We start from the raw sequence: 72,089 nt of genomic DNA, 5'->3' as shown, positions 1-72,089 counted from the left end.
CTTAAAATAGTGTCTTCAGAAATCTGACTGAAACCTTCCAAAAATGTCATATCTGAAAGCAATAGTTCCTGTTTTTCACCATCCGTTTTCTTTTTACCTCATCACCATTATAATGTTCTCAGAACTGGAGTGAGGTTTAGCCAAGTTTAGTAAGAAATACGAGGCAGAGACTGAGACAATATGATGTTGAATATAATGGAGTCTTCTTTATTCTGTTTTACTTTCACTTTCATCTTCCTCTGCTGGCTCATGTGTGCATGGTAGCGCAAGTGAACAACGTGTACAATGCAGTCCTCAAAACACTGCAGCCGACTGGGATTTTCCAGTCAGCCTCCAGGTCCCTGCAGGTGAAGGGGAAAATACAATTGCCTGGAGGCCGCCTCCTGGCCACAGACCAGGGGCTAGTGCTCCTGGTAGTCGTAGAGGCCCTCCCGCCTGCCTAGATTCAGCTACAGCCGCCGGTCGCCCTGTGCGAGAACTCCTCGCAATCCCACTCCCCCCCAACCCCACTCCCCACCCCAGCCTGGCTGCTGGATCTACTTTTTATTTTACATTCCAAAAAGTTCGAGAGAATTTGCTTTCATTTTGGGGTGCCCTCTCCCTCACTTACCTGTTAGGACATCCAAGCTGGGGGGCCTCCTTAATTGGGCTGCAAATCTGGTCTCTGGCCATTATTTGGTCAATTTGGGGTAAATCACAGGTGAGTGACTGTTCCCCACACTGTGCGGGGTTCTGATCCCCATTTGAACCTCACGCTGGGGTTCAGAGGCCTGCAGGACAAATCCTGCCCCATGCTGGGCCCATGTGGTGCTCCCGCTGCAAAGTACAGGTGTATGGACCTTGGATAAGAATACTGGGACATCACCACACTCACCCTTGAGGCTTAGGCATCACTCGCTACTTGGTGGTTCTAGTATTTTCCTTTGAACCATCCAATATATATAGCAGGCAAATCACATTGGCACCAACATGCCCACTATAAGGGGTGGGGACTGTACTATTTAACACTTCAAATCCCCATTGTGAACCCATTTGAAATTTTAGGCTGCAGGCTTAATGTTAAGAAAGAAATTCTGAACCTGAAATATAAGTTACAAAAGTCCAGGTCAAGCACACCAGGCAAAATTCAACCTCCCAAAAGAATATGGAATCTGGGAATTCTGCATAGTCTAATTTAAGCCTGTTCTGTGGTTTTACTGATCTGACTACACTGAAACAATCAATTATATAAGGAACAACAGTGACGTGGAAGGTTTTAGCAACAAACACATAAACAACAAAAGTTGCATGATATAGATGCTAAATTCTACTTTTTGACTTCATAAAACCCAGACAGCATTTACTGCCAGCACAATTAGATTAATTCAGGACCTGAAAAATCATAGTGAAACAAGGGGTCAACCTATAGCAGTTTTGCTAGTATTATGTATTTATCACAGCACAGTAATAAAACCCACAGACATTGGAATTTACCGAAACGATACTGAGATCCTTTTACCTTGTTATTTCCCTATTTCACTGGCTCTCCACCTTACTGTGGACAATCCTATTCCAAACAACACATGGACTTGGCCCTGCTGTAATATAAAAAATGTGCACTGTATCAGGTATTGGTATTGTTATTTACTTTTCATCCATTCTCGAATCGGTTCATCAGATAAAACAAATGTTCATCAGAGTTAATGAGGGTTCATAAATATGGTGGGTGCTGGAATTTTTGAGAAACCAATTGTGTCTTGTGGGCAGATGTTACAGTCTTTCAACTAGTGAATGGGAGGCAAGCTGAATAAATGCAAACTAATTGCCTGGAAATTATTGCATGAGTAACAACTGTGTTATTCCTTGCACTTTATTTCTTAAATTGCCAGTCTCTGTGTTCTGCTGAGATGAACTCCTTATTAATGTGAACAGATTCAGACAGTGCCAGCAAAGACCTTGAGTGTCTGACAACCTACACAGTGTGAGACAGAGGAGAGTCAGAGCTGAGAGTTATAGTCTGTGTCAAGACAGAGCAATTTAATCATGACAAAACTAAACATTGTTCAAACAGGAAGGATATAAGTCTAAACAAAACAAATAATTACATATTAAAAAGCCTTTTGTTCACTCAGGCATGTTTGACATTTACCTTCGGTCCAGCACAACTGCTAGGCATCAGACCTATATTTTTAATTATGTTACATAGTGATATAATAATATCAACACCGCATCATGATCCTTATATCAAGGGAATAGTGCAAGGGACAGTTAATAATATTCAGTCACGGTTTTCTTGGTGTTGTTTTCCCAGTTTATTCTCAAGGTCAAACTCTGCCTCCAGGCATTAACTGTAAAAAGAAGTGAACACCCTGTACTTTCAGTAATTTAGTATTTAGATATTCTGAAAAGGTAGATAACAGGAAAATCATGCTCTTTGATACACACACAAAATAAATTCTGAAATCAAAGTTAAGCAGATTCAATAATGAAAATAATGCATAATTTCAGCAATGCCACTGGCAACTTTTAAAACAGTACATATTAAATAATGATCAATTTTTAACAGCTGAATCTAGAGAGGTTTTCTTTATGATGCACTGATTTCATAAGGGACCCTTGTGCAATGCACTGCTCAGTTCACAGGGTTTCATGTGTAATGCAATGCTTAGTGACCAATTCTGGCTTAGTTCTGCAGTGCAGTAATACAGGAGCAGTCATACTGGAATATTGAAAGGACACTTGAGAGCTCTTAAACATGTCAGCAGGCATCAGAGGTTAAAGAGTCAAAATGATGGGGCCGGTACAGAAAGTGTATGTTGGTGGTAAAGCACAAGTAATAGTTTTTTTTTTATTGTCATTTTTTCGATGATCCTCTGCAGACAATTATTTTTAAAATCCATATTTTAACTTACAAAAAGATAGTTGACCACATACAGAATATAAAGTGTGTTGGCATATAAACATTTAGCTTACCTACTAACCTCTGCGGTTAGTTGGAAACTCTAGATTTTGAATTTATTCTTTTAATATCCAGGCCATATAACCAAGGGGCAGTTATTTAGACTGATGGGTGAGAAGACACTTCAGACAGTTTTGGGCAGGAACTGCAGCCACTTACTGTTGAGCTGTAACCATGAATATTCTGGCCCATTGTATAGTGGCTGTGTAAAAAGCAAATAATTGGAATAAAATGAAACCTTTGACCCCTACATTCATTGCTGGGATAAGGGCGCCAGATTTAGCAGTTTAAACACCGGAAGCTAGCTCACAGACACCAGCTTACCAGAATTAGAATAGAATCATAGAAAGTTTGAGGCACAGAAAGAGGCCACTTGACCCATTTTGTCTGTGCCGGCCAAAAAACAATCCACCCATTCTAATCTCACCTTCCAGCATTTGGTCTGTAGCCCTGCAGATTACGGCACTTGAGGTGCATATCCAGACACCTTTTGAATGAGTTGAGGGTTTCTGACTCAACTACCCTTTCAGGCAGTGACTTCCAGACCCCCACCACCCTCTGGGTGAAAAAACTTTTCCTCAACTCCCCTCTAATTTTTCTACCAATCACTTTAAATCTATGCCCCCTAGTCACTGACCTCTCTGCTAAGGTGAATAGACCCTTCACCTCCAATCTATCCAGGCACCTCAAAATGTTGTACATTTCAATCAGATCTCCTCTCAGCCTTCTCTGTTTCAAGGAGAACAACACCAACCTATCCAATCTTTCCTCATAGCTGCATTTTTCCAGTCCTGGCAACATCTTCGTAAATCTCCTCTGTACCCTCTCTAGTGCAATTACATCCTTTCTGTAATGAGGTGGCCAGAACTGCACACAGTACTCAAGTTGTGGCCTAACCAATGAGTTATACAGTTCCAGCATAACCTGCTCTTATATTCTATACCTCGACTAATAAAGGGAAGGATTCCATTTGCCTTCTTAACCACCTTATCGACCTGTCCTGCTACCTTCAGGGATCTGTGGACATTCACCAAGATCCCTCACTTCCTCTACACTTCTCAGTATTTTCCCATTAATCGTGTATTCCTTTGCCTTTTTAACCTCCCCAAATGCATCACCTCACACTTCTCCAGGTTGAATTCCATTTGCCACTTTTCTGCCCATCTGACCAGACCATCAATATCTTCCTGCAGCCTACAGCTATCCTCTTCGCTATCTATCACACGGCCAATCTTTGTGTCGTCTGCAAACTTCTTGATCATGTCCCCTACATTTACGTCCAAATCAATAATATATACCACAAAAAGCAGGGGACCCAGTCCTGAGCCTTGCGGAATGCCACTGGAAACAGCCCTCCAACTGCAAAAACACCCGTCAACAATTACCCTTTGTTTCCTGCCACTGAGTCAATTTTGTATCCCCCTTGCTGTATTTCCCTGCATCCCATGGGATTTTATCCAATTCAAACTAATCAATCGACAGAGTATAATTGACATAAAAGAACCTGGCACACAGCCTGCCAAAGCTTTACTGATGGCAGGAAACTCATCAAGGAAAACAGGGCAGAACTTGACTTTGTGTAAGAGCATAAAGCGGTGATAGCAAATTGGCTGTTTACATTTGCAACTCGCTATCACCCGTTTTACACTATCGCACAAAGTCAAGATCTACCCCATTGTGTCCAACCATCAAGCCAGAACATCAATGAGGAGCTTTGCTTGAAAAAAATTTGAAGCTTCCTGCAGCTGGTGTGAAGCCCATTGTGAGACAACCTCCTTTTACTATCTAAAAGCTGAACTCAAATTAGTTCTCTTGCAATTACACTACATTTTGTGTTACTGTGCAGCTGAAACTGCTTTGCAAAGATGCACAATGCAGAATACAGCTGGTCCAATACGTAATCTAAACACCTCTGTACTGTAGTTAATTGAAAAATGGATGAGTTGACCAAGCTGGACCAGGGGTGAATTTTAACTAGGAGCACGCAGAGCAGCCACTGACATGAGATCCAATTTGAGGGTTACGTCTCAATACCGTGCCACCAATGACAGGCAAACACGCATCCCACTGCAGAGCACCAGCTCTGAGCTGGCACAACATCGGGCAACCCAGAACGATGTCTAACTCGACCCGGCCAGTATCAAAAGAGGTGCGGGGGAAGAGGCCCACATTTCTCCTGTGAACCTGAGAGGAATACTCTTGCTGTCCTTGGCCCCACAAAATAATTTTAGACTCCACCCAGTTGTCTCCTAAAATCAATGTAGGGGTCCTACACTCATCATAGGACTCTGCCTTCCACAAAAGATGGACCTACCGGCTGAAGCAGATGGACAATCTGGTTGCCCAGCAGTAAATCCCTTACAGAATGGCATTGTCTAGATCAGGAGCAGGAACAAGGCAGTAAGTTTATCCCACTGATATTTGGAGCACTACAGCCTCATTTCTGGTGCCAATTCCACCCGCCCCCCCCACCTCCCCCCCCCCCACACACACACCCCATAGAGTGTGTTCAGCGATTTTTACATTGTTTTAATGCTTAAACAGGCACTTGCCTCTCTGCATAGCTATTTAATCTTAGACTAATACTGCTAATGCAGTTACAGTGCTTCTGCCAGGGTGCTGCTGTTTGGAGTATGTACATTTCTAAGCAAAGTCCGTAACTGCTTGGCTTTTATATTAAGAAAGTGTATGGTGGTGTGGTGTTAATAATGCTATTGTGCTGGAACAATCTGCCTGGTCTAAAGAGTTTTAGCTTTAAATGAACTGTAGAGAGGCAGCAAGCAATCAATCTCTTTATGAATTAAGTTCAAATCAGCACCTCAGGCTTTCCATTCAAAACTAGTAAAGAAGAACAAATCTAAATAAAAAGATCTTGCTTTACTCTTGAGAATATTAATCATGCTAACAAATGCACTGCATGTAAAATGTAGGACTGGAAATTCTTTGTTGTAAAAGGATTAAATGCACCTGCCTCCTTTGTCTAACACTACAACACATTTCAAATCAGAACCTGGTTAGCTTCAACTGATAGACGCAGTTATTCAACATGCCCACTAGATTGCTTTGAACCATCTGCTAATTATTCTTTCTGTGTAATATGTGCAGCTTTTCATTGCTCTACCCACAGGTCCCAGTTTTCCTTTTATCATTGAGGCATAAATGATATCCACACTTCGACAAATAGGACTTGCATACAGGGCAAATGATAAGCTGGTTTTCCTTCTGCACAATTCAGCATGCCCATTAGTACAGCTAGTAGTAAATTAATGTTGACTTGGAAGGGTAGTTGTAATCAAGGAGGATCATCATTATGTGCCATACAAAGCTTATTTCTACATTTAATGGATACGAGAGTACAGTAAAACTATGTCTGTCGAAACCTACCATATTACTCTTTTATGCTTTACCAATTATATTCTGGAGTGCAAACCTGAATAGATGAAGCCCAGATTATTACTTTTCCAAGCACCTTATGTACCTTTATTTATAGTAACTTTTATAATAATTGTTTTTTTAAAACTTAATTTTTTTTAAAGAATGTTCTGGAAGGAGCAAAGCAGGAGAGATGTGACTGGTACTGATGGGATGGAACTGCTCCATGATCCATTCCCCCCACTTCATACTCTTCACAAAAATCCAGGCTGCTGAGGGTTTCTACCCTCTCTTGGCATATTGCAGTAGTTTTCATTTTGTTATTTCCCCTCTCATGTTGGCCCCTGTTGTTTCCTGAGTGGGAGGACTCCTGTGACCTGTTTGCAAACAATAACCAATATCGTAGACACAGCTCCACTATCTAGAAGAACATTTCGAAGCACTTTACAAGGGGCAGAATGGACCACAAGCAGATGCCTCTTAAATGTTATTCTGCAATGCACCATAAATGATCTAAGCAAATAACGTAAGAGCCTTGCTTGTTCTATGCCTTGGTGATCCTTGGGACAAGATCGAGGATGCACCATATGGGGAATCATGAACTTCTATTTGTGTGCTCTGAAGCATAATTCAATTTATGCACTCTCAAGTGCTTGTGTTTAGTGCAGAATAGGAGGAATTTTAAATAAAAACAGAAAATGCTGGTAATACTCAGCAGGTCTGGCAGCATCTGTGGAGAGAGAAGCAGTTAACGTTTCAGGTCTGTGAACTTTCATTTTCTGTTTTTAATTCAGATTTCCAGCATCTGCAGTATTTTGCTTTTATTTTAGGAGGAATTTTAACCATGGACAATGGTGCAAAATGGGCAACATTTAATTGGCCACCATTATACAACCTGCCTGATTTTCTTTTCCATTAGGAGCAGGAGTTGATTTAAAAACTTAAAGGAAAGGCATATGGGTATGTAGAATTTATAAATAGGAGCATGATGTACAAAACAAAGATTATGTTCAACCCCTACAAATCACTGCTAAGGCTACAGATAGATTATTTTATCCAGTTTTGTGTGCCTACTTTAGGAAGGATGTCAAGGCCATAGAAAGGTTACAGAAGAGATTCACTAAGATGATGCCAAGAATGGAAGGATATACTCGGGCGAAAATGGATAAGATTACTAGAAGATCTAATAGAGATGCAAAAGTTATGAGGAGTTTTGATTAGATAAACAGAAGATTTTTTTTCTACTGGTCAGTAATTTAGTAACTAGAGTAAAAATGTAAAAAAATCACCAAAATCGAAGAGATTGGTTATAAGAACTATTTTTATGCAGTGTTTTTAGGACATGGAATTCCCTACCAAAAACTGAATCCATAATAGCTTTTAAAGGTGAAATGGATAAATATTTGAAGAAACAATTTAAAAGGGTATGAGGAAAAGACTAGGACTAATCATTCTGCCCTTTCAGAGAGTTGATGTAGTCACTCTGGAATGATTTGCCTCTTTTTTTGCTGTAAGATTCTTTGGGGTAGAAAATTACAGGCATTATGCCATTTTTCAGGGCAATTTAGCAGTGACCTGCGGCCAATCTACACAGGCATTAGGCCCCAGGAGTTTGGTAGTGGAACTAATTTATAGGTGTCCCAAGCAAATGCTTAAAACAGCCATTAGACTCCTTGAATGTGTAAATTATTGACTCCTTAAATGATGTAATGCCCCTAATTTGCTTTTCAAGACCTTATCAGTCTTGCTATGCTTGGCATTCTCCAGTGGCATCCGTGGCCACCAACAAAAGTTAAGTGTTAGATGTATTTATTTTTTTAAAAACTGCTGTGAAGACGGATGGAGCAGGAGTTCTCCCCCCAACTCAACAGTCCTGGTTTGCGGAACATCTCCGCTCAGTCCGCAAGCAGGACCCTGAGCTTCCGGTTGCTTGCCATTTCAACACTCCCCCCTGCTCTCATGCTCACATCTCTGTCCTGGGATTGCTGCAGTGTTCCAGTGAACATCAACGCAAGCTCGAGGAACAGCATCTCATCTACCGACTAGGCACACTACAGCCTGCCGGACTGAACATTGAGTTCAATAATTTCAGAGCATGACAGCCCCCCACTTTACTTTCATTTTTAGTTATTTTTTCTTCCTTTTTTTTGCATTCCTTTTTACATTTTTTACAATCTTTTTTTGCATTTATTTCATTTCATCTTAGTTTGTTCAGTTTGCTTACCCACTGTTTTTGTCAGGTTGTTCTTCTTCAGGTTTGCACTTGCTGATGTTCAATATTCAGTATATTCACACCTAATCTGTACTAATGCTTTGTCTTTCAACACACCATTAACATATTGTTTGCCTTTGCTCCGTGACCTTTTGGTCAGCTATGTGGCCTGGTCCAATCTGCACCTTCTCCTTTGTTATCTCTTGCCCAACCCCCACCTCACTTGTTTATAATCTGTGACTTTTCTAATATTTGTCAGTTCCGAAGAAGGGTCACTGACCCGAAACGTTAACTCTGCTTCTCTTTCCACAGATGCTGCCAGACCTGCTGAGTGAATCCGGCATTTCTTGTTTTTGTGTCTACAGTCCTGGTGATCAGCCACCCCACCCTACCCAATCTCAACCTCGATTACTGGGGATCAGGGTGCTGATGCCAGATATAACCCCAGCAGAGCCCAGGGCAGTAATTTGTGTTCTGTATCACTTAGCTATTCACTGGTCAAGAGAGTCCTCATTTACTTTATAGCACTACCATTGAAGTCAGTACTAGTTTAACAGCAGACTTGTAGTGCAATTGGACTATGCCCATGTAAATGTAGCTCAGGATAATTTCTTTTCCATTTTCAAACCATTTAATTTGAGTCCAGAAACTATAATTGTATTCAAATCTCTAAGAACCTGAATTTATAGATTCAACTTTTAACAAATCTCTGTTATATTAGGTTCCTAACCATGTGTTTACTTACATAGATAGATGCATAGAGAGGTACAACACTGAAACAGGCCCTTCGGCCCACCGAGTCTGTGCCGACCATCAACCACCCATTTATACTAATCCTACATTAATCCCATATTCCCTACCACATCCCCATCTTCCCTCAATTCTCCTACCTACACTAGGGGCAATTTACAATGGCCAATTTACCTATCAACTTGCAAGTCTTTGGCTGTGGGAAGAAACCGCAGCACCTGGCGGAAACCCACTTATGAACTTTCCAGATAACCAAGAGTTAAGCCAACACAGCATTGTGTGCTAAATCTGAGGATTGTATATTCAGTGTTTGAAGGCTTTCAAATTGATCTATGTGTTTTTGAATTGTTTCTTATTAATGTACATTGATGCTTTAATATTTAGAAAACTGAGAAAACACAGATTTGTTACTTTACCAGGTGGTTGACCATTATTGGTTTAATTTAAAAACACACTACATTCATTTTTTATTTTACAAATAAAAATCTTAGACCCATGAATATCTGACAAACTGAAAAGAATAATTGATATGAATTCTGATCTTCCAGACTTGTAAACATTTAGTTATTATAATTTGACTGGTGATGACCAAGAACGTTTTAAAAACTACATAGAAGAAATTTGATTTTCTTGCCACAGAAACAATAATATGAAGGCAAGACTTTGATTAACAACTGTCATACATTAGGACAATAGATGCCTCTCCAGTCGTGACTGCAATAAATTGATACATTTTAAAATCAGTGGGACTGGGACACATTGATCTCAGGAGCAGGGAAGGTGCTGAAGATCACTTTAAACGCCAGGGTTGACATGCTTGGTGTTATTTAAAGGGATCCTATCTTCATTCGTTGGAACAGCCAAAGGACTTGTCTTATGACTCCTTTTTCATTTGGGGGCTTAGTGGCAGTTCTAAATGTAATGAATCTCATGATCACAAACTCCTCCATAACCATGTGTCTCTTACTGAGAAAGTGTATTCCCTTCTCGTGTATCATTTTCTGATCAACTCTGCCAGCTGTGTTACCATATGGGGACTTGCAGCATTTCTTCCTCGTTCAAATATTTTGACGTGACTTTTGTGGCACTCCGATGATTAGATGAGTGTACTTTCTGGCTATAAGCTAATATGCAGTGGATCAGAATATTCAGCATTAATTAATCACTGGTAAATTACACTACAAGAAAGCTATCTAAAGCAGCTTTAGGCCCAACACTATATTTATGCTAGTGTGTCACATCTTAAATGTACTATATCAACTGCATCTGAATGCAGATAATTAAGGTTATTAGTGAAGAAACAAAATATTCACTTTAAATCTCTAATGACTTTTAAAGAATTTTTCAACTGGAAATTCTTCACAACTTATCCTGTCCACTGGCATAATTTTGGAAGTTTGGGGAGCCCTGTTTCCGTGAGTAAATTGGGTTTCCGCTCACTTCCGCCAAAATTATAGTGCTGCATCGGGAAAAGCCCCAAGGAAATTCCTGGTGTTTATAATTCCATTTTAGCAACAAAATATTACAAGATTATTTGTCAAATAGGATTTATTTCTTAATAGATGAACCTTTTTCTTGGTGATCAACATGACACATTTTGCTATCTTGCCAGGGTCTGTAAGGAATGCCTCATCAATGACAAGATAGAGGAGTAGATTGTGAATTTAGGTGAAGTGTGGACAGATGATGGGATTAGTGCTCACAATACCCACGCTCAGCTGCTGCAGAGAAGCCCGAGCTATTGTGAGGAGATTGCCTCCTGTCCATCGTCCTGGCGAATTGTTACTGTTGATCACAGGCAGCTCAGTTCGCCGGTGAGGAGGGCATGGCAATTCCGGTGGCTGCGCTGTACAGTCAATTATGGAAACTTCGCCCCTGGGTGGGTGGTTGGTTGGTAAGGCAGTCACCGGAGCGACGGACAGTGGGCTGGAAAATGTTTGTATGGCTGGTAGGAGCAATCACAAAAATCTCAACAAAAGAACACAGAAACTTGCTTGGTTCGGGAGCGGCCCGTACTCGTTCCATTATCGCTGGCTGCGTCACTCAACACCCGGTATCAGTAGATGGAATGTGTACAAGTAGTCTACGCAGAGGTGCCTCAAAATTGCATTGGGGTGGGGCTGTATCAACACCAAGTATGGAGCCCCCGACAAATATGGCTGTGTACGTAACAATCCCAACAACAGGGAGATGTAGTCGACACAACTTGTGAGCAGAGCGTGAAGTGGTGATGAATTAGCTTCTAGAAACTTTTACAGCTCTTCATAAGATTGGAAATTTAATTTTTAGTCATTTTATGACACGTTTGTGTTTTAATAGATGGGGAGGTGCCGGGGAACAGATTCTGGGGGTGGGGGAGAGGAGGAGGTGGGCCTCAGATTGGGATGCGCAAGCCCTAACAAATTAATCAATTTCTGCATTGGGCTTTGCTAGCTGGAGGTAGTACCCCAATTTGCATAGTTAAAATAGATTTCGAACTGAAACAGCCAGCCTCCTGCCCCGCCTTGCACTTTTGCCCTTTTACCTCCTTCCTTCTAGGGCCCCAAACATTCCTTGAAACATTGATTTACTTGTACTTGTTTCAGTTTAGTGTACTGTATCCACTGCTCATGATGCAGTCTCCTACATTGGTAGACCAAATGCAGATTGGGTGATTGGAGGTATTCAGCAAAACAATCAGCCCACAAGTTCAACCTTGAGCTTCTGGTCACCTGTCAATTGAATTGTCCTCGCCACTCCCACTCTGACCTCTGTCCTTGGCCCCATATACTGTTCCAATTAAATTCAACAGAAGTTTGAAGAACAGCACCTCATCATTTGATTTGGCATTACAATTTCCCAGACTCAACCCTGATTTCAGTAACTTCAGATCAGAATCACTGGTCCTATTTGTATAGACATCAAATGCTGGTAATGGTTCTGCTGTTGCCATTTACAGCTCATCTAGACCCATCTTTTGTTTTTTAACTTGTTCCATTGCCACCCCAGTATTACCTTGCACATACCTTTTTGGTATTTAATCACACCTGTCCTCCATCCTATCACAGAGTTCTTTCGTTCTCTCCCTCCTTTTCCTTGTCTCTGTACTTGCTTGTTAAATCTCCAACTTTTTCCAGTTTCACCGAAAGGTCATCAACCTGAAACATAAACTCTATCTATCTCCATATTCATTTCCAGTAGATTATACCATTCTCAAATATGAAAATGCTGGGTATTTATTAGCTCACGGTTTCTTTCAACATTGTGCTAGGATTTTGTTGTAGTTTTATAGTAATAACCGAAATGTGAAACCAGTCTACTTATTGGTGTGAACTGATCGTGCTCAAGCTGGTAGATTTTTACAGGTAAGTATGTGATGCTGAGTCAAATGCACATGCACATTGTTGCGCAGGTTTTTAAGTCCAAGGCTGCCACTGCATGTCTGCACATCACATATTGCCTGCACGTGTGCAGTGGTGTGCTGACTTTTAAGGGTAATTACCGTACCACTAACCACAGGACTGTACAATGCTGCTGCCAGCTCTGTCTTTCATTCTCTGGGTCTCAGTTTTCCATTTGTTCTCAATTGTTTTCCTTCACAGAATTGTTACAGTGCAGAAGGAGGCCATTCGGCCCATCATGTCTGCACTGGCTCTCTGAAAGAGCAATTCCCTCAGTTCCATTCCCCCGCCTTCTCCCCATAACCTTACACATTCTTCCTTTTCATATAACAGTCCAATTCCCTTTTGAATGCTTCAATTGAACCTGCTTCCACCATGTTCTCAGACAGAGCATTCCAGACCTTAACCACTCACTGAGTGAAAAAGGTTTTTCCTCATGTCACTTTTGCTTCTCTTACCAAATACTTTAAATCTGTGCCCTCTCGTTCTCGATCCTTTCATGAGTGGGAACAGTTTCTCTCTATCTACTCTGTCCAGACCCCTCAAGATTTTGAATACCTCTATCAAATCACCTCTCAGCCTTCTCTATTCCAAGGAAAACAGTCCTAACTTCTCCAATCTATCTCCATAACTGAAATTCCTCATCACTGGAACCATTCTCGTGAATCTTTTCTGTACTCTCTCCAATGCCCTCACATCTTTCCTAAAGTGTGGCGCCCAGAATTGGACACAATACTCCAGCTGAGGCTGAACTAGTGTCTTATTCAAGTTCAACATAACTTCTTTGCTCTTGTACTCTATGCCCCTATTAATAAAGCCCAGGATACTGTATGCCTTATTACCTGCTCTCTCAACCTGTAACTGCCACCTTCAATGATTTATGCACATATACACCCAGGTCCCTCTGCTCCTGCATCCTGTTTAGAATTGTACCCTTTATTCTATATTGTCTCTCCATGTCTTCCTTCCCGGTCTTTTTCCCATTTCCTCTCTATGCCTCTATTTATTTTACTGCACAAGTTATTTTCTGGCACTGTTTTTTTAAGAAATGGAAAACAACACTAGTTTATGTAAGTACTTATCGTGCCTATCATTAGAACTGTTAAAGACCCAAGGCAGCGAGCTAATGGTCATAAATCCTCTGTGCAAAAGATCACAAATGGAACACATCCTGAAAAGTCACACTATTTAAAACTACCAACATTTGTATTTTGGGCAACTTAAAAATTGAAATTTCTAATTTTTTTACATGACAAATCATAACTAATAGAATCATACACTAAGACCAGTGTTGTTCTAATGGCCATTTATTTCACATTCATGAAATAGCAATCTTGTACACTTGTAAAATGAACCCAGAAATTCTGCTGTCAATCCTCTATCTTCATGTATTTCTACATTTGTAAGCCTTTTAATCTCTCACACGCGTGTTCATCTATGTGCCAATTCCCTTTTAAACCACTTGGTGGGGACACTGTAACACTAAATTGCATTTTGATTTAAGACTACAAGCATTGCTTTGAATTTGTCTATCCTCCTTTCATGGTGTCGCTAATGTCTTAGAAAGCAGACTGATGAGAGAAAAGGGCAAGTGCAACAACTGAACTGCGAAGGGCTGCTTGCTGTAAGATATTGGGCTGTCTTTCTAGCAGGCTGGGGTCAGAAACTGAGCACTCCAGGGCAGTGCCACAGCTCCAGGCCAAGTGCAGGAAAGTTCGTGGGATGGGCAGAGGTCAAGCTGTGTGGGAGGCAATGGCCCAGACTGGGTTTGTGGAGCCTGGCACAGCACTCCTGCTTCTCCTGGCTCCACAGAATTGAAGAGGAACACATCTTTCAGCTCCTCTTTGGTCCCAGCTGCCACTTCCAGAGTGTGCAAGGCACATTCTATGGCCAGTTCAGCCCAAACATGGCAATGGCAACCATCCCACCCCACCCCCACCCAATTTGAATATTTTGATCAGCTGAATGCTCGACTTGGGCAGCCTTCAGGCCATCAACTTAAAAGACCTCAGCAAAATGGCAGTGGCCACAGCCAGGGGGTGGGATGCTTACATTCCATTTTCAGGCCCCTATTTCCCAGTTTGCACTGGGTGGGAGGCCTGAAAATTTCAGCCCCGTGTCTGTGCCACAAGTGAAGGCAGCAATAATTTATGAGCGGTGAAGCTGCAAGTGGCAGGTCTTTTTTATATCCATGTACAACTTTAGTGAAATGTAATTAAAAAGGAATTTGCATATTATGAGTGAGGTTTTGGGTCAAGTAATGTGGGCTTCTGCGATTCTTTTTATATCATGGAGAGCAGAACAAGCAGTAGCAGTAACACAAAATGCTCATCACTACTAGACTGCTCGTGCCTTTCTCATTTGCCATTTTTCCAGGGGAAATGGTAATGTGTACGTATTGATTACTTGTTCTTAACATTAATTAGAAAATTGGTTCTAAAAGTTTTGTTTGCATATCAGCATAACTTTAGAGTTCTTTTATATGTCAATCTCTCTACTGCCAGTTTATTTATTATTGTGCTGTAGAGCATGGCTACCCGACCGGACCCAGTGGCGTGTCAGGTTCGGGTCGGTTCTCTCTTCCGGGTCCGGCATTCGGGCTTGGTTTGGGCCAGGTCGGACATAGTGCTGCCTTTTGCTCAGGAAGGGAAAGGGAAGTAAGCTTCGAAATTTGAACAGCCAGGACATCAAGGTGGGAAACATGCATCCGGACTCCGCCCTGGTCTGCAGTGAACGAGTGAGCATCTCTATGATGTCATCGTGCTCCATTCCATCCAAGGTAAAGCACAACCTCTTTGATATAATTAACTTCATTCCGGTGTTCAGGTCGGGTGCAGGAAAAAAATCAAAGGACTTGGGTCCGGGTCAGGTTGGATGTGGTCGGGTCGGGTTTCAATTGCATACCTGAGCAGGCCTTTATTGTGCTGTCACCGTTCCAGTATGTTTACTACCAGTCAAGATGAGTAAATTTCCTTAGTTTCAGATGTACCTTTAAGCTGCTGAGAGGTACGGACTCGGATTTATTTTAAATTCAGTGGCTTGTAGGGAAGTAGTTCTGTCTCCAGAATATATGGTTTCATATACAATGCATCCCATGTGGTTTGAGCTATACATGTTATAGAAGTGCACTGCATGTTGGCTATGCATTGGGCATGTGTTTTGCATGTTTTCCCAATCCAAAACAGATCAACATCCCACAGCGGAATAGAAATGGAAATGCAACCGATGCCATATTGATTTGGGCACTTGATAGGCATCCCTGGCAGTTGCTTGAATACAGGCATCATATATGTTTATAAAGATCATGCACGTGAACCAGGACTGTTTTGTGAAATTATTGTCCATGTATGCCTGAAATATCACTTTCTAAACCTGCCCAGCAAATCATGCTGGGAGGCAGCCTTCAAAAGGGGTATTTAATTGGATCCTCAGGTCCATTAAAGTATGTTTCTGTTTAGTCATTTTTATATTTCTGCGGTGCTTCTGGGCCAGATTTTTTGCTCTTTTGGCAAATGTTTTCTCTGAAATACCTTTGCAGAGTGAATTTGTGAACAGCAAGAATCATGCACAGGATTTGCTTGTTCTCAATTGCTGAACATGGAAATGCTGTGGGGCTTACCACTGAAACTTCTAAATCAGAAGGAGGTGTAGCAGCAAAGAAGACAGCAAAGGCCTACCACAGGCTGCAGGAGGAGGGTACGGGAAGCATCATGTGGTTATTCAGAAGCAGAACATCATACCTGAACCCGTTGCTGCAGGAATTGGAGCCCAACACCAGACCATGCATTGCCCTGCTGTGGTTTTAAATGTCTATGACTCTGTACTGTTTTAACTGCTTCTGGTAACATCAAAAACAACAGCTGTGGACACAGTGATCTGGCAGGTCAGCTGTGAGCATTAGAAGTTCATTATCCTCCCTATGGAGGCTGACAAGCCCAGTGAACACTGGGATTTACCTGCAATGGTGGATTCTCACAGGTGCAGATGATCATAGACATAGCTCTGTGTATTTGCTGTGTCAGCCTTGGCTCATTTAATAGCATTCATGCTTCTGAATCACAAAGTTCTGGGTTCATGTCTCACTCCAGGACTTGAGCATAGGAATTAAGGTGGACATTCCAGTGCAGTTCTGAGGGAGTGCTGTCCTGACAGAGGTGCTATGTTTTGGATGAGACATTAAAACCAAGGCCCTGTCTGCCCTCCGGTGGATGCAAAATATCCCATAGCACTACTCTGAAGAAGAGCAGGGAAGTTCTGCCTGGGGCCCTGGCCTATCTTTATCCCTGAAGCAACATCACAAAAACAGATTATCTGGTCATTATCACATTACTGTTTGTGGGAGCTTGCTGTGCGCAAATTGGCTGCATTACAACAGAGAGTACTTCATTGGCTCTAAAGTGCTTTGAGACATCTGGTGCTTGTGAAAAGTGCTATAAATGCAAGTCTTTTTTTGCTCCCTGTCAGGCACTAGCACTATTTCACAACAGGAAGGCCTTCCATTTGCTCAGTGTTTAACTTGTTTGTGAGTTACAGCATCTCTTACAGGTCTGTGCCTGGCTTCCTGGCTGTAGTTATGACACTTTCATACTGAGTCCTGAATAACCTCTCTGTTCCACCCAGACCAATGGGTGACTGCTGGGGGATAAGGAGTATCCCCTCACCAACTGCCTCATGATTTCTTTCAAGAATCCAGGCACAGATATAAAGAAAGCCATGCAGCAACAAAAATTCTGACTGAGCAAACCTTTGGTGGCTTGAAACAACCGATCTGCATGTACTCTAATTTCTTGGTTGAGAGGCATGTGATGTACAGGTTACATTAATAGGTTAAAGTGCAAGCCATACTCTTGATAGGAAGCCAAATATGAAATAGCAACTATACTCAAAACTATATATCAGCCAGAAAAAAAGCTGCCTGGATAATAAGCAAAATCATTTCTTTCTTGTATAGTTGGTATCAAAACATTTTTGAAGTATAGTAACATAATTTCATATGTTTTTAACTTTTTCTATTCTTTTCATTACTTATCAGCAATATTGCCAGAAGACAACAACTGTCAGCAAACCATCAATGTTTCTATGATTGGCTAGCAGGATGTGCTATCCTATATGGTGAATCAGGTTTTTTTAAAAATTCTAAATGAAATTACTTCCTGGTGCTTCACTCTTAGATTGGCCAAGGAATGGAATAGTTGGGCAATATAAACTGGATGACATAGGGTAATTGTGTTCAGTATCTTAAGAAAACATGGAATAAACATCCAGGACAGTGGCTTATAGAAAATAAACCAGTGGTGACCCCAGCTCCATAACCCTTGAACATTGAAGGTAATAGTGAGTTATACTGGTCACCAGTGATTGATTCCGTGTAAACCAACTGCCCTTGATATATTGTTGTTCTATAACCTAGATGATCAGCTAAAAAAAGTGCTGTTTTGTTGATTTACTGAAAGGCTGTGCAATACCACATCACGACATTGTAAAAAAAATTGGAATGTTTTTGTTTCAGGTCTATTTGTTTGAAAGCGGCAAAGATTATTAAATAAACAGGACATGTGTCAGGGTAGCTTTTTTTTGATAAATAATTTGTCTCAACAGCTTTCTTGTACAGCAGTTTCAGTGCTGGCATAAACCTACAAAATACTATATGAATCATGGAGCTAGAATGTTTTAGCTCATTAACTAAGTGTAAATTGAAAAATATATTTTTGTGTCAATGCTCACCATTGGATGTAATTAAAACGTACTGTAGTTGCTTCCATTCTATGCTTGAAGGAGCATTTTAATTTTCTCTTTATATTGAGTTCTGGAAGCAATATCTCAGCCAAGTTCCATAACTCAATGCTGCAATCTGTTCCTGTTTGGACTGTGATTCTTCAATCATTTCTCTGTGGCCATTAACAGGTGGATCATTGAAACCTATCCCAAATCCTTCAAACTTGTAATAGTTGTTATCATAAATAAGTTGAAGATCATCTTGAAACCTTTTTTAAACTGTAATTAGATATTAACAAACCTCCCATGGTTTTAGACTGGATGTACAAACTTAACATCTCATTGATGCTCAGCGCATATCTTGGGAAATTCTGTTGTCAGAAATAGTTGATAGGCTGAAAACTCGAGACAATGTCGATTGGTCTAAGAGATGGCATTTCTGCTTCTGCAATCTTATTGGTTAAAGAAAGTCTGTGGCACTACGTCATAGAACATTCACACTAACAAAAAACTTTTAATATAGGTAGATCAAAACAGATGCATGAATTAATGACTACAAAATGCCGATTTTACTTATGAGGAAGACTGCTACATCTTGTGTCTTAGAATAAAATACAGCACTGCAGGAGGCCATTCAGCCCATCGAGTTGGCAATGGCTCTTCAAAGAGCAATCCAGTTAGCTCTACCCTGCTCTTTTGCCAGATCCATACAATTTCCTTCAAGTATTTATAAAATTCCCTTTTGAAAGCTATTATTGAATTTATTTCCAATGCCCACTCAAGCAATGCATTCTACTTGTGTAAAAAAAACTGTCATGTTCTTTTGCCAATCATCTTAAATCTGTGCCCTCTGGCTATCGCCCCTTCAGCCATTGGAAACAATTCCTCTTTGCTTACTCTATTTAAATCCTTCATGATTATCAACACCTCTATTAAATTTCCTCTTAGCCTTCTCTGCTCCAAGGACAAGAAGCCCAGCTTCTCCAGTCTATCCACCTAACTGTAATCCGTCCTCCTTCAAACCATTCTAGTAAATTTCTTCTGTACCCTGTCCGAAGCCTTCATTTCCTTCCTAAAGTGTGGTGCCCAGAATTGGACATCATAGTTCCTCACTTACTTCTTTCACTTGTGTAATAAATCATGTATTGCAAAATTCCGTGTCAAACATACTCTTTAAATTTGCATATTTGCTAACAGCAGCTTAAGGGAATTCTGCACACATTTCACATGCCATTGGTCTTCTTTGGACACTTAGCTATAGTGTAGCAGCAGTACAGAATCTAGAATCAAGGAGCCATCAAATTTCCTGTTAACTAAAAAATAACTATTTTGCTTTCAAAAACCTGTCCGATGTGTCCACACTGATTTGAAAACACAGCAACAAGTTTTATTATTAGCAATACACTGTCCAAATGAGTCACTTTCTACCCAAATCTTTGGTTGGGAACAAGTGTACTTTGCAAAATAAAAACCTTACTAGCAGAGTTGTTGCTCCACTGCAACTACTTTCAGTTTTAATTTTCTTATTTCACAATTTTCACTGTGTTCAGCAATGAAGAGTCATAGTTATTTATGGCACAGAAGGAGGCCATTCAGCCCATTGAGTCCATGCCAGCTCTCCACAGAGTTTTGCAGCCAGTCCCACTCCCCTGCTCGATCCCCATAGCCCTGCAAGTCTAAGGTGGGTAGACTGTTCCAGGAAAAAAAAATTAAGTGAGGACAGACCACATTGAAATTTTTTCTTGTCCAAAACCATACAGATGAATAACTGAAGCATTATTGTGTGATAAGAGCATCATTTCTAAAGGATAAATACTCAATACTATCATTTGTATTTTAGTACCTTGTGACCATTCGTACTTGATCTCAACAAATAGTGCTCATCGCCATGTTTCACAGCTTCTTGTGTATTCAGTAGAAAAGTATACTCTAAAAGGCCATGCCTGGCTCGATGATCAGCCTCCTTTGTTCCTCGAGATTGGTCAGTCTTGGTAAGTAAAACACTTCGTTAAAAAAAAAAAAATCTATAAATGCAGCCATTTTGCGGAATAAGCAAATTTTTTTTCCAGTGTATTCAAATATGAACACCAGAATGGACCAGTTGAGCCAAATGGCCTGTTTTTGTGCTGTAAATTCTATGTTAACAGACTAATATTTAATTTAACATACATCTGTACACGTGCAGATTTAAGTAGCTCCCAGCCACATGACATCATGAACAGTATTGAGAAATTCTAAGTCAACTGTTAATAAATCAATGGTGCCAGACATGCTAATTAGCAGTTTTTATAAAATGATATTATATGGGAAGATCCAGATTTTTCATTATATGGAGTGACACAGGACTGAAAATGAATCTGACTGTTTAAAGTTACATGAAATCAGAACTGTGGAAAGGTCAACAACAGTCATTTAATAATAATGCAGTGACAGGAGAGGGAAAAAAAGTACACACAATCATGTTTGTGTAAAACCATATCTTTGTCCTGATTGCAGGGACCATTTTATTATCTGGAGATATAATTCTTATAGTTTTCAAAGATATCTTCCAACACAACTTGTTTGTTGCCACTACTGGATTGCCAAATTGTTGACCAGCATACAAGGTGGCATCCGGCTGTAAACTCATTCATTTTTGTTGCTCACATATTCAAGTTATTTTAGGAATTCCCACGGAACCATACTTCCCTATAAAAGGCAGCAACAGAAAGAATTTCACATATAATGTTACATTCTTCTTCGAACAAAGTTAACACAAGTTTGATATAGTAATGCACAATGTATTCACAGCCAAGAGTAAATTCCAATTCATTGGAGGATAAAAGTAAAAGACTTACTAAGATTAATCACATTGAAGTGCGATGAAGATTATTTATAGCAACATTGAAAGAAATGTGTATTTTTGCACGATATATTTAGCTTCCATATAAATAAAGAAAAATCAAACAAAACTGTAAGGTTATCAGCTATTACAATCAGTAGGTGATGATCAAACACCTTCAATGGTGAAAAATAGAAAAAATTGCCACAGATAAAATAGTAATTTAAACTGTTTTAAAAAGAAAAAATAGCCATCAAAATGTATTATTCAGCGCCATTGCAATCTGGAAATCTGTACAAAGTGCAATATTAGACCTAATTATTTAAAATGGTCACAATATTTAACACCATGTCACATTTGTTATAAAGTTAGAATAGATCTTATATTCTTAAGTATAATTTTGTTGACTGAATTCTATTTTGTACAATATTGGTTTACAGTTTAAGTCTGCTAAAAACATTTTCACTGAAAAGCAGGCCATTACCATCTCTATTATGGATAAGAGTAGAAATTAGCATACAACTATTATTCAAAAATGCAGCATTAAATGGGATTATTGTGGAGGGACTCTTGTCTTTGGAACTGATGAAAAGGTCATGTGAATTACCACCTTTCAAATGCTTAGCTCATTGGTCAAGTTTCACTGCAGTTCTGTCAAGAGGAAAAGCTTGTAGCTTGTTCAGAAGCTGGAGAACAAAAAAAAATTCTTTTTATGTTATTGATTTATGAAAATTATACAATATCAATTCTAAAAAAAATTAAAGTTTATATTATACCTGCTCGATTACGGTACCTAGTTCTGGCTTCAGCCCTCTCCTCTGCATCAAAGTACCATACAGTTATGGCATATCTAGAACACAAAAATATTCTGTAGGAACCAAATTCACTAAATTTCGCTGCAAATGCGTTGGGTATTTTTAAAAAATCCTTTATGCCCTCAATAGTCTAGAAAACTATTTTGAAATTCAAGGGTCCATCTTCGTATGGATGCTGAGTCAACAGGACTTCACACCAGTAGCTACACACCCATTGAGTTTTCTGGCCTGCTGGTGTTTTATTTAAAGGGCAGGTCAGCAAATGCCCACTGCTCCTGTTCCCTTCTGTCGGTTTAGCAGTGTTGTAACAGTAGTTAATACTGCAAGAGTAAACCTTTCAAAACTACATAATGGCAACAACCTCATCAATGGGGGAGGATTTCAGCTGTGAATTTCATTTTCTTTTCCTGTTTTAAACTCAACTGCCCTCAGTTTCCACTTTTAATTATCAACGGACCACTGCCATCAGCCAGCACAATTGAGATGTTGGTGGCAGCAGAGCCTCCCACTAGTTTTCTGAGAGAGTTATTTGTTGGGGGAGCCTTTATATCAGATTTCTTTGGAGTTACTTGCTTTCTCTGGTTATGGTACAGTACATAATACATGCTATATGAGAAATATGTGCTGCAGAATTTTGGTACAAGTTTGAAGGAGCAGGAGTTCTGCTTGCCTTTAAGTGATTTTTCCATTGTCAGGGTCATTTGTATTTTTAGGAGGAGTGGGAAAGGGGGTCCTTTGCCTCTGTCACGAGTCTGCCTGGAGTCTGACTATTGGTAGCACACTCATTTCTGAGTTGAAGTCGTGGGTTCAAACCCTACTCCAGGACTCGAGCACATAATCTTGGTTGGGAGGGTGGAGGGGGAACTGTATTACACTGAAGTAGTGCTGCATTGTCAGATGTGATTTCTTTTAGATGAGACATTTAAGCTGATGCCCTGGCTGCCTTTTACTGGTACTCAAGAAAGGACAGAGCGTTCTTGTAGGGTGCTGGACAAATTCTCCTCTTAATCAATACTGTCAAAACAGCTGAACTACTCATTTTATTTGCTGTTTAAGGACTAGCTTTGCACAACTTAGCAGTTGTGTTTGCTTACATAACAATCACTGCACTTTTAAATAAATTTGTTGGTTGTGAAGTACTTTAGGATGTGATAAGGTGCTATATAAATGCAAACTCTTTCTTCCATTGCTGAACATCTACAACTAAATCTCAGATTTTTGAGCATTAGCCTGAACTTCAGGCAGATACTGTTCTTCATTGGGGCTCTGACGCAAGAGCTGTCTTCTATTTGAAGTGACCAAGGGTCCCATTGGTCTGATTTAGACTAAGTGAACAATATTATTTGCATTCTTATACTTTCTTTTGAATCTCATCATTATCTTAATGTTGTCTGAGATCACTCCTTTCAGTGGTGGTGGATTCTTAAATCTGGCAGAGATCAGGGGTTGCAAGTGCTCAGCTGTACTGTAATACTTGTGTCACAAAATGCTTTCAATGCTCAAATTCTAATGATAAAAATCAGAATTCTCCTTAGCTTCATCTTCAGGAGTTTTGGATATTTGCAGAATTTCTGTACAGGAATTTAGGCTTTCCAAATCTGAAAGTCTACTGCTGGTATTACTGACCAGAAATGGTGGTCACACAATTAACCAAGATAGGAAATAAGTATAAACCTGTTGGTCACAAATTTATGAGCATGAATATGCAGGCAGACTTTAAAAATCTAACTGATAGAGGTGTTGGTGAAAATATTTTTTCTTTCCACAATTTTTCTTTTACTACTTTTATCAAAATGTATAGTTTAGAAAATTGTATTCAGTGGGCTATCAGTTAAAAATGACCATCAGGAATCTATTATTTTTTAATTTTATTACAGCTCTGCTTTGCAACTGCAAAATAAGTTCAAGTTCTATAGCTGACACAGACTGGACAAATTGCACTAAACGTTTTGACAATTGGGTACCTTGGTATGGCTTGTTACAGTCAGCTCTAAAGGACTCCAAAAGAAACATACCTGACGGAATATGCTGGCTGTACTTCATGTGGATTTCTTCGATCACTCCAAAATAACAACAATCTATCAAACACTGGCTCAACGTCAACTACGTAGGACTTTCCATCTGGAAATATTCGAAGAATGCCACCATCCACCTAAAAAAAAATGCATAAGTTTCAATAGATTGGCTAAGAAATATCTGCTTTGGAGAGATGATTCCAGCATTTTTTAAATAGTAATACATTTTGCTGCAATATTTTTCATGATTACTATTGTCTAAAGATAACAATGGATTAAAGTAAAGCACTAAAAATGTAATGAAAACAAATTAAACCCGTAATGCCAACTGCTATTAACTAGAAAACAAAATATTCAGCATTGAACACATTAAGACACAGATCAAAGCATCAAATAAGGACACTGAAAGGCTTCTTCTAGCAGGAGTAATCAGCCATAGCAACTGCTGGCAGATCTCCAAATCAGACAGCCTGATCATGTAAACATTGTCAATATGGAAGTTATGTTTCTAAAATAGCCTGATTTTGTTCTGGACATCCAAACATAATGGGGGAAGACTTTCAGGATGGGCACGATAATGGTGGCGTGCCCATGGTGCTGGGCAACACAGCAGTTGAGAGCCTAAACCACATTCAGGAATCTAACGTTTTCTTGGCGGGCTGCAGGTGCGAAATGGGCACATCACTGCAGCTTGCCAGTCTAGTGAGGAGGAAAATCGTCTGGTCACTAAATGCAGCTAGCTGGCAAGGCATATTCAGGGATTTGGGAGGCGGGGTGAAGGTGGTGGTGTTCGAGCAAATGCCAAGGGGAGACCAGAATGAGCAGCCAACCAGAGGAATTTTGTAGCAATGCTGCTCCTCCTGGCCCACAAAAATCTTTCAAAAAACAAAACTGTACTTTTTAGGAGACGTCTCCAGAAGTCAACACCTGGAGAAAGTGGAACTGGCATACAACATACATATTTAAACAGCCTCCTGTCTGTTTTGGATAGGATTGCTGGTTGAAAGTTGATTGAAGCTGGCAAATGGGTGCACAGGGTCATTCTCAGATTTTCAGTCAATTCAATTGATCAATTTATTCTCCATACAGAAATTCATTTTGGGTTCATTGCTCAATCATTAATATATTACATATGAATAATTTAAAAAAATACCCGATCACAAAAAGTCTAACTTGATTAAAATATATATATGATAAAAACTAATTCCAGCATATTAATATAATCAGTCTGAGTCCCATCATGCATATCCTGCTAACTGCCAATCGTCTGTTTAGCAAGAGAGAGGTGGGTGGCCAGTAGTTGAAAGGCTCCCCCAGTGTGCCATTTCATGAACAAAACTGATCATGCCAACTGAACAAAACGGGATACTGAACAGAAAAGCTAGATTGTCTCATCATATAATCTTTTTTTCTATTGTCATATACCATTAATTACCAAGAGGACAGTGGGTGATCTGTTGCTAAATGTTCAAGAATGCATTGTGGTTGCCTTCAAAAACAATGTGCAAACAGTAAAGCATTGATTACTCAATCTCTAACCCACTTGCCTGATTTCTGCTGTATATTTCTGTACAGCAGCATAATGGAAATCAGAATTTCAGCACTGTACGTTGGGGCAAACCCATAGGTTTTAATCCAAATCTCATGAAGCCCGAGTTGGTGCTCCAACATGTATTACCATCATAAAGAAATAGTTTATTGCATGATAGGAATTAAAATACATGTATCCAACCCTTCCAAAACGGTCTTGAAAGTACAGTTGCTGATATTGTTGCTTGTATGACACAAAACAGGCAATAATCAGTGGAACAATATAAACATTTATTTAATATCAGAAAAATATTATTTATATGTCAGTGTCTTTTAAAAGTGTTCTCTCATAATACAAATACAAAAGAAAGCCATAAACAGACTTTCAAGAAATCTGCTTTAAACTATTTCCTGAAGAGGAAAGGAATATTTCATACCTTTGCATCCCAATTTTTATTCAGGTAATAAATACATGTCACACAACGACCATCACCAGTTGGGTTGTCAACATGCCGAACATACCCTGTTCCATTCCCTGGGTAGCAGGCTACCATTGCCTGAAAAGGGAAGAGAAAAAGTTTATTTGCAAGCAATGTTTCTTCATTTATTAGTTTTAGGTAAGCCAGCAACAATGCATGGTTAGAATCATGGAACAGTTATAGTACAGGTGGCCATTCGGCCCATCATGTCTGTGCCAGCTCTCTGCAAGAGCAAATCAGCTAGTCCCACTCCCCTGCCCTTTCCCTGTGGCCTTGCAAATGTTGCCTCTTCAGGTGCTTATCCAATTCCCTTGTGGAAGCTACAATTGAATCTGCCTCCACCATGCTCTCAGGCACTGCACACCAGATCCTAACCACTTGCTTCATAAAAACGTTTTTCCTCAAGTTGCCATCAGTTCTTTTGCCAATCTCCTTAAATCAGTATCCTCTGGCTCTCTACCTTCCGCCAATGGGAACAGTTATCTGTCGAGACCCCTCATGATTTTTTAGCACCTTTATCAGATCTCCTCTCAGCCTTCTCCTTCTTGGAGAACAACCCCAACTTCTCCATTCTATCCACATAACTCATCCCTGGAACCATTCTCATGAATCTTCTGCACTCTCTAAGCCTTCACATCCTTCCTCACGTGCGGCGTCCAGAATTGGACATAATACTCCCAATTAAGGCCAAACCAGTGTTTTGTAAAGATTCATCATAACTTCCTTGATTTTGTATTCTATGCCTCTATTTATAAAGTCCAGGATCCCGTATCCCTTTTTAACCATTTTCTCAACCTGCCCTGCCACCTTCAATGATTTGTACACATATACTCCCAGGTCTTTGTTCCTGCATCCCCTTTAGAAATGTATGCTTTATTTTATATTGCCTCTCCTCATTCTTCCTACCAAAATGTATCACTTCACATTTCTCTGCATTAAATTTCATGTGCCTGCCCATTCCACCAGCCTGTATGTTATCAAAGTCCATCACTATGCTCCTTACAGTTCACAGTACTTCCAAATTTAGTGTCATCTGCAAATTTTGAAATTGTGTTCTGTACACCCAAGACTAGATCATTAATGCATATCAAGAAAAGCAGTGGTGCTAGTACTGTCCCCTGTGGAACCACTCCGGTCTGAAAAACAACAGTTCGCCACTACTATCTGTTTCCTATCACTCAGCTAACTTCTTATCCATACTGCTACTTTACTTTCTATTCCCTGTGCTTCAGGTTTGCTGGTAAGCCCATTATGTGGTGCGTTATCAAATGCCTTTTGGAAGCCCTTATACACTGCATGAACTGCATTACCCTAATCAACCATCTGTGTTACCTCATGAAAAAACTCAATCAAATTAGTTAAACATAATTTGCCTTTAACAAATCTGTGCTAGCTTTCCTTAATTAATCCACATTGTCCCAAGTTAAGACTGTTAATTTTGATCTGGATTAAGTTTTCCCACCACCGAGGTTAAACTGACTGGCCTGTGGTTGCTGGGTTTAGCCTTGCACCTTTGTTTTTGAATAAGGGCATAACATTTGCAATTCTCCAGCCCTCTGACATCATCCCCAATCCAAGGAGGATTGGAAGATTGTGATCAGTTCTTTCTTTTGGGCCTCCTTATCTCGAGAGACAATGGATACGCGCCTGGAGGTGGTCAGTGGTTTGTGAAGCAGCGCCTGGAGTGGCTATAAAGGCCAATTCTGGAGTGACAGGCTCTTCCACAGGTGCTGCAGAGAAATTTGTTTGTCGGGGCTGTTGCACAGTTGGCTCTCCCCTTGCGCCTCTGTCTTTTTTCCTGCCAACTACTAAGTCTCTTCGACTCGCCACAATTTAGCCCTGTCTTTATGGCTGCCCGCCAGCTCTGGCGAATGCTTGCAACTGACTCTCACGACTTGTGATCAATGTCACACGATTTCATGTCGCGTTTGCAGACGTCTTTATAGCGGAGACATGGACGGCCGGTGGGTCTGATACCAGTGGCAAGCTCGCTGTACAATGTGTCTTTGGGGATCCTGCCATCTTCCATGCGGCTCACATGGCCAAGCCATCTCAAGCGCCGCTGACTCAGTAGTGTGTATAAGCTGGGGGTGTTGGCCGCTTCAAGGACTTCTGTGTTGGAGATATAGTCCTGCCACCTGATGCCAAGTATTCTCCGAAGGCAGCGAAGATGGAATGAATTGAGACGTCGCTCTTGGCTGGCATACGTTGTCCAGGCCTCGCTGCCGTAGAGCAAGGTACTGAGGACACAGGCCTGATACACTCGGACTTTTGTGTTCCGTGTCAGTGCGCCATTTTCCCACACTCTCTTGGCCAGTCTGGACATAGCAGTGGAAGCCTTACCCATGCGCTTGTTGATTTCTGCATCTAGAGACAGGTTACTGGTGATAGTTGAGCCTAGGTAGGTGAACTCTTGAACCACTTCCAGAGCGTGGTCGCCAATATTGATGGATGGAGCATTTCTGACGTCCTGCCCCATGATGTTCGTTTTCTTGAGGCTGATGGTTAGGCCAAATTCATTGCAGGCAGCCGCAAACCTGTCGATGAGACTCTGCAGGCACTCTTCAGTGTGAGATGTTAAAGCAGCATCGTCAGCAAAGAGGAGTTCTCTGATGAGGACTTTCCGTACTTTGGACTTCGCTCTTAGACAGGCAAGGTTGTACAACCTGCCCCCTGATCTTGTGTGGAGGAAAATTCCTTCTTCAGAGGATTTGAACGCATGTGAAAGCAGCAGGGAGAAGAAAATCCCAAAAAGTGTGGGTGCGAGAACACAGCCCTGTTTCACACCACTCAGGATAGGAAAGGGCTCTGATGAGGAGCCACCATGTTGAATTGTGCCTTTCATATTGTCATGGAATGAGGTGATGATACTTAGTAGCTTTGGTGGATATCCGATCTTTTCTAGTAGTCTGAAGAGACCACGTCTGCTGACGAGGTCAAAGGCTTTGGTGAGATCAATGAAAGCAATGTAGAGGGGCATCTGTTGTTCACGGCATTTCTCCTGTATCTGACGAAGGGAGAACAGCATGTCAATGGTCGATCTCTCTGCATGAAAGCCACACTGTGCCTCAGGGTAGACGCGCTCGGCCAGCTTCTGGAGCCTGTTCAGAGTACCTCCATAATTTCCACCCTTGCGTCCCCCAGCATCCTCAGATTCATCCCATCCAGTCTTGGTGACTTAACGACTTTATGTACAGCCAGCCTTTCTAATACCTCCTCTTTATCAATTTTTAGCCCATCCAGTATGTCAACTACCTCCTCTTTCTCTGACAGCATCTTCTTCCTTTCTAGTATCTCAGCCATGTCCTCTGCCTCCATGCATAGATCCTCTTTTTGGTCCCTAACCAACTCCACCCCTCTTACTGTGCTTTTACTATTTATATGGAACGTCAGAACTATGTGTCCTGGCCATTGATTCTCTAGCCAGCGGAAAAGCCCCTGGGAAGGACGGCATTACCCCTGAAATCATGAAGAGTGTCAAGCCTGCTATACTTTCAGCACTGTACGAACTGCTTTGCCTGTACTGGGACGAGGGAGCTGTACCACAGGACATGCGCGATGCCAATATCATCACCCTCTATAAGAACAAGGGTGACCGTGGTGACTGCAACAACTACCATGGAATCTCCCTGCTCAGAATAGTGGGGAAGGTCTTCGCTCGAGTCGTTTTAAACAGCGTGTCTACCGTGAGGCACAGAGTGGCTTTCAAGCAGAGAGATCCACCATTGACATGCTGTTCTCCCTTCGCCAGCTACAGGAGAAATGCAGTGAACAACAGATGTCCCTCGACGTTGCTTTCATTGATCTCACCAAAGCCTTTGACCTCGTCAGCAGACGTGGTCTTTTCAGACTACTAGAAAAGATCGGATGCCCACCAAAGCTACTAAGTATCATCACCTCATTCCATGACAATATGAAAGGCACAATTCAGCATAGCGGCGCCTCATCAGACCCCTTGCCTATCCTGAGTGGCGTGAAACAGGGCTGTGTTCTCGCACCTACACTGTTGGGGATCTTCTTCTCCCTGCTGCTTTCACATGCGTTCAAGTCTTCAGAAGAAGTAATTTTCCTCCACACAAGATCAGGTGGCAGGCTGTTCAACCTTGCCCGTCTAAGAGCGAAGACCAAAGTACGGAAAGTCCTCATTAGAGAACTTCTCTTTGCTGACGATGCTGCATTAACATCTCACACTGAAGAGTGTCTGCAGAGACTCAGACAGGATTGCGGCTGCCTGCACCGAATGTGGCATAACCATCAGCCTCAAGAAAACGAACATCATGGGACAGGATGTCAGAAATGCCCCACCCATAAATATCAACAATCACACTCTGGAAGTGGTTCAAGAGTTCACCTACCTAGGCTCAACTATCACCAGTAACCTGTCTCTCGACGCAGAATTCAACAAGCGCATGGGAAAGGCTTCCTCTGCTATGTCCAGACTGGCCAAGAGAGTGTGGGAAAATGGCGCACTGACACAGAACACAAAAGTCCAAGTGTATCAAGCCCGTGTCCTCAGTACCTTGCTCTACGGCAGCGAGGCCTGGACAACGTACGTCAGCCAAGCGCGACGTCTCAATTCATTCCACCTTCGCTGCCTCCGGAGAATCCTTGGCATCAGGTGGCAGGACCGTATCTCCAACACAGAAGTCCTCGAGGCGGTCAACATCCCCAGCATATACACCCTACTAAGCCAGCAGCGCCTGTGATGGCTTGGCCATGTGAGCCGCATGGAAGATGGCAGGATTCCCAAGGACACATTGTACAGCGAGCTCGTCACTGGTATCAGACCCACCGGCCGTCCTTGTCTCCGCTTTAAAGACGTCTGCAAACGCGACATGAAGTCCTGTGACATTGATCACAAGTCGTGGGAGTCAGTTGCCAGTGATCGCCAGAGCTGGCGGGCAGCCATAAAGGCGGGGCTAAAGCGTGGCGAGTTGAAGAGACTTAGCAGTTGGCAGGAAAAAAAGACAGAAGCGCAAGGAGAAAGCCAACTGTGTAACAGCCCTGACAACCAATTTTTTCTGCAGCACCTGTGGAAGAGTCTGTCATTCTAGAATTGGCCTTTATAGCCACTCCAGGCGCTGCTTCACAAACCACTGACCACCTCCAGGCGCTTACCCATTGTCTCTCGAGACAAGGAGGCCAAAGAGACTATTTATATGCTGATGGAAGACTTTTGGATTCTCTTTGTTAGTTACCAGTCTCTTTTCATACTTTCTCTTTGCTTCTTTCACTTTTTCAATTCCCTTCTGAACTTTCTATATTCAGCCTGGTTCTCACTTGTATTATCATCTGATATCTGCAATACACACCCTTTTTCTGCTTCATCTTATTCCATCTCTTTCGTCATCCAGTGAGCTCTGGCTCTGGTTGCCCTACCTTTCCCCCTCATGGGAACATACTTCAACTGTAAATGAACCATCTCTTTAAAGATAGCCCATTGTTCCTTTAGTTTTGTCTGCCAATTTTTGATTGCATGTCATGAAGCAGGTTATGTACTTTGTGATCACCACCAATGCCAAATTAATCCCATGACTTATTCAGATCGCATACGTTTTAAAATTAAATTTGTTTGGCATTAGTAGTTTTTTCCTGTAAGACTTGTCAGAACTGAAGCTGTTCGAATTGAAATATCAGCCAATCTTGGTTTTCTACACTCTATAATTTTGCTATTGGGTTATGTTTGTGGCCATTTTTTTCAAATAGATTTGAAATCAGTATTGAAAAAAAAAAGTAAACACTCAAATATTGAAGTTTTCATAGGACAAAGGGAATGAAATGTAAAAGGAACAGTTTTATGATTGACTTTGTGTCCTGGTATAAAGATCTAGAAGCAATCTTGTGAGCAAAGTCATAAGGTGCTGCGTAGAGGAAATAAAATGTAAGAAAGCATGGGACGTGCAAAAAAAGTAAGGAATTTTTGTTTAAATTATGTACAAGAAACCAACCCTTCATTTGTAACAGTAATGCAGAACATTTGCTATGAATAGTGAGGAAAAAGTACCAGGAGAATGAGGTGTCAACTTGCCATCGGGTTAAAGAGGAAATAAGCACCAGTGCAAAAGATAGGGCTGGATTTTGTGCAGGAGGCGGTGCTCCTGGCACTGGGTGAAAAGTCAGGGGGAACCCAGCCTCTGCATTTTTACAGCCCCCAAAGCAACCCTCTGGTCTTTTGGGGGTCAGAAGTTAAGGAGGAGTGATCCCCGTCCCTTTAAGGACTTTTTCAGGACGGGAATCCAGCCTCCAAAAGCTGCCAGCCAATCACCGGGCCAGCAGTTCAGCAGTATCAGCAGTGCCACCGGGATCGGTGGCCACTGCCAGTACTGCAGAGACCTCGGACCCCAACCTAGTGATGGAACCCCAGAGAAGAAGTAGGTGAGGCGGGCTCACCGGGGCCAGACTGGAAGGCCCCGGTGAGGGTGGAGGGGGGGTGTTCGGTCCTGGGGGAAGGGGGTCCTGGGGGGGTGCAGTTGTTCCCAGTGAGGAACCTCCGTGGGCCACAAATTGCACATGAAGGAGGGACACACTCACCCCACCCCACCAAGCCTGCAGGGAGAGCGCCTCATTTTCCCCACTAGTAAGATTCCAGCAGCAGCAGGAAGAGGCCTTTATTTGGCCTCTGGGCGGGAAGGTAGACATCGGCCTATCCCGTCCCCGGGAGAATTGGAACCGGGAATCCCGGCGTTGGGTTCTGTGGCGGACAATTCTGTCCTGATTCTCTGGCGACCACCGCACTCACCACCGCCACAAAACCCACAAAAATCCAGCCCATAGCGTGCAAGAGAGTAAGCCATTTTGTCAATAGCAGGTAAATATTAACAGTGTGGATAGAGTGATATGGTGGAAGATGATGTCACTAAGTCTTCTGACTTGGCTGTTTCTGTTTTGCTGGGTTCCTGGAGATGCTGCTCAGCATGGCACAAGTTCCTTCTCTTTGGAGCCGAAGGTAATTATGTAAGAGATTTGCTGTTTCGTGTTCTTAGTTGCACATAAATAGAACAGAGGGTAATAAAGTAAGTGTAACTCAAAGTAATAAGATAGAACAATTGCAATTACCTCAAAGTTACCAAAAATGGCTCCAGATTCCTTGCACAAAAATAAGATGCAAATATATGCCTTTACTATAATTGTATCAAAACAGTTTAAGTCAGTCGTATCGGGCTGAATTTTATCAGCCCTCTAGGGACAGTAAGGGTGACATGGGGGCCTGTTAAATTGCAAGGGAAGGCGGGGGGTGGGGGGGGTGGAGTGCCCGTTGCCTTCCCGATGCCATTCAGTTTAGTCAGGGGCAAGAAAGGCCATCCTTGGGCTTCCCACCCAGAAAAAGTGACCGAGGCCCTTAAGTGGCCAGTAACATCGGGTGGCCTGTGTGGGAGGGGTAGGGGGACCCTCCTGCTTGCGCGATCTTTGGCGCACAGAGGGCCCCCCCATGCCCTCAACAATTCGCCCCTTATTGGGGCCTGCCTGACTGGTTCCAGCATGCCCATCCATCACTTAGCTCCTCTCCAGACCTCCATGGCTGCTCTGGGCCTCCTGCAGTACCAGCAGTGGCAAGTACTCCTGGTGGTGCTGCTGGGACTGCTAAGCTGCTGGCCCTGTGATTTGCTGGCAGCTCTTAGAGGTGGGATCACCGTCCTTAAAGATGGGGATCCTGGCACTAGGAAAATAATTGCCTCTGCCATAAAATGCAGCTGAGGGTCCCCAAAACAGCTGAGGTGGGGTTCCCCTCGCCTTTCTGGCCTGGTGTTGGGGAACCCCACGCTGCATAAAATTCACCCCATTGTTTCTAACCTTAGGTCAGTAATATCATAAAGAAAAAATATTTTTACATCCACCATAGTTAGATCAAGTCAAAATCAACTACTATATGACATGCCGTAGTCAAATTACTGCTCTCGGAACAAAGGAACAGGAGTAGGCCATTTAGCCCCTTGAGCATGTTGTGTATTCAATGAGACCATGCTGAGCTGCATGCATCTGCCTTTGTCCCATATCTTTTAATACCTTCGGTTAACAAAAATCTGTCAATCTCAAATTTAAAGTTTACAATTGATCTAGCATCAATTGCTATTTGCAGAGGAGAATTCGAAACATCTACCACCCTTTGCACAGAGAAGTATTTCCTAATTTCACTGCTGAAAGGTCTGGCTCTAATTTTTGGACTTTGGCCCCTAATCCTAAACTCCCCAACCAGCAGAAATAGTTTCCCTCGATCTACCCTATTTGTTCCCCTTAATATGTTGAAAACTTCAATCAAATGACCCCTTAACCTTCTACATTTCAGGGAATAAAACACTAGTTTGTGTAATTTCTCTTTGTATTTTAACCCTCTGAGTCAATGTATCATTCTGGTAAATCTAGTCTATACTCTATGTATCATTCTTAAAGTGTGGTGCCCAGAAGTGCTCACATTACTCCAGATGTGGTCTAACCTGGGGGCTTTGTATAGCTGAAGCATGACCTCTACCCTGACCTTTTTGATTATTTTCTGTACCTGTTCATGACATTTTAATGATCTCTGTACCTGGAACCCAAGTCTCTTTGGACCACTGTTTCCAGCTTTACACCATTTACAAAGTACCCTTTTCTATACTTTTAGATCCAAAGTGGATGACCTCATATTTGCCTACACTGAAATTCATTTGCCACAGTTTTGCACACTCACTTAATCCATAAATATCTATGTAATTTTATGCTTCCATCGACATTTCTTTGTCATCAACAAATTTGGATACGTGGTGTTCTAGGTCATCATCTGTTATTAATAAATACAGCGAATAGTCGGGACACCACTAGTCACATCCTGGCAATTAGAATACCTGTCATTATTCTTGTTTTCTGTCTCCTGCCACTCAGTCAATTTCCTAACCAGGTCAATAATTTGCCTTCAATTCCATAAGCTTCAACTTTAGCTAAACAGTCTCTTATGAAGGACTTTATCAAATGCCTTTTGGAAGTCCATATAAACAACATCCATAGATATTCCTCTGTCCATTATCTCAATGACCTCTTCAAAAAATTCAATCAGGTTTGTCAGGCATGACTTCTACACTTTGCAATTTCATGCTGGCCATGATGGGAGTTTGGGGGTGGGGGGGGGGGGGGGGGGTGGTGGTTGAAGGTCAAAGGCCTCACTGAGAAGGTTGTTGGGGGGAGGGCCCAATTGCAGAGGCTCCTCAGGCAGGCACATGGATCCAGGAGGTAAATGTGAAGGCACTTAGCTCCTGAATCCACCAAGTTCTCATCTTGAAGCTGCCAGGTTTCCCGAAAATCGGGAAACCCAGCCAACAGCAGTTACCTTTCAAAAGTAGAATGACAATGAGCCTTGCAGCCCCATTACCATATTTAAAGTTCCATCTGCCTCCTTGAATCGACTTGGTCGCCCGCCCAACTTCCAGCTTCAGTTAAAGTTGATAATGGGTGGGTTGGAAGTGGGTGTGGGACAGGAAACAGATTTCTGAGACTTTATGCTCTTTTTTTCAAGTTAAAATTTAACCCTAGTAATTTCCCGATAACAGATGTTTGGCTAACTTGTCTATAATTCCCTGGTTTCCCTCTCTCACCTTTCTTAAATAGCAGAGTGGCATGCACAATTTTCCAAACTACAGCAACTGTTCCTAACAACACAACAGTTCCCAAATCAAGATTATAGTCAGGGCATCTGCAATGTTGCCATCTAATTCCTTTAAAACCCTGGAATGGAAACCATCCGGTCTTGGGGATTTGTCACTCTTTAGTGCTATTATTTTCTTCATTACTTTTATTTTGCTTACATTAATTCTGGTGAGTCCCCGTCCCTGATTGAATATTCGTTTCTGTAAGATGTTCGGCATGCTATCCACTTACCTTATTGTAAATACTGGCACAAAGTAATTATTTAACATGTCCGCTATTTCCTTATTTTCATTGACAAGATGGCCATTACCAGTTTTCAAGTAGCCCTCTAAATGTCAGCCAACAAAATGGCTATGCTTTTCAATCATTTCCTGTACCTCCTGGTAATAAAGTACCTATCAGGTAGTCTGTATTGAACATAGTTTGCTGAAACTGGTACCTAGAATACTGCAAGAGTGTGGTGGAGGCTGATTAAATCGTGGATATGATGGCCCAAATGGCCTCCTTTGCTGTAACCATTTTATGATTCTATTCTATGATCCTATCTAGAAGCTAAACCATTAAATGTTAAACAACCTCAAAAAGGTAATTGGAAAAATACCTATTTTGTTTACTGCAACAGTTAAGTTTCACTTGTCTATGTACATTGAAAATAGGATTACTTAATACCTTACTAAAAGGACGCGAGAGAAATGATTACTAGGAATTGCATGTCAATGAACATCTGCTATAGGTCCAAATGCTCAGGCAGGTCAGAACTAATTGTAGTAACCACTGTTGGCTGAATCTGTTCAATCGATATAAAAACATTGCTTTATTGCAAGAATAAAAACATATTTAAGAGGGCTGAATTTTTCCAGCTCTCAGAGGTTTACTCCACGGAGCTGCTGCCATATTTAGCGCGGCGGCTCATTTAAATGGATGGGGCAGACCGCCTCCCCCGCCGATGATGTGAAGGGGGTGGGCGCTCCGTCCCCAGCAACAGCACCCAGCACCACTGCGCAGGTGCCATTTTTAAAGGGCTTCAATCCCTTCAACTTCATTTAAATTTTTAAAGTTGTATACATTTTAAAATTAAAGTAAAAAATTCACTAAAAGATTCAAGCCACTCTCCCATATCCCCAATGAATAATCAATTTATTAATTGCCCTCTTCCCCCACAAAAAAAACTTACCTTATGATCCCAACCTTTCCACCCCTACCCCCAAAGTTTATTACCTTTCACCTTCAACCCCTTCTCACCATTCTCTCCACCAATCGCGATTGATTTCCCTGCTTCCCCCTCCCAACCAGTGTGCTGCCTTCAGAGATCTGAAGGCGTGGGAGTCCCGGCAACCAGCCGGAATATGGCACAGGATGGTTGACAGGAGCAGGTAGGTAATTAATTCACTAATTTAAATATTTAAATCCTGCTTTCATCGCCGAGCGGCATGGGGGCCGCCATGAGGCCTCTCCACCGCCATTAATATGGGGGTGGGGCCTTCCTGGCGTCAAGGCCAGTGGGAGGCCTCTCCTGGAGAAATTGGGGGGGGGCAGTAAAATTCGCCCATGGGACTTGGCTGCTTTGACTTTAAGGTTTTAGAGTAGAATAAAAATTCTTCTCACTTTTGAACTACTCATGTCTATAACGTAGTGCAAGAATAATTTAAAGCTAACTAAGAATCGGCACACAATCTCGTGACACAAATGCAGTTAGCACTGGAAATGTAGGTCCTAATACATTTTACTTGGAGTTGCATCATCTCTAGTTGACTTATGACAAATTAAAAACCTACAAACAATACACCGGTAAGAGTTGTCTTTTACCAGGAATGAGGACCACCTTGAGTTTTAAGTGTAATTTGTGAAAGATCAAGTTATATATTCTACCCAACATATACTTAAGGACCTTCTAGCATAAAGCACAGGACTGGAATTGGTCACCCATCTGTCCTCTTGGCACAGTGTGTAGCCCAGAACAGACAATAAGTTGGAGCGGACAAGGAGGGAGAGGAAGTTTCTATCTTCAATAAAATAAACAGTCCAGTCGTAGATGATGGCTTTATCAGTAGCATGTGTCGGAGAGTGAAACTTAATAACTGAGCTGTGTTAAAGTAAAATCAGGAGATGAAATCATAATTAAAAGAATAGCCTTAACCTTAAAAAATTAGAGTTACACTAATTGAATCCAGCCGGCCAATTTAGGTTTCAGTAATGGTTTTCATAACTAGGCAATGAGAGGGCAAATCTTATCAGTAATTTGCTGTAATTTTCTCAGCTCAACTGAGATTACAAACCCCAACAAAGACAGATTTAGCATACGCTATATACAGCACACATTAAAAATAACATTGGAATTTTAACATGGTTTTACTTAAATGTATGGTTAAACTTTGGGTGGCTATCTATAGTTGTCAATGAGGAATTTACATCTAAAAACATTAAAATATATCTTAGAAAGCAATAAGTAGAAAACTACAGAAATGTATCATTGTCAAAATTGGTAGTTATACCTATTTAACCCAAGCTTATGAAAGATACATGAAAAATGTCTAGCTGCAAGACATTGAAATTTATTGAATGGCTCTACGAAATGGTTTGCTTAGTGTACCATGAGGTTGCAATAACATCTTGCCTCAAGTTAATACTACAAATATTGATCACACATCTGTTTGTAATTAAAGTTGTGCAAAAAATCAGTACATTATTTTCTTCATAGCTTAAGTGTTCCAATTCTTATCTTCTATTACTGACAAAGAACAGTTTCTATTGGCAAGTAAGCTGAATGGAATGAGGTCAGTGTTATGCTCTGCATAGATCTGCAAATACTTCATGCCTTAAGTGTACAGTGAAGTACGTGCTCATAGTCATGAACTGAAAGCCACAGCAGTTGCAAAACTATTGATTGCATTCCAATAATTTATACTGCAGCTTGGCTTTGCAAAGACAGACAGCACAGCTCAGGGACCAATCCATTACCATAATGTACAGACTTTACTGGTTTTGTTTTGAGGTGGCAAGTATTCAAAATACAAATAGAACCACTAAGCCACAAGAGAAGCTCTCTAGGAATAACAAATACCTGCTTGATATGGTCTGACAGTACTATCAGATTGCTAAGTACCATGTAATCCAGAGAGCTTCAATTAACTGCTACCAAATATATACCTAGCACCCCCATGTCAATATGATCCATATATCTGAATGTCCCATAATCAAAAATATACCTTAATGAGCAAAGTTATTTTAACCATTTTCCAAACGGCAGATTTTTTTTTTTTAAACAGAAATTGCTTTTTAAATAAATAATGTAATTTTATTATGATCGTATTTGCACATTATTACCTATGCAGGGTAACACCACATTCAGATTCCAAACCAAATGGGTATGGAAGTGCAGTGGCAATGTTACTGGATTAGTAATCTAGAGGCCTGGCTACTAATCAAGTGATTGTAAATTCAAATCCTACCATGGCAGTTTGAGAATTTGAATTCAGTTTAAAAAAAAATCTAGAAATTTAAAAAAAGCTGGTATCAGTAAAAGTGACCATGTTGTAAAAACTCAACTGATTCATTAATGTCCTTATCCAATCTGACCTAAATTTGACTCCAATCCCACACCAACATTTATTCTTAACTGCCTTCTGAAGTGACGTGGAAAGTAATTCATTTGTAACGGGGTAGGCAACAAAGGCTGCACTTGACAGTGACTCCCATATCCCAAGTGTGAATTAAAAGAAAAAAAATTAATAAAAGAATGTTATTAAATTCCTACCAAATCTCACCACATCAGAATTTTAAACAAATGTAAGATCACTAGATTGAGATCACCAAAACAAGAGGCCTCGGACTGATTTGACAGAGCTGTAAATCCATTCAGATACCAGCTTGCGTGGTGCATTAAGTTACTAGGAAATTTCCTGATTAAACTTGCAAACTAAAAGTTAATTTTATTAGGTGATTGATCCTGCAGCATAATATAAGCAATTAATGCTAATTACACCATACCATTTATTCCATTGTTGTTTTCTTATATATAAAATACAGGATTCCTAAAATTTAACATGATCCAACCACAAACTGCTGGTATGCATGAAATATATGGGCCTAGAAATAAGTACAAAATGCAACACGGCAAGTGGTGTGCGTATGCTTATTCCATGCAAGAAATGCAGCACCCACCATACTGGTAAAGGCTACTCCACAGGTGTCTAGGGCATATGCAAATAGGAGGCCTTATTCCTGTTTGAGGCCCCCTTCCAAAAATTTGGTTGGGCATAATTGCTGCTGGCCACCACTCATCAACCTGCCAACTTACCCCACCCCCAGACTCTCCCCTAATGGCCTCAGCTGCTTTTAGTGAGTTCAAGGCCAATTAGCTAAAGTCCAATTCAAAGAATATAAATAGACTTTTGTCACAATTTCAATTTATTAATGATGTGGAAATAGTCAGCCTGGGAATGCTGAGTTGCAAAAGTGATTTTAGCCTAATGGCTATTTATACAAATGTTGCTGTGCTTTGCAGTGATTTAAATGCTCACTGACATTCAACCTACATCATTATATCTATTTGGTTATTTCTTGACTAGACTGTCAGATAAGATGCTGTGCACTTTTGGACCAATATTTACTGTCAAACCTCACAGATGGATGATTTGAGTGAGGCACTGGAGAGTACCTGTGAACCTGCATCTCAGAAAGGAGTCGACACTTTAAAATAGGACAATAAAGGACAGAAATTTGCCGAGGAAAATTAAAATTGTGGTGGCAATGTGGAGTTTGCATACTGGAATTTAACCACTACCTCCTCTCCTAAATCATGTGATATATAAACCTAGATAAATCAAGAGTGAAATCTATAAACAAACACAGCAGCTTCCTACTACAAATCCCACTTGATCAGAGAAACCAAACTTCCTAGAAGTAATAAATGTCACCAGCTCAAGAATGAGATGTGATCAGCACTGGATGGAGGGAGCCTGCTCAGCCTATGAATAGCCTGTGAGTTCTTAGCTACAAATCCTATAAAAGTACAACTCGTAAATTGAACAAAGAATGAAGGTATCTATAAGTATTAAATCAGTGTACTTATGAATTGATGTTGGAATATAATTTATCAGTAGATGTAATTTGTAGCATATAATTTGCAAAGCAATCATGAAGAGAAATGTTTGGAAGCAAAATAGCTGCTTCCGGTGAGGTTTGGCTCACAGCCAACTGCGTGTTGATTTAACAACAGTGCTACGTGCAGAACGTGGACACATTGATAGTCAAACTCCAGTGAAGTGTTATTGTACAAGCAAACACCTCAATCAAAGCAGAACTTGATAGGGCAGTGCTGCAAATAAATAAAAGCGTGCCTATTCTGGGACTAGTTCATAGCAATTTTAAAGCCTCAGCAGTGAAATCAGGAAAAGCAATCAATCTTTATTTCCCTTCCTAAAACATAGTTTACATACTGTGATAAGAGTGCATGTTTTAAATCTAGTTTTCAGGAACCATTATTATACATTTTAAAAAAGCTGGTATCTCTTAAGGATCAGCAAAGGCTAATTAATTTAAATGGAAAAATCAGGCACTATGGGCCTGTAGTTTCCCAGTTAGTGTTTCCGGTGAGTGCTGTGCTTTGCCAGAAGTTCCCGATCACTGAACCAACCTTCTAGTTCCACTAACATGCTGATCTATACCAACACTTCTGTAGATACAATGCAGAATCACTCTGAATGGAGCATGTCTAAACTGCGTATCTAAATACCAGCTCAAAACAGGATGTTTTGAAGACGATTGTGTTTTTTTTTTTGCTGGGCTGCTAGTTTTGAGAATGACACAAATTTCGAAAAGATGTTTTATAAAACACATTCTATAAGGTCAGAATTTATCTCCTGATTAAAAGCATCAGTTCCAAATATGTATCCAAGTTATTCACATATCCAAATGTAATCGGATTGCAAGAGTTCAGATGAGTGTACTGAAATTAATGTTAACAGTCTAATTTAGATGATTCTTTTTATAATAGCATTACAATTGTACAGTTGGACATTTAACTAGGATTGACTTTGAAGCTGCTAAGGCAATGATTTTGTGCCTCGTGTTCATGAAACCATCCTAAATGCATGAAAGTGGTGGTTTTGAGCCACCAAATGCAGAGTCCCATATTCCTGGGAACACAAATGATTGATTATACGTCATTGAGCAGAAATCTGTCGTCATTCCTGGCAGATTTTGTAAGTTGAGCCAGAGTCCGCCCAGAACAACCCCAAATTGAGGGTGACCTGGATACACAGGTCCTTAAATTGGAGGGTTTTTTTGTTTCATGGGATATGGGAATCACTGGTAAGTCCAGCATTTGTTGCCCCTGAGAAAGTGGTGGTGAGCTACCTTGTAGAACCGCTGCAGTCCATCTGGTGCAGGTACACGCACAGTGCTGTTAGGGAGGAAGGTCCAGGATTTTTATCCAGCGACAATGAAGGGATGGCGTTATATTTCTAAGTCAGGATGGTGTGTGGCTTGGAGGGGACCTTGCAGATGGTGGTGTTCCCACGCGTCAGCTGCTCTTGTTCTTCTAGGTGGAAGAGGTCACGAGTTTGGAAGGGGAAGTGTGGAGAGTTGCTGCAGTGCATCTTGCATAGGGTAAACACTGCTGCCACTGTGTGTTGGTTGTGGAGGGAGTGAATGTTTAAGGTGGTGGATGGGGTGCCGATCAAATGGGCTGCTTTGTCCTGGATGGTGTCAAGCTTCCTGAGTGGTATTGGAGCTGCGCTCATTCAGGCAAGTGGAGAGTATTCCCTCACACTCCTGACTTGCGTCTTGTAGATGGTGGACAGGCTTTGGGGAGTCAGGAGGTGGGTTACTTGCCGCAGAATTCCCAGCCTCTGACCTTCTCGTAGTCAGTGTTTATGTGGCTGCTCCAGTTCAGTTTCTGGTCAACAGTAACCCCCAGGATATTGATAGCGGGGGATTCAGTGATAGTAATGCCATTGAATGTCAGGGAAGATGGTTAAATTCTCTCTTGTTGGAGAGGGTCATTGTCTGGCATTTGCCACGTATTAGCCCAAGCCTGAATGTTGTCCAGGTCTTGCTTTTTTAAAAACTCATTCATGGGATGTGTGCGTTGCTGACTAGGCCAGCATTTATTGCCCTTCCCTAATTGCCCTGGAGAAGGAGGTGGTGAGTTGCCTTCTTGAACCACTGCAGTCTTGGGGTTTAGGTACACCCACAGAGCTGTTAGGAAGAGAGTTCCAGGATTTTGACCCAGTGACAGTGAAGGAACAGCAATAGAGTTCCAAGTCAGGATGGTGTGTGGCTTGGAGGGGAACTTGCAGGTGGTGGTGTTCCCATGCATCTGTTGCCCTAGTCCTTCTAGGTGGTAGAGGTCGTGGGTTTGGAAGGTGCTGTCGAAGGAGTCTTGGTGAATTGCTGCAGTGCATAAGGACACGGACTGCTTTACTATCTGAGGAGTTGCGAATGGTACTGAACATTGTATAATCATCTGCGAACATCCCCACTTCTAACCATATGATGGTGGGAAGGTCATTGATGAAGCAGCTGAAGATGGTTGGGCTTCGGACACAACCTTGAGGAACTCCTGCAGTGATGTCCAGGGGCTGAGATGATTGCCTCCAACAGCCACAATCATTTTCCTTTTTCCTAGGCATGACTCCAACCAGTGGAGAGTTTTCCCCGATTCCCATTGACTTTAATTTGGCTTGGGCTTCTTGATGCCACACACGGTCAAATGCTGCCTTGATATCAAGGGCAATCACTCTCACCTCACCTCGAGTTCAGCTTTTTCATCCATGTTTGGACCAAGGCTGTAATGAGATTAGGAGCCAAGTGGCCCTGGCAGAACCCAAACTGTGCATCGGTAAGCAGGTTTTTAACTGTTTAATTGATGCTTGATAGCACTGAAGACGACATTTTCCGTCATTTTGCTGATGAGCAATAGTAGACTGATAGGGTGGCAATTGGCTGGATTGGATCGGTCCTGCTTTTTGTGGATAGGACCTACCTGGGCAATTTTCCACATGGTCAAGTAGATGCCCATGTTGTAGCAGTACTGGAACAGCTTGGCTAGGGGTGCGGCTAGTTCTGCAGCACAAGTCTTCAGTACTACAGCCGGGATGTTGTCAGGATCCAATGTCGTTGCAGTATCCAGTGGCTTCAGCCATTTCTTGATATCACGTGGAGTGAATCGAATTGGCTGAAGACTGGCATCTGTGATGCTGGAGACCTCAGGAGGAGGCCAAGATGGATCATCCACCCAGCACTTCTGGCTGAAGATGGTCACAAATGTTTCAGCCTTTTCTTTTGCACTGATGTGCTGGGCTTCCCCAACAGTGAGGATGGGGATATTTGTGGAGCCTGCTCCTCCTGTTAGTTGTTTAATTGTTCACCATTCACAATACGATGGGGCAAGACTGCAGAACTTTGACCTGATCCGTTGTTTGTGGGATCGCTTAGCACTGCCCATTGCACGCTGCTTCCGCTTGTTTGGCATGCAAGTAGTCCTGTGTTACAGTTTCACCAGGTTGGCACCTCATTTTTAGGTATGCCTGGTGCTGCTCCTGGCATGCTTTCCTGCTTTCTTCATTGAACCAGGATTGATCCCCTAGCTTAATGGTAATGGTAGCGTGAGGGATATGCCAGGTCATGAGTTTACAGATTGTGGTTGAATCCAATCTGCTGCTGGTCCACAGTGCCTCATGGATGCCCAGTTTTGAGCTGCCAGATCTGTACTGAATCTATTCCACTTAGCATGGCAGTAGTACCACACAACATGATGGAGGGTTTCCTCCGTGTGAAGACGGGACTTTGTTTTCACAAGGATTGTGTGGTGGTCGCTCCTATCAATATGGTCATTGACAGATGCATCTGCAACCATTAGATTGGTGAGGACAAGATCTAGTAGATTTTTCCCTCTTGTTTGTTGCCTCATCACCTGCTGCAGGTCCAGTATGGCAGATATGTCCTTCAGGACTCGGTCAGCTGGTCAGTAGTGGTGCTACCAAGCCACTCTTGTTAATGGACATTGAAGTCCCCCACCCAGAGTACATTCTGTATCCTTGCAACCCTCAGTGCTCTTCCAAGTGGTGTTTGACATGGAGGAGTACTGATTCATCAGCTGAGGGAGATTGGTAGATGGTAATCAGCAGGAGGTTTCCTTGCCCATGTTTGACCTGATGCCATGAGGACTCTGGTGGGTCTGTCCTGCCGGTGAGACAAGACATTCCCAGGAATAGTGATGGTGGTGTCTGGGATATTGGATGTAAGGTATGTTTCCATGAGTATGACTATGCCAGGCTGTTGCTGGACAAGTCTGTGGACAGCTCTCCCAATATTGGCACAAGCCCCCGGATGTTAGTAAGGAGGACTCTGGAGGGTCGACAGGGCTAGGTTTGCTGCTGTTGTTTCCGCTGCCTGGGTCGATGCCAGGTGTTTCACCAGTTTTATTCCTTTTCAACTGTGTAGCGGTTTTGTACAACTGAGTGGCTTGCTAGGCCATTTCAGGGGCCAGTTAAGAGTCAAACACATTGCTGTGGATCTGGAGTCATATGTAGACCAGACCAGGTAAGGGCGGCAGATTACCTTCCCTAAAGGATGTTGGTGAACTAGGTGGGTTTTTTACAATAATCGATGGTAGTTTCATGGTCATTATTACTGAGACTAGCTTTCAATTCCATATTTTTTATTAATTAATTGAATTTTATTAATAAATTTGAACTTAAATTCCACCAGCTGCCGTGGTAGCATTTGAACCGGTGTCCCCAGTGTATTAGCCTGGGTCTCTGGATTACTCATCGTGACTATGCCACTAAACTTTGCAAGGGTGAAACTTCTGCCCAACTTTAAAAAGCCATCAATGTTAGGGGTGGGGGGGGGGGGGGGAAAGGAGGAGAGTTCCTACTCCAGACCCTCAGTCAGGACCCACTGTACAATTGGAGCAGGCAGGGCTGGTCTCACACTATGAACCCGGGCAAAAGTGGGGCTCGCTTAAGGGTCCAGCAAAGATCAGGACCTGGAACCCTGGAGATGAGGAATCCAGTTTTTTTTTTGAGTTATGGTTTTTCTGATGCTGAGGGGATGTAGTAGGAAATCAGCATCCTTCCTAGGCCAATTACCACTGGAGTTTCTCAGGTATGCTTACTGAACAGTAGCGTAGATTTCCTGCCAAGCCACCGAAACCCCACTCCTCCCCCAACCCTGCAGGCTACGAGCATTAAGCCAGCCACACTTTCTAAGGTCAGCGTGATTTATATAATTCAAGCAAGGTCCAGGTGTGGGAAATGCTTCTGAATGGCAGCTTGCCATTGGAGGTAGAAAATAGGCATGCTGTTACAAACTGTAAACACGATCCTTCTTAATAGGCTCTTTGTTGGTAATGACAACAATCCATTGCATAGATTGTCCGAAAGATCTACGGCAAAATGTACACCCTCACATTTGCATATACTGACGCAGAAGTATTCTTACAGGAAGTCAGAGACAGGAGGGAGGCATTATTTGGAATGGAAAATGGAAGGTGCTATTAAAGGGCAATTCAGAGATAATGGTGAGAGTTGGCCAGGCCAATAAGTATGATCTCTATCATCTGTTATGAAAGTACTATTTTTTTATTTTTGTGAGGACTTGTGTTTTAAAATTGTGGAAATGGATTCCTTTGGAGGACTGACCTGATGCCATAGATGCTGGACTTTTTTTTTAAAAAAAGTGACTGGAAGGACGTTGGGTCTTTGTTTAAAAACACTTACTGGAAGTCACATGTCTTCAGCTAAGTAAACAGCAGGTGCCTTCTGACTATGGGAGTTGTTTATGGAGAAGTGACATGTCAAGATTTATGGTGGCCCAGAGTTGGTTACGATTTGGCTTGTTTTGAGTCGTCATTTGGGAGTCAGCCTGCTAAAAGAGGAGACCAGTTCAGCCTTTCGCCATCTCTGAGAAACTGAGAATCCAGTGTGTGATAGCTGAAACCCTTGATGCCACATTTCTCCTGGAAAGCCTGCCAAACTAATCCTTGACATTGCCAGAAGAGAACTGCTCCAAAATGATCCCAGGGACAGCTATCGACGCGTATTTGGGATGCCAGAAAAGGGACAACTCATATCATTCCATATCTTATTCTTTTCCTTCAAGAATTAACAAGTATTTGGCTAAAGTATTTTTTGTGTCTTTCTTGTAAAAAGATCGCTGCAGAGAAAATTCTTTATTTTTTCTTTAACCGGTATGCGTGTGTTGGGCTAAGTTATAAGGGAACTTTTATATTTCAATCTGTGGGTTAATGCTTTATATCTTTACTGAATAAGTCTTGTTTTATAAAAAAATAATTTTGTTGTTTATTAAAGAAACCTGGTTGATGGATTTTATTCTGAAATAAAAAGAGTATATAATTGGCCGTATAGGTAACTGGGTAAACATTTAAATATATCTTGTGACCTGTGGAGAAGTGGAACTAGAGAAAGACAGTGTCCCCCTCTTGCCCGGTCATAACACACCCCCACATACTGCAAGGAGAAGCTTAATGATCTTATCCGGTCAAGGAAGCTCCCAGAAGTCAGCTATGCTTTCTTGAGATACACTCTACTAAGCATGTCTGCAACTTACAATAACCGTCTTGCATACTCTGAAAAAGTGATTCAATTGCTTACCATCAACGTCCAGCAGCAGTATGGTACTCTTTACCACCCCAGCATTCACGTAGATGTGTTCCTCCACTCACAGTTGTACACACACTGCCCCAAGTTTCACTTGGAATCTAACTAATTGGGATTCAACCAGTCACCCCTCCCCATTACTGCTTGCATGCAAACTCTTTTACATGCTTCTCATGGTATCCCAAGGAAATTCTCTTTTTTTTTTAAAAAGGAGAACACAACCCTTAACAATTTGATCATGGATCCCGAAAGTTGAAGATTATTCTCTAAGAGAAAGGAGCCTTATGGATCCTAAGCAGAATGATCATCAAGGGTATTGACAAAGGCATGTGCTAACTGAGGGTTTGTCAGAACATTTGCTTTGCCTAATATATCCTTAATTCATTTTCAGTGAACTATATCATGAAAGCCTTATGTAACGCCTATGATTGAAAATGACATGAGCTCAGTTCCTCAGGAAATCATTCCTCTCTTCCTCTTCTCCCCTGCTAGAATTTCCACATCACAGAGGAAGACAAAGATCTGTCAGTATCTGGTGATGCAGCACTTTGCAGCATACATCTTTACTCATTCTATCTTTTCCAAACACCAACCCAGAGATATATACTCTAGGAGAGTTAGATAGTGAAAAAGAGTAGTGTGTGTGCTGTGCTAAATACAGAACATGAGTGAGGAGTGGCACAAGCGGGACAATATTGCTGGCCAAGGGGCCATACGGATCTACAACGTACATGCTCTGCCTTTAAAAGAGCAATGTAGTCACTGGGGTCCAGATTGGACAATATACTTAGATGGAGGATTAGATCAGCAGCACTTACAGCATACTGGAGGACCATTTCAAAGCAGTGCAGTCTCTCATGGAGTATATGGCAGTTCCAGGAATATCTGTAGCAGAGGTTATTAGAGGCAGCACAGTTAGCGCATGGCGCAGCGGTTAGCACCGCAGCCTCACAGCTCCAGCGACCTGGGTTCAATTCTGGGTACTGCCTGTGCGGAGTTTGCAAGTTCTCCCTGTGACTGCGTGGGTTTTCGCCGGGTGCTCCGGTTTCCTTCCACAGCCAAAGACTTGCAGGTTGATAGGTAAATTGGCCATTATAAATTGCCCCTAGTATAGGTAGGTGGTAGGGGAATTGTGAGGATGTGGTAGGAATATGGGATTAATGTAGGATTAGTATAAATGGGTGGTTGATTGCCGGCACAGACACGGTGGGCCGAAGGGCCTGTTTCAGTGCTATATCTCCAAATAAATAAAATAAATAGAGGCCCCACATGTAGCTTTTGCTTCCTGAGCTGATGGTAAGACTGTTGCCATAGAGGTCTTGTGTGCCAGATTAGAAAGGATTGTCTCTGGTTTGGGCACTTTTGGCAACTGGAGTTAAGCAGCACATTAGGACCATTGGATCTACTTTCTCACAGTGGGTCAGCATAGTGGTAATGTTATTGGACTAGTAATGCAGAGGCCCTGACGAAGGCAGCTGGTGGAATCTAAATTCAATGAATTAATAAATCTGGAATTAATAGCTAGTCTCAGTAATGGTGATCATGTAACTACCAGATTGTCGTAAAAATCCATCTGATTCACTAATGTCCTTTTAGAGAAGGAAATTTGCCATCCTACGTGTGACTCCAGATCCACAGCAATGTGGCTGACTCTTAAATGGCCTCTGAAATGGCCTAACAAGCCACCATATTGCTACAGAATACTCAAAAAATAAAACCGGATAGAGATACAGCATCAACCTGGACATCAGAAACAGCAACAGCACAACCTGCCCAGTTGATCCTGCAAAGTCCTCCTTACTAACATCTGGGGACTTGTGCCAAAATTGGGGGAGCTGTCCCACAGATGAGTCATGCAACAGCCTGACATAGTCATACTCGCCGAATCATACCTTACAGCCTATGTCCCAGACTCCTTCATCACCAGAAGTGGCGGCACAGTGATACAGTCGGGAGGGTGTTGCCTTGGGAGTCCTCAACATTGACTCCGGACCCCATGGAGTCTCATGGCATCAGGTCAAACACAGGCAAGGAAACTTCCTGCTGCCCAGGCCCAGATGAGATATACCCCAGGCTGTTATGTGAGGCAAGGGAGGAGATAGCAGGGGCTCTGACACAAATTTTCAAATCCTCTCTGGCCAGAGGAGAGGTACCAGAGGACTGGAGGACAGCAAATGTGGTACCATTATTCAAGAAGGGTAGCAGGGACAAACCTGGTAATTACAGGCCAGTGAGTCTAACATCAGTGGTAGGGAAACTATGGGAAAAAATTCTGAGGGACAGGATTAATCTCCACTTGGAGAAGCAGGGATAGTCAGCATGGCTTTGTCAGGGGGAGATCATGTCCAACAAACTTGATTGAATTTTTCAAGGAGGTGACTAGATGTGTAGATGAGGGTAAGGCAGTTGATATAGTCTACATGGACGTCAGTAAGGCTCCCACATGGGAGACTGGTTAAGAAGGTAAGAGCCCATGGGATAGAGGACAATTTGGCAAATTGGATCCAAAATTGGCTTAGTGACAGGAAGCAGAGGGTGATGGTCGAGGGTTGTTTTTGCGAGTGGAAGCCTATGACCAGTGGAGTACCGCAGGGATCGGTGCTGGGACCCTTGCTGTTTGTAGTGTACATTAATGATTTAGACATGAATATAGGAGGTATGATCAGTAAGTTCGCAGATGACACAAAAATTGGTGGTGTCGTAAATAGTGAGGAGGAAAGCCTTAGGTTACAGGATGATATAGATGGTCCGGTAAATGGGCAGAGCAGTGGCAAATGGAATTTAATCCCGAGAAGTGTGAGATGATGCATTTTGGGAGGACTAACAAGGCAAGAATATACAATGGATGGTAGGACCCTAGGAAGTACAGAGGGTCAGAGGGACCTTGGTGTATTTGTCCACAGATCACTGGAGGCAGCAGCACAGGTAGATAAGGTGGTTAGGAAAGCATATGGGATATTTGCCTTTATTAGCCGAGGCGTAGAATGCAAGAGCAGGGAGGTTATGATGGAGCTGTATAAAACGCTAGTTAGGCTACAGCTGGAGTACTGTGTACAGTTCTGGTCACCGCACTATAGGAAGGATGCGATTACACTGGAGAGGGTGCAGAGGAGATTCACCAGGATGTTGCCTGGGCTGGAGTATTACAGCTATGAAGAGAGACTGGATAGGCTAAGGTTGTTTCCCTTTGAGCAGAGAGGGCTGAGGGGGCACCTGATTGAGGTATACAAAATTATGAGGGGCATTGATAGGACAGATAGGAAGAAACTTTTTCCCTTAGCGGAGGGAGTCAATAACCAGGGGGCACAGATTTAAGGTAAGGGGCAGGAGGTTTAGAGGGGATTTCAGGAAAAACTTTTTCACCTAGAGGGTGGTTGGAATCTGGGACACACTACCTGAAATGATGGTAGAGGCAGGAACCCTCATAACATTGAAGAAGTATTTAGATGAGCACTTGAAACGCCATAGCAGACAAGGCTACGGGCCAAGTGCTGGAAAATGGGATTAGAATAGACAAGTGCTTGATGGCCAGCACACACACGATGGGCTGAAGGGCCTGTTTCTGTGCTGTATAACTCTTATCACTATGACTGTTATCACTATGAGTCTATGGCACTATCACCGTGCCAAATGGGATAGATTCAGTACAGATCCAGCAGCTCAAAACTGGGCATCCATGAGGCACTGTGGGCCATCAGCATCAGCAGGATTGTATTCAACTACAATCTGTAACCTTATGGCCCGGCAGTTACCTTACTCTACCAGTACCATCAAGCCAGGGAATCAACCCTGGTTCAATAAGTTGTGCAGGACAGCATGCCAGGAGCAGCACAGACATACCTAAAAATGATGTGCCAACCTGGTGAAGCTACAACACAGGACGACATGCATACTAAACAGCGGAGGCAGCATGCGATAGATAGACCTAAGCGATCCCATAACCAATGGACCAGATCAAAGCTCTACAGTTCTGTCACCTCCACTCGTGAATGGTGGTGGAAAATAAAAAACCAACTGGAGGAGAAGGCTCCACAAACATCCCCATCCTCAATGATGAGGGAACCCAACACTTTTCAGTGCAAAAGGCAAGGCTGATGCATTTGCAATTACCTTCAGCCAGAAGTGCCGAGTGGATGATCCATCTCAGCCTTGTCTTGAGGTCCCCAGCATCAAAGATCCCAGTCTTCAGCCAATTCGATTCACTCCACATGATATCAAGAAATGGCTGAAGGCACTGGATACAGCAAATGCTATGGGACCTGACAACACCCCGGTAGAATACTGAAGACTTGTGCTGCAGAACTAGCTGTGCCCCGAGCCAGGTTGTGCAGTACAGCTACAACACTGGCATCTACCCAACAATGTGGAAAATTACTCAGGTTTGTCCTATCCACAAAAAGCAGGACAAATCCAATTCTGCCAATTACCATCCCATCAGTCTACTCTCAATCATCAGCAAAGCGATGGAAGGTGTTGTCGACAGTGCAATCAAGCAGTACTTACACAGCAAAAGCCTGCTCACCAATGATGGTTATGGTTGTTGGAGGCCAGACATCTAAGCCCGAGGATATCACTGCAGCAGTTCCTCAGGGTAGTGTCCTAGGCCCAACCACCTTCAGCTGCTTCATCAATGACCTTCCCTCCATCTTGAGGTCAGAACTAGAGATGTTTGCTGATGATTGCACAGTGTTCAGTACCATTTGCAACTCCTCAGATACTGAAGCAGTCCACGTCTACATGCAGCAAGACCTGGTCAACATTCAGGCTTGGGCTGATCAGTGGCAAGTAAATTTCGCCCTACACAAGTGCCAGGCAATGACCATCTCCAATAATAGAGAATCTAACCATCTCCCCATGACATTCAATAGCATTACCATCACTGAATCTCCCCACCATCAATATCCTGGGGTCTAAAACTTAACTGGACTAGCCATATAAACGTTGTGGCTACAACAGCAGGTCAGAGGCTGGGAATTCTGCAGCAAGTAACTCACCTCCTGACTCCTCAAAGCCTGTCCACCAACTACAAGGCACAAGTCAGGAGTGTGATGGAATACTCTCTGCTTCTCTAGTTGAGTAACCCTGACCCAGTAACACTCAAGAAGCTCGACACTATCCAGGACAAAGCAACCTGCTTGATTGGCACCCCATCCACCACCTTAACATTTACTCCCTCCACCACTGACGCACAGTAGCAGCAGTGTGTACCGTATACAAGATGCATTGCAGCTACTCACCAAGCCTCCTTCAACAGCACCTTCCAAACCTACGACCTCTACCACCTAGAAGGACAAGGGCAGTAGACGCAGAGATCACCACCACCCGCAAGTTCCCATCCAAGCGACACACCGTCCTAACTTGGAACTATATCACTGTTCCTTCACTGTCGCTGGGTCAAAAACCTGGAACTCCCATCCTACTAGCACTGTGGTTGTAATTAGGGATGGGCAACAAATGCTGGCCATACCAGCAAAGCTCATATCCCAAGAAAAAAAACGAATAGTGGCCTTGTAGAGCCAGCGCCCACTGCTGGTGACACAGCGATATGGTGCTGTCATCTGGGATAACAGCACAGTCCACTCTGATACTTGGACATTTTTGAGTTAATTAAGGATAGCCAGCATGGATTTGTAATGGGCAGATTATGCTTGACTAAACTAATTGAATTTTTTTGATAGAGTAACAGAGAAGGTTGATGAAGGGAATTTTTTAAAAATTCATTCATGGGATGTGGGCGTCGCTGGCTAGGCCAGCATTTATTGCCCATCCCTAATTGCCCTTGAGAAGGTGTTTTTTTTTCTCTTTCTTTTTGGTGGCCTTTATACCCCAGGCCCCTTTTATATATTTTATGTCGAGGGGGCCTTTATTCCTCAGGCCCCCTTTATATACATTTTTTTTAAATAACTTGATTAAAAACAGATAAATAAACCAAAAACTCAAATTAAAATGCCATTCTCGGTGTTGACAATGCACTCCAGTCCCTGCGGTGCCCACTGTTCGCAGAAGGCCTCAAGATTACCGGCGGACACAGCATGTTCCTTGTCCAGGGACACCCGGGCGCGAACATGACTGCGGAAGAGGGGCGGGCAATCAAGGAGGATGGACCCCACGGCTTGAGAAGGTGGTGGTGGGCTGCCTTCTTGAACCGCTGCAGTCCATGTGAGGTAGGTATACCCACAGTGCTGTTAGGCAGGGAGTTCTAGGATTTTGACCCAGCGACTGTGAAGGAACGGTGATATAGTTCCAAGTCAGCATAGTGTGTGACTTGGAGGGCAACTTGCAGGTGGTGGTGTTCCCATGCATTTGCTGCCCTTGTCCTTCTAGTTGGTAGAGGTTGCGGGGTTTGGAAGGTACTGTCCGAGGGCAACTTGCAGGTGGTGGTGTTCCCATGCATTTGCTGCCCTTGTCCTTCTAGTTGGTAGAGGTTGTGGGGTTTGGAAGGTACTGTCTAAGGAGCCTTGGTGCGTTGCGGCAGTGCATCTTGTAGATGGTACACACTGCTGCCACTGTGCATCGGTGGTGGAGCGAGTGTTTGTGGATGGGGTGCCAATCAAGTGGGCTGCTTTGTCCTGGATGGTGTCGAGCTTCTTGAGTGTTGCTGGGTTAGGATTACTCACCTAGGCAAGTGGAGAGTATTCCATCACACTCCTGACCTGTGCCTTGTAGATGGTGGACAGGCTTTGGGGAGTCAGGAGATGAGTTACTCGCCACAGGATTCCTAGCCTCTGACCTGCTCTTATAGCCATGGTATTTATATGGCTACTCCAGTTCAGTTTCTGGTCAATGGTAGCCCCTAGGATGTTGATAGTGGGGGATTCAGCGATGGCAATGCCATTGAATGTCAAGGGGAGATGGTTAGATTCTCTCTTGTTGGAGATGGTCATTGCCTGGCACTTGTGTGGCATGAATGTTATTTGCCACTTATCAGCCAAAGCCTAGATATTGTCCAGGTCTTGCTGCATTTCTACACGCACTGCTTCAGTATCTGAGTCGTCGCGAATGGTGCTGAACATTATGCAATCATCAGCGAGCATCCACACTTCTCACCTTATGATTTGAAGGAAGGTCATTGATTAAGCAGCTGAAGATGTTGGGCCTAGAACACTACCCTGAGGAACTCCTGCAGTGATGTCCTGGAGCTCAGATGATTGACCTCCAACAACCACAACCATCTTCCTTTGCATTAGGTATGACTCCAACCATGTGGTAGATGTTGTCTCTATGGATTTTAAGAAGCCTTTGATAATGTAGCACATAAAACTCTGGTTAACAAAACTGACACTCATGGAATAGGAGGGTCAGTGTCCAACTAGATTAAAAAATAGGCTCAAGGACAGAAAACAGCAAGGTGCGGTAAATGGTTGTTTTTCAGACTGGAGGATGGTAGAGAGTGGTGTTCCCCCAAGGGTCTGTGGTAGGACCATTGTTTTTTGGTATATACATATGACTTGGATCTTGGAATTCAGAGCAGAATTTCAATATTTGCTGATGATATCGAACTTGGAGGAGTGGCAAACAGCGAGGATGATACGAACCGTCTGCAACAGGGGCATAGACTAGCGGAATGGGCAGACAAGTGGCAGATGGAATTTAATATAGACAAGTGTGAGGTGATGCATTTTGGCAGAAGGGATCGGGTGAGGCAATATAGCCTTAATGGTGAAGTTCTAAAGAGCGTGCAGGAACAGAAGGATCTGGGGGTGCATATGCATTGATGTTTGAAGGTGGCTGGACATATTGAGAGAGTGGTTAGCAAAGCATATGGGATACTGGGCTTCATAAATACAGGCATAGAGTACAAAAGCAGGAAAGTTATTCTGAACCTTTATAAAGCTCTGGTTAGGCCCCAACTAGGTTACTGCGTCCAGTTCTGGTCACCACACTTCACGAAAGATATGAGGGTCCTTGAGAGGGTGCAGAGAAAATTGACCAGAATAGTTCCAGGGATGAGGGATTTCAGTTACAAGATTAGGTTGGAAAAGCTGGGGTTGTTCTCCCTGGAGCGAAGGTGATTGAGGGGAGATTTGATAGTGGTGTATAAGATTATGACCGCTTTAGATAAGCTAGACAAGGAAAAACTGTTCCTGTTAACTGATGGTACAAGGACTAGGGGACACAGATTTATGGTTTTGGGCAAGGCACACTGGGAGAATGTGAGGAAGAACACTTTTTATATAGGGAGTGGTAATGACCTGGAAACCGCTGCCCTCAAGGGTGGTGGAAGCGGAGACGATTGATGATTTCAAAAAGGAAACTGGACAGGCACTTGAAGGAAATGAACTTGCAGGACTATGGGGATCGAGTCGGGGAGTGGGACTGACTGGATTACTCCACAGAGAGCCAGCATGGACTCGATGGGCCGTATGGCCTCTTTCTATGCCGTAAATGACTAAGAATTCGTGGCAGAAAGGAAGCTGGGCTAGTATGCCTAACACAAGATGTGCATTTCTTAAAATTCTGGAAACAAGCAGATCTCAGTGAACAACTTGGGAAATTCCTCAGGATATAAACATGTATTAAAATACTTGCTTATCTCACAATCGGAAAAAGACTTTGGAGTGAGGAGAAGAAAGCAAACAAGTTAATAGGCCATTGAGAGAGGAAATTAGTTGGTGATCTTTTAGCGATTTATAAATGATAGTCAACAGTATGGATAAGATAAATTCAGGAAATGATTTAAATTAAGTTGCAAGAGTAAGACAAGGAGACATGGGTTCATACTATTGAAAAGCAAATTGAGGCCAGATATCAGCAAATTCTTCTTCATAAAAAGAGCAATCAACACATGGAATGGACTTCCAGACGGGAAATCCAGATTTTCACGAATTTTGGAGCAGTATTTCAGTAACAAGGAGCGAAATTTTTTCCCTACCTGGACTCAACTCACTTTACCACTGGCATAGTTTCCATTGGAAGGGGAGGGGATCAATGGTAGTGGAAGCATCCATCTCATACAGCAAGGCATTTAATTTAAATCTATACCACAGGTATATTCTGCTTTCCATTTACCACTATTTCAGCATGCAGAATGTCCATGTGAAACAGGCATCCAGAATTGCTAGGTGCCAGTAAAATCTTGGTAGTCAAGGGAAGAACATAGTAGCTTTGAATAACAATTTTTAAACTGGTTTTCGTTTTATTTAATTTTTGCCCCTATCAACGTAACTTGCACCAATGAATTTCCCAATTAGAATTCTTCTATCTGACATGTTGGAAGATGATGATATGCTACTTGGCATCTTTCTGTAGGCTGAGAAATGTCTGTGCCAAGTCATTGGAACCTACACATCTGCATCTGCAGACAGGAATGAACATACCTCACCTTGGCAGACAATTAGTGCAGATGGAGGCTCCTCTTTTCAAAGGAATCTGGGACAGCAAACCTAATGGTACTACAAGGGTATATGAATGCGTGATTGACATTGGGTGCTTCCTCAGGAGCACATAAATCACAGGTCATGCCTTTGGTGACACTGAATGGAAGGGTGAGCAAGCCAGGGAAAGCAAAGCCAGCATAACCTGACTGGCCACACCAAGCAAGACATAATCAATTTTGCAAGCATTGGCATACCTGCCAGGCAGTGGCCAAAGAGGTAAATGGATAGCTTTACCATCTGCTGCAAGAACACATACAGCTACCTGCTGACGCACAAAGTAGTTACAAAGAGTGATCATAAGAGATGTGTATCATAAACAGAGTGCAAAGGTTGGGATAAAAACAAAGTGCTGGAAATGCACAGCAGGTCTGGCAGCATCTGTGGAGAGAGAAATAGAGTTAACGTTTCAGGTCTGGGAGCAGGTCTGAGTATTATGTAAAAGTTGTGAATTTGCTGGGGGTGGGAATTCTCTGGTAAATAGTGGGCGAGTAATCTAATTTAGTTTAACGTTTTGAATTCAACTTAGAACTTTAGAAACTGTAAAAGAAGCTGCCAGTGAGTCAACATTTAACAGAAAATGCCTGTCAGTGGCAATTAACAGTAAAGAGTCAATCAGTTGCAAGTAGTTTCCTGAATAGGGGCTAAATATTGTAAGCAGGCAGCTGAGTGAGCATTTGTAACTTGGGCAAAAAGGTGTATAAAACTAAACAGTATCTGCTGATGCACAAAGTGGTTGTAAATGGAGCGTATCATAAACAAAGAGTAAAAGTCTGGAATTTGGTGCAGATGGGGAAGGAGATGCTGCTTTTTGTCTTCAATATTTGTTACAAGTAAATATATAATCTGCCTATGACTTAAATGAGATCAAGTAATTGGTTAAAATACTAAAAATTATAAGCTCAGTTGATTATAAACTTTAATTAATCAAGGTTCAATAGATGGTAGCGCAACTGCTGTTCCACAACTGCAGCACGTAGGAGTTTGTGCAGAGAGTTGTGAACATGGACAACCACATTTGCAGTAAACGTCTGCATCTGAAGGAACTTCAGCTCAGAGTTGCTGAGTTTGAGTCTGAGGTGCAGACATTGTGAGGCATCAGGGAAGGGGAAAGTGTTACCTGGACACTGATCCAGGAGGCAGTCACACACCTTAGGTTAGGAAGTGGTAAAGTTCTGGTTGGTGATCATGGAAAGGAGCATGTGATGGGAGTCAGGTAGGTAAGTGGACCCCAAGTGCAGTGCTGGAAGAGCCTTGGCCTTTGCTCTCATCCAACAGGTACGAGGTTCTTGCTGCCTGTGTGGATGAGGACAAAGCCTGCAGAGTGGATGAGCAAACTGACCCCGATGCCATGTTTCAGGAGATCATTCAAGTGAGGGGGAGTGAAAAGGAATGGTAAGGGACAAAGCCAGGCACATGAGCCTCCTTTTATTAATAGCATCGTAAACACTCTTAATAAATTGCTTAAAGAATTAAATATTCTTGAAATAAGCTTGGAAAATACAGAAAATAAAATGTTAGTGTTAAACAATTTAATTCAGTAAATTAGCACGTACTTACTAACCAGCTAACAAATAAATGCATAGAGTAGCTACAGAGTCTACTGAAGCAGCCAAATGCTTAAATCCACATAAGATCTATAAAGGGTAGTAAAAGGTACTTTCTAAATAGTGAAAAGCTGGAAACAGTGGTGGTCCAGATACATAAATCATTAAAATGGCATAAACAGGTACAGAAAATAATCAAAAAGGTCAATGGAATGCTGGCCTTGGTACTCACAGAACTAGAATACAAAGGCAGAAGTCATGCTTCAGCTATACAAAACCCTGGTTAGACTACACCTGGAACACTGAACTGTTCTGGGCACCACATCTTAATATATTGGGCCCTGGAGCTAGTGCAGTGTTGCTTTATTGGAAAGAAACACGGACTCCAAAGGTTAAATTATAAAGACAGATTATGCAAACTAGATTATATTCCCTGCAATTTAAAAAAAATTAAAGGATAATTTGATCAAGATTTAAGATATTAAGGGAAACAAATAGGGTAGATGCAGAGACACTAATTCCGCTGGTTGAGGAGTCTAAGACCAGAGGGCGTACTCTAAAAAATGAGAGCCAGACCTTTCAGGAGTGAAATTATGTATTTTTCAGTTTCTACGAATTTGTTACCTAAACTATGTAACCAGACAACTTACCTGGGATCTGTCCTTTATGTTGTAATTTTCGAGCTTTCCTCCACAAAGAATAATAAGTTTATCTAGTAATGAAAGAAGGAAGTCTATTGCATAACATCTGTCCTTGACTCCTCGGACCCAAGCGATCTGATCACCCCGCAGGTGTCTTTTGGAATAACCTGTTCTCTGACCAGCTAACTGTCCGTCTCGTAACTCTCCAACAGAATGCAAGTTACGAACTTCCTCATAAATACAGTCTCCGACTGCACTTCCCAAAAAGTTGTCAATGTAATAATAACCGTGTTCATTTAAACGAGGTACGACGCACTCCCTCGCTAACTTCTCGAGGTCTGAAACCATCTTGTCAATAAATCGAATCCTGCCAGAGGATCTAGTTTGCTATTTTTCCCAATGAAGTTTGAAGTAACCTTTAACCAGCGAGCTTTCAAGCTTTCTTGTGTTCAGTGACCAATACCGCTGGTTCCGCCTCTGACTCAGTGTTCGTACTTTTTGTGTCACAGAAACACTGGAACCTCAGTCCGTTTAGACATCAATGCCACCTAAACCTAGCATTCCAACACCACTGTTAAACTTAGACCAAGTACTGATGACACAGCAGTGGACTGGCGACGTGCCCTTGTCCACTGGAGGTGACGTGCCGAGTGGGAGGAGCCGGGAGGAGAAAGTGCGCCGGCGCGGCCCCGTCGCCATTGAAGAATTCCAGTACAGCATATAGAGAAGCTGCGAGTTAATCAGGCCACAGCCGTTTCGGCTGGGTTGTAACGCAGAGAAATTAGGAGGGGAAAAAAGTGATATACTCATTCAATCTTTCTATGGATGGGGAACCCACACATGTGTCATTTAATTGAAAATCATTAAAATGCGTGAATCATGGAAAGGAATCGCCCAAGTCCCCCCGCTTTTTTGGCTTTTGACAAAGTGAAGCAAGCAGCATCCAATCACCAAATATCCTCTAAACTACTGTAATTTGAAATGAGTTTCAAGGATGTTATATCTGTCAAAAATAATGGGGTTTTGATTAAATAATTAAATTTTAAGCAAACTTAAGAGTGCATTCACGTTCCAACTGTAGCATTTGTCACACCAACTCTGCAGTTACAGTTCAAATGCAATCTGAATCCGCAGGGAAGGCATCAGAACGAAGCGAAGTGAGATTCCTTCTTGAAGGAAGTCTCTATTCCACTTTGGAGTCATTTTGGGTCTTGTCACCAGATTGGCACCAAACGACTATAGTACTGAAGTAAAAGCAACTTGTATTTTATGATGCCTTTAACGTGAGAAACCATCCCAAGGTGTAACAGTAGTGTAATCACATAGATAAATGATGCCCAAGCAAAGAAGGACTGACCAAAAACTTGGTCACATAAATAGGTTTTAAGGAGGAGAATGAGATTGATTGGCACTCTGTCCACCACCTTAAACATTCACTCCCTCCACCATCAGCACACCATGTACCATCTACAAGATGCGCTGCTGCAACACACTGCTGTTTCTTTGACAGCATCTCTTAAACCTGTGACCACTATCGCCAAGGAGGTGCATGGGCAGTAGGTGCATGAAAACACCATCACCTCAAAGTTCCCCTCCAAGACACATACCATCCTGACTTGGAAATATATTGCCATTCCTTCAGTGTCGCTGGGTCAAAATCATGGAACTCCCCACCTAACAGCACTGTGAGAGTACCTTAACTATGGGGACTGTGGTGGTCCAAGAAGGTGCCTCACTATCACCCTCTCAAAGTCAATTAAGAATGGGCAATAAATGTTGACTAAATGAACAATGTCCACATCCTGTGAATTAATTTTTAAAAAGTTGGAATGGCAGAGAAGTTTAGGGAGGCAAAGCTGACCTTAAACTTGAGGTGTAAATGCACTGCAAAATAATGATCTCATGTGTCTATATTACAGTGCCACACAAACAAAAATTACAGGCTTTAAAAAGACAGATAGCACTGGTCTGAAAGTGACTGCCTATTTCACAAAAAATAAATTCAATACAATTATATGGAACAGTTTAAAGTAAAACAGGAAGCAAAAAACCCCGAACAATTGATCTACATGTAGTTACCTTTTTGACAGGCAAAAGCCGTTCCCTTCCTAACAACATTGTGGGTGTACCTAAACCATATGGATTACAGCAGTACAATTGTCAAGGGCAATTAGGGATGGACAATAAACGCTGGCCTTGCCAGCACCAGCGATGCCCACATCTCAAGAACAAATTTTTAAAAAATTGTTTCCAAACATCCTATGTTTGCCCTCTGTCCTTTTTTGGCCAAAAATGTTTTTTGAGCTGGTCATCATTTTTATTTTAAAGCAAATTAATGCCTTATGTCTAATTTTTTGGAGTATTAGCCACCTTCTTCATCCCGGAAAATGTCTAAACCTGAACAATTCAATCTATTTTAGTCTTCTGGTACAAATAATTAAGACCAGTTTGAGGCTGGATACACAGCTATGGTTTGAATAGATATAGAGCAAGTACATTATGATTTGATGAGCTGTGTGCCAGACAAGATTGAAGTCACATGAAAAAATCCTTCCAAAATAAACAGAGTAAGTGACTGACTGCAGAGGTGTGGAGTGAAGTCAATGCAGTGGGGATGGGCGACAATGGCCTGTGGGATCAGTGAGGGGAAGATTATTGAGAAGGCTAAAGATGAAAGGACTAAGGTTGTGCTGAAGAGGATTGTGAGTGTAATAGTGTGTGTCTTGGGATAGACTGCTAATATCATCTAAGAGATTAAGGTAAGGATCACAGTGCAGCAGGGATCTTGACAGCAAATTTAGAATTGTACAATCTTCTGGCCTCTCCTCCCCACCAAAATAAAAATTATTCCATTAAACATCTTTTTAAAAAGCATCAGCATGAAACTCAGTGACATTTGAGTTTGTTCATATTCAAGAGATCAGGTTAGATAAGGGCATCAAGGGATATGGAGAAATACTGAGAAAATGGAGTTAACATTTAGATCAGCCATGATCTAATTTAGTGGCACAGCAGGCTTGATGAGCTGAATGGCCTACTTCTGTTCCTATGTTCAAATCAGACCTCAAACGTTACACTCTTCCACTCTCGCCCCTTCACAGGAACACCCCCATCCTTCTTTATACAACATCTTCTCTAATTCACAAAGTCTCTCCTTCAATTCACAGTACTTTCTTGTTCTAAGCTCTGGAACTTATCTCTGGAGGCCCCCCAAGGATCTAACTTTGGCCCCCTCCTATTTTTCATCTACATGCTGCCGCACAGTGACATACTCCAAAAACACGCCAGATTCTGACGACACCCAGCTCTACCTCACTACCATCTCTCTCAACCCCTCTGCTGCATCTGATTTGCCACACTGCGTTCCCTAGCCACCAATTCCATGCCTTTACTTGACCACTGTGCTACGACCTGGTGAGCAATGTGTCTAGGGGTCTTCACCTGGTCTTATTGTAGCAAGTCCGAGTGTATCAGGCCTGTGTCCTCAGTACCTTGCTCTATGGCAGCGAGGCCTGGACAACGTATGCCAGCCAAGAGCGACGTCTCAATTCATTCCATCTTCGCTGCCTTCGGAGAATAATTGGCATCAGGTGGCAGGACTATATCTCCAACACAGAAGTCCTTGAAGCGGCCAACACCCCCAGCTTATACACACTACTGAGTCAGCGGCGCTTGAGATGGCTTGGCCATGTGAGCCGCATGGAAGATGGCAGGATCCCCAAAGACACATTGTACAGCGAGCTCGCCACTGGTATCAGACCCACCGGCCGTCCATGTCTCCGCTATAAAGACGTCTGCAAACGCGACATGAAATCGTGTGACATTGATCACAAGTCGTGGGAGTCAGTTGCCAGCATTCGCCAGAGCTGGCGGGCAGCCATAAAGACAGGGCTAAATTGTGGCGAGTCGAAGAGACTTAGTAGTTGGCAGGAAAAAAGACAGAGGCGCAAGGGGAGAGCCAACTGTGCAACAGCCCCGACAAACAAAATTTCTCTGCAGCACCTGTGGAAGAGCCTGTCACTCCAGAATTGGCCTTTATAGCCACTCCAGGTGCTGCTTCACAAACCACTGACCACCTCCAGGCGCGTATCCATTGTCTCTCGAGATAAGGAGGCCCAAAAGATTGTAGCAAGGTTTAATTTTAAACACACTGAGTTTTGAGCTCCCCTTTTGTGAATCCTTGTTCACCGTTTCCAATTATCAGGCAAACAACTGAGCACAAACAGGCTTTCTTTGGTTTCAAGCAGAAAGAGGAAATTTATTAACACCTTAAAACTTAAACTCTAATACGGTTCACGCCTACAGATATATGACATGCTCACGCTAGCATGCACAAGCAGTATAAACATGCAGATAGGAATAGAAAAACAGAAGAAAAGAAAAGTAGAACAGTTTGAGGCAATATCTTGTTACTGGTTCTTGAGCTTGCTGTAGTCCTTGATTGAAGATATGGTCTTGCGGTTCGTTGGGGCCCAGTATTAGCCTTCAACCTTGTACACTTGGGAAATCTTTCTCTTTTTTTTTAGTTTCATGTGCTTCCACAAGATTCAGTTCCGTGGGAAGAGATGAAGCAGGCATACAGGCAGGAGAGGTCTTTACTTTATCAGCACATGGCTTCCTCTGCCTTTGTTGGGAGTTTCAAATTCTAAAAAACTCCCAGGGCGCTCAGCAGGTTCGTCATGTGACTAGTTCCTTATATGGAACAGTCTTTTCAGCATCCTGTGTTGGAGGTTCAAATCCAAAAGCTCCAGCCAGCTGGACATGTGACTAGAACTGGTTTGACCACTTCTGTGTATTGGAGAAGTCACTGCTGGATCCCCAATGTTTCAACATTGTCTGTTACCATGGAAATGTCTTTCTGGTCAGGGTTTGCAATTTTAAGTTTTAATGTTCATGTGGCAGAATAATGTGTGCCTCAGTCTTCGCAGGTGGGGTTTGCTTGACAACTGCCTGCTGCTGAACCAGACTGTTTGCAGCTTTGCTGTCCTTTTTGACCCCGAGCTGAGCTTCTGACCTCATATTCCCACTATGACCAAGGCTGCCTAAATCCATCTCTGTAATATCACCAATCTTTTCCCCTGCCCGAGCCCATCTGCTTCTGAAACCCTTATCCATACTTTTGTTACCTCTGAACTAGACTATTCCAATGCTTATTTGGCCAGCCTTTCATCTTCCAAGTAAACTTCAGCTCATCCCAAACTCTGCTACCCTTATCCTAACTCGCCCCAAGTCCCGTTTATCCATCATAACTTACATTCACTCCCGGTTCCCCAAAACCTTAAACTTAAATTTCTCATCTTTGCCATCGAGTCTCTCCACGGCTTTGCCCCTCCCTGTATTTATATCCTTCTCCATCCCCACAACCCTTCAAGAACTCTGCGCTCCTCTAATTTTGGCCTCTTGTGCATCCCTGATTTCCTTCACCTCATCATTGGTGGCTTGCCTTCAACTGCCTAGGCCATAAGCTCTGGGATTCTCTCTTCTAGCCTCTCTCTTTTTTCCCTCACCTTTCTCTCCTCCTTTATGATGGCCACTTAAACCTATCTCTTTGACCAAACATTTGATCGCCTGTCCTAATATCTCCTTACATGACACAATGTTAAGTTTTGTCTGATAACACTCCTGTGAAGCGCCTTGGGACGTTTTACTACGTCAAAGACCCTATAGAAATGAAAGTTGTTGTTGTAAGCTCCTCTCCCTTCCAGTTCATGCCTGCACTTTTCTCTCTCATTTTACACCAGCATTCTTCAAAGTGGCTTTCTTCCCCTCTCTTGCCCATCAGTTCATGTTGGCAGTTTACATCCATCCCCTGTCAGTTCCTGCTGACACTTCTTACCCCATCCCCTTCAGTCTTCACCAGAACATTACATCCTCACTCAGTTTATGCTGGTACTCGCCTACCACTTCCCTCCACTCTCCGCACGGCTTCTGCTTTTGCCTCTTGTTGCTCCAGAGATGAAATTCTGCTGAAAATGGGAATCCATGTAGTAGTTTTTCAAGATTGGGATTTCTAATTTTGCAATGTTATTGTGAGACTGACAACCTATGGCAGTGTTTCATTCTTGGAACAGCAGGTCAGGGTGCAGAGTTGAGCAGGGTACTCAGGTGCATATCCCTGACTAACCCATGCTCTGCAGGCCTTTGTGGCAATGGTGGCTACCACTCTAATTAAATACCACCTCACTTTGAGCATTATAAGTGTTGTAGGGGCTAAAATCAGAGTGATACCTGGCCACACCTGATCAGCTGACTGCATGTTGAGGAACTGGCACATTTGCTATTTGTCTATGACTTGAGTAGCCTTATATCATAACTTTATAATTTAACATGCTACATTCTAGTTTAATAAATGCCACCTGTTATCTATTAAGACTAATATGGATTAATGGATAATTTATATTAGAATTAATAGACAGAAGTATACCAAAAAGTTCTTATTAACACTTTAATGATGCAACCAAAATGGCAAAATACATTTTCACTTTAGATATATATATGGTTGTAGAAACATAACATTTTAATTCATTGAAACAGAAAAGATACCGGAACACGTATTCAAATTACATAAATTTTAGTTACTGACCTTGTGTCTTCCTCTGATTCTGTAATGCCCAAGTTTCCCATCGGCATGCAATATAAGTTTATCCATTCGTTGCATAAGAAGTCCTATTGATGCACAGCCAGGCTCAGTACCCTGCACCCACATTATTTTATCTCCACGGATGGTTTTATTGGAAGTGCCTGTTGCTGCGGTTACTTCTTTATCTGAACTGGTACTCTGTCCTGCCAGTGTTCCATCCTCAAAACTGCCACTCTGATAGAGAGCTACAACTTCTTGCAAAATTTTGTCGCCAATTTTGTGCCCCAAGAAGTTGTCCACAAAACATAAGCCGTAATGATTCATGCAAGGTGCTATATGATCTAATACCAGCCTTGACAGGTTCATTCTCTTACTGCTTGTAGTTTTGGTACAAAGATGTTTATTCAAGGTATCAGATACTACCCATGATTCGCATTTTACTTGACACTGATCCTCTTGGTTATTGGAAATTCCTTTAGAACACTTTGGTAGTTCATTCTCAGTAACTGCATCTTTTCTGTTCACTTTATTGTCACTTTCTAAACTATCTGAACTTTTGGTGAGAGATGTGGTCAGTGGATCCAAAGAATCTCCGCGTAGTATTGCTATTTGGGTTTGTACAACTGGAGGACTGTGAACCATGCTGGCATGTGGAGGGTTCGTGTTGTACGTGTAGAACGACATGTCCGCTTGTTTATTTGCTTGTTGGGAACACGGGCGTTTGCGCAGTGGCTCCGCGCAGTCCCAGTCTGCCTGCAGCGCGCTGGCGCCCGTGCAGTTGTCATGCTCCCAGCACAGGTCTCGGCGGTGCGAACTGTCAGTGGCATCCACGCGCTGCACAGCGCAATCGTTCGTTGCGCGTCCCACAGCGAGCCCGCTCGCGCTGTCAGGTTCCACAGGCAGCCGTTGGAGCTCACTCGCGCGCTCGGGTTCCACAACCAGCCGGTGCGACCCGCCTGCGCTGTCACTTTGCACGAGCTGCTGGAGCGCCTTGGTGCTGCTGCCAGGTTCCGCAGCGACCTTTCCCAACCTGCGCCTGGTGCCCAGTACGTCGTGAGCCCCAGTGCCATCACTGTCAGGTTCGTTTTCCATGTCTCTCATTTCAGGAGCATGATAACAAGTCTCTGGTAAAGAAACTCGCTTTCTGCGGCCCGCTCGATGACATTCTCTAGTCCCATTTTCCTTGTCTCGCTGGTGAAGCAAGTAGTCCGACTTGCCAAAGTCGAACAAATTCGTATCGGTCTTCCAACAATCCCGATCTGGCGCTTGTTTCACTTCCTCAAACCTGGTGCGCGTGCTCGTAACGGGCTCTTCCTCGGAGAGGTGCCGCGAGTCGCTCTTATTTCCCAACCGCTCCTGGACGTGGCAATTGTCCTGCTGCTGCTGCCTTATAGAGTCCCCGAACCATGTCATCATATTCAACTACTCACACGGACTGGTAATAAAGTTTAGCAAATCATCAATTACAGATTATATTGCATTAGCATTGTAATGATTGTACCTGAGACAACCTTCATGTGTGCGCGCTTTCGAAATATTTTCCATTGATAAGAAATTTTCGAAACGACATCTACCTCCCCCTCCGCCCACCCCCTACAGAAAACGAGTCTTAAAGTTATAAAACTTATTGGGAAATGAATGTTTGATAGGCACGCATCAGAAAGTACATCACGACTCTGGATTTATACCAAGCTGTTCTTATTTATACTCCTGGCCATGTGACTTATGTATTTTGGGAAATGAATGGTAGCATACATTTCTATGTAGTAAGACAGACAATCTCAAAACTGATCGAAGTGAATGTGTAGCCTATAGACAGCTTGATGTCTTGGAAGTGCTGATGCCTGGATATTACTCCATCAAAATATAAAGTTTCTCAAATGTAAGTATTATTGTCAAAATCAGCAATGTTAAAATTCAGTAGATTTTAATTTACCTTATTAGGTTTTAATGTGCATCAAATATAAAATCTAACCATCTAAAGCAAAGTGTAAATTGACAATGATTCATTATTGCAACTGTCCCATTTCTGTGGAGTTGGGGCGAGCGCTCAACTCACACAACTGGTAGACAAGATTTGGAGCACAAATGATAATTATTTGATTATGAGTAACTTATTAAATCTTTCTATGTTTCTGTGAGGAGTATTTTTTCACCCAGAGGGTGATGGGGGTCTGGAACTCACTGCCTGAAAGGATAGTAGAGACAGAAACCCACATCACATTTAAAAAACATGTGGATATACACGTGAAGTGTCATAATTGTTGTGTGATTGCCTTTAAGAGTGATGTTCCTTTAGGATCTTAGTATGCTAATGAGCCAAGTACCTGGACGCAGTCATGTGACTTAGAATCAGAGTCACTCTGTTACTGTAACACCTAGAGGCAAGTCATGTAAATAATTAGCTCTGTACTGTATAATTGTTTAGCTGTTCAATAAACCTATTTGAGATCTTCAACCTACTGGACTCCACACCTCTCATTTATGTTGCATCAGACAACATAAAAAACTTCTCATTATATGGTGGCAGCTGTGGTGAGAAGACAAGGTCCAAGATTGAAGACCACAGGAAAACAGCTTTAAAAACTACCCACAGTTAGAAGAGCGAAAGTTTAAAAAAAAATACTGGCCCAAACAGGGAAAGAAGAAAACACTTACCTCAAGCTGCAGAAGACAGAGCTGAATGACAGGCTGCAAGTCAATCACTGTGATAGGGTGAGTCAGTGTCCCGTCGGTACAGGAACTCCAGTGAGCAAAAAGCTTTGAGGTGTTTGCACAGTTTATTTTTTTGAAAGGCTCAGTATCTCAGGCTGATCAATTGTTTACAAAGGCTCCCCCATGCTGATCAGGTCCGTACCATTAGAAGAGCCGTCCAACAGCAAAAAGCACGGCAATCCTCCATTCACACAGCTCGCAGCTGAAGCTATAAAAAGAAGCCATTAAATCAGTCCAGCATGAAGAGCTTTCATTCACTCAGCCAGAGTTTAAAAAACTCATGAAACCACTCAAGCATGCAGAATTGCCTCTTGAATAGCTGTATAAACAAACCCTAGTTAAAAAAGAACACTTGAATTTCCTATTGCTCAGCCCTATAAAGACAGACTAGAGTGATGGAAGATAGATAAACAGAAAGCACTTATAAACACCTGTTGCTGTCAATCAAATCAGCCAAGAGAATTTCCTAGAGGAAACAGTGCAGAGTCATAAAGCAAGTTCTTGAAGCAAGTTCTAAGCAAATGAACAGCAGGAAAATGGATACCAAACTTTGCAGCATGAACTGGAAAGCCTTGGATATCCTATTCGAGTTCAAACTACTCCAACAAAGAATGTTTTACAGACCAAGTAATTACAGAACCAGGAAAGCAAGCTGTAAAAATAATGATAGTAATTGGAAATGAGGAATTACACAGAATCAATACCTCAGGATTATCTGATGAGGACAAGAAATATCCCGCAAAGATATACAAAGAACAGTACAGAACTGCGCCGATCTTGATGCCTGCCTGAACTAAAACCTTCTGCACTTCCGGGGTCCATATCCCTCTATTCCCATCCTATTCCTGTATTTGTCAAGATGCCTCTTAAACGTCTCTATGGTACCTGCTTCCACCACCTCCCCCGGCAACAAGTTCCAGGCACTCACCACCCTCTGTGTAAAGAACTTGCCTCGCACATCCCCTCTAAACTTTGCCCCTCTCACCTTAAACCTATGTCCCCTAGTAACTGACACTTCCACCCTGGGAAAAAGCTTCTGACTATCCACACTATCCACACCGCTTATAACTTTGTAAACCTCTATCATGTCGCCCCTCCACCTCCATCGTTCCAGTGAAAACAATCCGAGTTTATCCAACCTCTGCTCATAGCTAATGCCCTCAAGACCAGGCAACATCCTGGTAAACCTCTTCTGTACCCTCTCCAAAGCCTCCACGTCCTTCTGGTAGTGTGGCGACCAGAACTGCACACAAACCAACGAAGATGGTGGCGTCCAGGATGGTGGTCGCGTAAGGCTGGGAAAGGAATTCACCGCAGAGAGAGGGTGAACGGCTGGCAATCCGGGAAAGGACTGCTGACGAAGACCCTGCCAGTTGTGGCCAAGCTTGGAAGGACACTTGGCTATGTTCGGGGAGCCCGTCCACATAACGATCAGGAGGAAGAGCGGCCACATGGTCCCGGCAGTGGCTCCCGCTCACTCGGCGACTCCGCGCTGCTCTTCATATTACTACCAACATTACTACCTGAACAGCTGTGCATAATCGAGGTGACTAAATCTGAGGAGCTGGCTAAGATTCATCCAAGTATCCATAAGAAAATAAAGGGGGAAATTGCAGGAATTCTGGAACACATCTTCCAGAAATCACTGAATCCTGGAGATGTGCCTGCTTCCACACAAACTTTCCCCACAACTCTGGCTCGGCTTTCGGATCCCGATCCCAGTAGTAGTACACCATTGTAAAAGGGACAATGGTGGGAGTTGATGCAATGTTTTATTACCTGCACCCCCATCCCCCCCACCCCGCTCCCAGCTCACCTCCCTCGCACCCCCTTCCCAGCTCCCCCCTTGCACCATCTTCCCCTCGCACCCCCTCCCCCTGCACCCCTCTCCCTACCCCCTGCAGCCCACCTCTCAGCTCCCCCCGCACCCCTTCCCTTCCCTCCACCCCTTCCCACCGCACTCCTCCTCCTCGCACCTTCCCCCCTTCCCTCCACCTCCTCCCACCGGCATCCACCTACCCCTGAGCAGGGGCCCAACAACCCCACTGCCTTGTGGGCATCTCGGGAGAGATCAAGGCTAAGGGAGTAAACCCTAACAGAAAATCTGGAGCGTAACCCCGGAGGCGGTCATGTGTCACCATTGGCATGTTTCCGGCAGTTCCTGCAGCCATACTGGTGCCAAACGTCGTGCTCTGCACTCCCTTGGACCCAACCAGGAAGGCCGAGAGGGGGGTTTTGACGCTTGGGCAACTCACAACCTCCATACATCCGCCCAGGCATGCGCCATGGAGAGGTCACTCCATAGTCGTCTCACAGCGACCAAATCAACACGGAGGCAGCAGTTACAAGTTATAAGTCCAGCTCAATTGGCATAGAGATTGGGCGCCATGGGTTGCCATTGTCGGAGGGAGAGGTCATTGCATCTCACTGGACAGCTACCGCCCGCCTCAAACCGGGCAGTCCCCGGTCAGGTTCTGTCCCGCCACAGTCCACCTGCTTCAATGGGTGCTTGGAACTGAGGGTCATTGCCCGACAAGTGGACTGTAACACCGCACCAAACAGCACGACCAAAAAAGGAAAGAAGGTACCAGCCCTTCGTTTCGCAAGCTGTAACGTCAGAACTATGTGTCCTGGCCTGTCAGATGACTTTACACAAATCAACGATTCTCGGAAGACCGCCATCATCAACAACAAATGACTACTGGCAACACCTATGCAGTCATATCCAGCTGGCCTCTGACACAGGAAATATCAGAGGGATGTCTGATGGCATTAAGAGAACTTTTGGGCCAACCGTCAAGAAGATTGCCCCCCTCAAATCTAAATTAGGGGACACAATCACTGACCAACGCAAACAAATGGACCGCTGGGTGGAACACTACCTAGAACTGTACTCCAGGGAAAATGTTGTCACTGAGACCGCTCTCAATGCAACCCTGTCTCTGCCAGTCATGGATGAGCTGGACGAACAGCCAACAAAATCGGAACTCAGTGATGCTATTGATTCTCTAGCCAGCGGAAAAGCCCCTGGGAAGGACGGCATTACCCCTGAAATCATCAAGAGTGCCAAGCCTGCTATACTTTCAGCTCTGCACGAACTGCTTTGCCTGTGCTGGGATGAGGGAGTAGTACCACTAGACATGCACGATGCCAATATCATCACCCTCTATAAGAGCAAGGGTGACCGCGGTGACTGCAACAACTACCGTGGAATCTCCCTGCTCAGCATAGTGGGGAAGGTCTTCGCTCGTGTCGCTTTAAACAGGCTCCAGAAGCTGGCTGAGCGTGTCTATCCTGAGGGACAGTGTGGCTTTCGAGCAGAGAGATCCACCATTGACATGCTGTTCTCCCTTCGCCAGCTACAGGAGAAATGCCGTGAACAACAGATGCCCCTCTACGTTGCTTTCATTGATCTCACCAAAGCCTTTGACCTCGTCAGCAGAAGTGGTCTCTTCAGACTACTAGAAAAGATTGGATGCCCACCAAAGCTACTAAGTATCATCATTTCATTCCATGACAATATGAAAGGCACAATTCAGCATAGCGGCGCCTCATCAGACCCCTTTCAAATCCTGAGTGGCGTGAAACAGGGCTGTGTTCTTGCACCTACACTGTTTGGGATCTTCTTCTCCCTGCTACTCTCATATGCATTCAAGTCCTCAGAAGAAGGAATTTTCCTCCACTCAAGATCAGGTGGCAGGTTGTTCAATCTTGCCCGTCTAAAAGCGAAGACCAAAGTACGAAAAGTCCTGATCAGGGAACTCCTCTTTGCTCACGATGCTGCATTAACATCTCACACTGAAGAGTGTCTGCAGAGACTCATCGACAGGTTTGCGGCTGCCTGCAATGAATTTGGCCTAACCATCAGCCTCAAGAAAACGAACATCATGGGACAGGACGTCAGAAATGCCCCATTTATCAATATCGGCGATCACACTCTGGAAGTGGTTCAAGAGTTCACCT

The 72,089-nt window shown here is 42.8% G+C and overlaps 1 protein-coding gene across 3 annotated transcripts; it reads right to left on the bottom strand.

The window, feature by feature from the left end:
* Positions 1 to 20,759: 20,759 nt before the first annotated feature.
* Positions 20,760 to 66,955, bottom strand: egln3 (egl-9 family hypoxia-inducible factor 3). 3 transcript variants are annotated; one of them, XM_068039324.1, is made up of 5 exons: positions 65,415 to 66,926; positions 25,986 to 26,105; positions 24,019 to 24,155; positions 21,965 to 22,038; positions 20,760 to 21,874 (listed from the first exon to the last, which is right to left on the bottom strand). In XM_068039324.1, exons 1-5 carry the CDS (start codon positions 66,825 to 66,827, stop codon positions 21,843 to 21,845), a joined length of 1,776 nt encoding a protein of 591 aa, XP_067895425.1. In that variant the 5' UTR covers positions 66,828 to 66,926; the 3' UTR covers positions 20,760 to 21,842. The 3 variants fall into 3 exon arrangements, with proteins under 3 accessions (XP_067895425.1, XP_067895427.1, XP_067895426.1); XM_068039326.1 differs by lacking the exon at positions 65,415 to 66,926 and adding an exon at positions 58,841 to 59,463; XM_068039325.1 differs by lacking the exons at positions 20,760 to 21,874; positions 21,965 to 22,038; positions 24,019 to 24,155; positions 25,986 to 26,105 and adding an exon at positions 63,137 to 64,794 and having other exon boundaries at positions 65,415 to 66,955.
* Between the last annotated feature and the right edge of the window lie 5,134 nt (positions 66,956 to 72,089).

The sequence above is a fragment of the Heterodontus francisci genome, chromosome 9, assembly GCF_036365525.1.
Source record: "Heterodontus francisci isolate sHetFra1 chromosome 9, sHetFra1.hap1, whole genome shotgun sequence".
In the NCBI taxonomy this organism is placed as follows: Eukaryota; Metazoa; Chordata; class Chondrichthyes; order Heterodontiformes; family Heterodontidae; genus Heterodontus; species Heterodontus francisci.
This window is presented reverse-complemented; position numbering and strand designations above follow the sequence as displayed.

What these genes read in the sequence shown, in the direction of transcription:
- egln3 (XM_068039324.1), bottom strand. Translation starts at nt 66,827, where the DNA reads ATGATGACATGGTTCGGGGACTCTATAAGGCAGCAGCAGCAGGACAAT. An exon ending in GAATCAGAGGAAGACACAAG is followed by an intron (nt 26,106 to 65,414) that starts GTCAGTAACTAA and finishes TTCCCTTTTCAG; the next exon opens with GCAATGGTAGCCTGCTACCC. An exon ending in TAGGTACCGTAATCGAGCAG is followed by an intron (nt 21,875 to 21,964) that starts GTATAATATAAA and finishes TTTGTTCTCCAG; the next exon opens with CTTCTGAACAAGCTACAAGC.